Genomic DNA, 72,089 nt, shown 5'->3' with positions numbered 1-72,089 from the left:
TGTCGGTTTTACCGAGGGTTGTTATAGGAAGATTCGTCTAAGGACTCACTTGAAGAATCGTCGGTAGAATCGTCTGGAGAATCGATGACGATTGCTGGATTAGCTTGTTTGACAGGATTCTTGTAGAAAAATCCGTCCAAGACTCGTTTGTTGTTGATTTCGGCGGCTAAGCGGTAGGTTTCTTTAATGGTAGAAGGTCTTGCAGCTTCGACAAAATCGCCCACACATTCAGGCAAGCCGCGAATGTACTTCGTGATGGCTTTTTCTGAAGTGTTGACTTGACTTGGGCAGATTATGCTAAGTTGTTTAAAGGGGAGGGCAAAACTCTTTCTTCATGAGCTCTTTCAGCTCATCCCAAGAGAGAGCGTAAGCTGCGGAGATTCCACGTTTGTTACGTTCGGCAGTCCACCAGTCGAGTGCTCGCGATTGAAATACTCTGGTTGCGCAAGTAGTATGGAAACTATCAGGACACCCACTCTGACGAAGGGTAACTTCGATAGAATCGAACCACTGGAGTAGCTAGGACACACCTCCTTCACCCGTGAACTCCATCGGGTCACAGGCTTTGAAGTGTTTGTAGAGGAAGATAGATTGCGGCGCTTCCGTCTTAGAGTCTTCTGAGGTTCGAGAGTTGCTGAGAGAGTGCACTTGAGCGACAATTTGAGGAATGACCTTGGCCACTTCCTTGGCCACAAGCGAGGCAATCCTCTATTCGGCGCTTCGTTTGGCTCTTATCCTAACTGTTTGTCTTGAGATAGAGTCATTGGAAAACATCTAGACAGAGAGAGATTTGGAGTGAGATTCGATCATAATGATTTTTGAGTTTTGCGATGCGATTGAGCGCGTTCAAAACTTGTTGCGAGTAGTATAATAGATTTCACATAGGAGTCACATAGGATACACAAGATTCCTAAATAGATTTCACATAGGAGTCACATAGGATACACAAGATTCCTAGTTACATATGTGTTAGGACATACAAATGTAATTTGTGTAACATACATGCATACAAGACAGATACTACTAGCTAAGTCTCTCGAGCTGCGATTGCGATTGCTATTTATCCTAACTAGACCCCGTCGGGTTCTATAGTACTATACTAGTTAAGGCGGAACCTTGTGAGTATAAGTCCTAACACATATGTAACTAGTATCACGTGTAAATATGCATAACAGTTATTCGCAAGTGATAAACAATTTGATTGAATAATTCGTTTGATAAGTTTGATTTGATAGAAACGTATGTTACACCCCAAATGCGATAAAAAGGGGTTCGAGTATACTCACAGTCGGTGTTCGGCAAGTAAACACAACTTGGTTGGATTGAAGGGAGCGCGTCTGAGATTAGCCTGATCACATATCGATAGCGTAATCGTTGAACGGTGCGTTAAACGTTGGGAAGTGACTGAGTGTCGAATGGCAATCCGATCGGATGGCCGGTCGATCGGATGGTGATGTCTGTCGTTAGTGACATGCAAAAACTGAAATAAACTAGTAGCTAGAGTAAGTCGGATATCGAACCAGAGGAGGATTGTGGAAAGTGCCGAATGAAAAGTATTAATTAATTACTACTGAATTGGAAAATCGGTGTGATTGACTATAAGAATTATCTAAATTAACGAATAAAAATCAAGAAAAAGATTGAGTTGTAATAAACAATGATGAGAAAAGGTGATCACTCCGGGATTCAGATTGTGTGATTAACTAATAACTTAGTTGATTGTCCTATTGGATACTATTGGTTAAACGATATAATTATCAACTATTCATGCAATGAATAATTATTCAACCAACAAAGTATAATCGGATTTAAACGTATTTATATCTCTGTCTAACACAGGATTCGTTTGTAAAACGAATTATAAAAACGCAAGTAAGGACCGTCTGTCACACGGTTACAATCCGAACTCAATACATAAAACAATAAACCAAATCAATAGTGTCTTACACAATCATTCACCCGAAGTGTCCACGAGAGATTTAGCCGCTCATCTCGGTTGTTAATCTTCAATAGCTTCGGTCCCCCCCGGTTGAAAAAAACCCTTTAACTGCCATCGAGATGATGATGTATATCGATAATGATTCAAACCCTTCTTTTCTTTGCCGTCAAAAGATGTGTCTCGGCCCAATCCAAAACTTCACGTGATTCTTATCATATCGGCCCACATATGATGATCCAAATCCAATATGTCGGCCCACTCCCTCTAATCCACGTGATGATCCAAATAAGTGCCTGCAAGCATGTGATGATTTGATGTTGCTCCCCAAGAAAGCCAAAGAAGTCCTCTGGCGGCTCCAAGGATGTCACCTCCTTTGTCATGCCGTCAAGTCCCTGTGTGTGTATATGCATGATATTCTTTTTCTAATATAATAATCACCCCTCAATGTTCCAAGCCAGAAAGTCCACGAGACCCTATGCATTGTGTGGATGTGATGTTTATTAATAAAGTTTGACTATTATGACCCTCGGTCTGCGTGTGTATATTATTATCCCTGATGAAAATTATAATGGCCGTAAGTTACGCTGGGGGAACCGTAGGCTACGATCCGATTGTGAACTTTTTATTCAACCAATGTCAACTGTAACTTACGGTTTATACACCGTAAGCTACGTTGCTAATATCCCAGCCACAGATAACTTGAACTCAACTTTCAGCAAGTGTCACTATCGCCCCCTGGATTTTATTATTTCTCGTTTCTTGTTCCTTTGAGCTATCTTTCGACCCGAACAATCTTCCGGCTAACACCTTTCGCTATGTTTATCATCCACGGGCGTTCCACATCATCTTTAAGCACTTTAAATTCAACGAATTATGTGATTGACCTGCAAAACCACAAACTTTCGTAGTGCACATATTCCATACGTATAATCACGTAAGCGGCAATAAATCACACAACATATGCACGTTAACACTCGGATTTCACAACCTCCATCAGATGGCAATCCGTTCGGATGGTCATCCGATCGGATGACCATTCGATTGGGTTGTCATCTCGTTTGGTAAGGATGTGTTTGTGTATGATGGTTTTGAAGTACATCAACAAATTACAACATTTTATAAGTATAAACACACTACTTTATGCTAAAGAAACTTTCTCACCATCCAGCATCGGCAGGCAAATTCATGTACTCTTGAACAAACCCCTCAGCAACCTCAAGTGCCAATTCACCATGCAAAGCCTTGCAGTAATTATACAACACAGTGTTCGCAGCAGTAATCCGAAGCATAAATATCATTAGAAAGACCGAACCAAGCATCGTAATAAATACTAGCGGACCGAACGCCCAACTTCTATAGAAATTTTCAGAACACGTCCCCACTAAGAGCACACCACAAACACCAAAATACAACATCACCAACACGAAACCGATCGCATCCCCTTAACCAAATACGAGCTCCTCATCAAAGCCGCAAATCCCCATCTCGATTCGACCACAACCACCACAAAAGCCAACGACCATTCCACGTAGAAATATATAACAATCGTGATTAGAATCGCTCCCATGATGGCCGAAAACCACATGAAGTAAACCGAGTTTTAATCAGTTAAAACAATCCCTAAGTTATTCATGAACATAAGAACTGATCCAACGAACATGAGGAAGGTTAACAAGGTAACAAGTATAAGAACATGAGCTACAACTAGGGCCGGCAATTTTACACGAATACACGAATACACGACACGAACCTACACGAAGTTAACAGGTATCGTGTATGGCCTTAACAGGTATCGTGTACCAAACAGGTAGACACGATATTACCTGTTAATTTTCCTGTATAAACAGGTTAAATACCTGTTTACCTGTTAATACCCGTTAGTACACGATAAGAAATTAAATTAAATAAAACTCATCAGCCATGTGTGTGTGGGTTCCTTAATTCCTTTCTATTTTCATTCCTCATTTAATTCAAAAAAAAAAAAAAAAAACCCTAAACTCCCTCTGTAACTCTCAGATAGCATGTCGTGTTCGTGTTTTTGTTCATGTTAACAGGTATTAACAGGTAATTTTTGTGTATAACAGTCGAATAGTCATGTTAACAGGTATTAACAGGTAATTTTCGTGTATATCGTGTCGTGTTCGTGTTCTGTTTGAAAAAAGGACACGATAAGTTATCGTGTCGTGTTCGTGTATCAGAGTTCGTGTATCGTGTCTTATCGTGTCGTGTCTTATCGTGTACGGGTATACACGATATGCCAGCCCTAGCTACAACCGCGGTGGAAGCAAGCGGGAAGAAGGAGAAGGTTAGGGACTTGAGGGAGTCTAAGAAGCTGACGGGGTCACCGAAGAAAGCATGGTGTGTGCTGTAGGTGATGGTGCCGATGGCGCATAGGGCGAGGACGTAGAGGATTAGGGTGTAGACGAGATAAACGATTAGATGATCGTAGGTGAAGGGGTGGTTGGGGAGGTGGATGAGGGTGGGGCTGATGATGAGATGGAAAGAAAGAGGGTGGAAGAAGAGGAGAGATGAGGAGACAAAGTGCCAGTATCTAGTATCTGGCTAAGATGATCCTCTTTGAGACGGAGAGGACGCCTCTTAAGTTGAGGGTGTGCACCTGTGTTAATTCCATGGTGGCTGCTGCGGATCACGGTGGTGGTGGTGGCGGTGGCGGCGACAGGATCTATATGTAGTTGTCTTCATGTATTTGTTTTATAGGGCAGGTTTATCCTATGATCGACCATCTGCCATGTTGAATCTTGACAATGTGAACTAGTGATGGAATTGGTCTCTCTAGGTGGGTCAGGTTTGTTTAGAAATTGAATATATCTTGTATATTACTCTTTAATTTTTATTCAAATGGGAGAAGTCAACTGAGAAATTATGCATTTGAATATTTAAAATACATCGCAATTATTAGTGGCTACTGATAAAATTATACATTTGAATATTCAAGTTTTATCGCAATTTAGATGAGCTGGAATTTGCTATCTCATTTTTCGCTATTCCCACATTCCAATTAACGGAAGTTGTTGAATAAAATTGGGTCATGCTATTCCCACATTCCAATTAACGGACGTTTGACGAATTCCAAATGGTCGTTTGATGAATCCTTAAGCGATTATTTAAAGGTAGGTGTGACTATGATGCAAGCTCTAACTTTCAAATAGATTTTCGATGAATTCTCAAATGACTATTTAAAGGTAGCGGTGGGGGATGTGTGTGACACAGCCCTAAGCCCTAAGTGTTAGATGGTTGTTTGGTGCAACCTTAAGCAACTATTTGAAAAATGATACGGGGTGTAAGTATCTATGGAAAATCAATTTAATCTAGAAAACTTAGGAAACCTGAATTGTGTGGTCAAGATTGATCCACATCATATCTTTAAAAACATGTTTAAAGGGCAAATTAGTCATTTGTTCAAGCCATCATTTCACTCTCTCCCCCATCCCATCAAGTCATTTATTACCCATCATTTCATTCTCCCTCTTTCTTCTTTCTTCTTCTTTTAGAATTCAAAATATATCATTCTATCTCTTTCTTCTTCTTCTGTAAATTCACCATCATCATCATCATTCATTCTATCTCTCTCTCCATGTTTCAAAATAAACACCAAGAACACACACAAGTGTGTGTGAGAGAGTTCAGGAGGTAGAGAGAGAGATTTAAGAGAGAGAAGAAGTCGACGATGGACGACGGACAAGCCGTCGTCTACAGCGGTGGAGGTTCTCCGACGAACCGTCGGTGCCGACGACGGTGTTACAGGCAACCGGAGTGGGGATTCTGATTACAAGCCTTCGTCTACAGCGATGGAGGTTCTCCGACGAACCGTCGGTGCCGACGACGGTGTTACAGGCAACCGGAGTGGGGATTCTGATTTTAGCTCAGTTCAGATTCGAGTCAGCCGCAGATCGGGACTCGGTTCAGGTTTCCGGTTAGTGATCCAGTCCAAGTATGGTTCAGTCTTTTTGGATTCTCTTGTTTTATTTTGGTTTGGATTCTCTGGTTTTATACTCGGTTAGGTGTCATTTGGTTTGGATTCTTTGGTTTTTTTTTCAGTCTTTTTTAATTTGTGATTATTGTTTGTTTAGGACTGTTCAAATGTTATTTTTTCTCTGTTTAAGCGGTTTGGTTTGGTAATGTTGTTAGATTTAGTATTGAGATTGTGTTTTTAGTGTCGGATTAGCTGAATGTGGGCATTTTTTTGTTAAAATGTGAAGGCGTAGGGTGGAAAGGTGTGTGCAGAAAAAATGCAACGTCCTGAGTGCATCAGAGAGTGTGATTGTGTAGTTTCGGTGCAGAATACAGTTTCAGGTAACACTTTGTAGTGAGGGCGTTGCTTGACGAAAAGAAGATAGTTGTTGACGATTGTGTAGTTTCGGTGCAGAATACAGTTTCAGGTAACATGTGTTACCTATCTCGTACCCGTTTGTTGTGTTAAATAACTCCGGAAATATTACTTGTGTTATTATGTATTTACTATGGCTGTTGTATTTGCAAGAGTGAGGAGAATGACCAGGTCCGTGACGGGTAGGCTGGCCAATAAGTGAAAGCAGAACGATAAAGAAACAGAACGATAACGAAAGAAGGTAGATGGAGAAACCGATGAAGAATGGGAACAAGAAGTCGATGAAGGGCAAGTGGTGGGTACCTTTGATGTTGTACAGAAGTTACCCTCCAGTGTAACACATGTTACAAACATGTGTTACATATGTTCAACCTCTTTGTTACAAAAAATCGGGGCTGCACATATGTAACACGTGTTACAACAGGTTTTTACCTACTTGCACGTCTCTATTACAAATGGATGAAAACAGTTTTTTTAAAACATCCACGGTGTAACACTTGTTTATTTGAAAGTTCTTAAAACAACCGTTGTAACACGTGTTACATCTTTTTACTCAGCTGTGCATTTTCCTTTTTATAATCCCATCCTCAACGTAAAGATACATCTAATGTAACACGTGTTACAAAAGAAAATTACCTACTTACACATCTCTATTATGTTGATTTAAACAGTTATTTAAAAACATCCACTTTGCAACACTTGTTTATTTGAAAGTTCTTAAAACAACCGTTGTAACACGTGTTACAACTTTTTTAGTGTTGTGCATTTTCCTTTTATAATCCCATCTTCAGCTTGAAGATACATCCAATGCAACACGTGTTAGGTTTTTTACGTGTTACAAAAGGTTTTTACTTAATGTAATAGTAAGTTTAAATGTTAAAACGTTTTTTTAAGATTGGTTGTTAAATGTTAAAATGTATAAACTTCATAATTTATTCGGAATATCTCGTTTATTTTACAAATAAAAAGTCGTGTTTTTTTGGTGGGATAATTAGCTACATATGCAGTAAACGTTACCCAAGTTACTTGTAGTTACCCCAACCCTTTTTTGGACACAAAGGGGGGTTGCACATATGTAACACATGTTTGTAACATGTGTTACACTAGAGAGGTAACACATGTATAGCCACGTTACACATGTTACATAGGAGATTAATAAGTTTTAACTATAGAAACTAATATTGATGTACTTATTTTGTTCACAGGTGAAAAAATGTTTTGTGTTCAAGATGAAGATGGTTATCAAGAAGCGAAGCCCGCCGAAGGATTACAACGCATCATCAGGTTTTCATGGTGACGATGGTGTGTTTTTTGGTTGGCTGCTATGTGTTGTGAAGATGGATGTTGTTGTGAAGACCATTTTTTAGAAGCATTACAACTATTGATATAAAATTCATTTTTATTTTCATTTTCATTGTTAGTATGCCCATTTTTGGATGAATACGGATGTTGATGTGACGGCAATTTTTTTTGGGATGCAACAACTATATGTAACATGTGTAACCTTGACGTTGTAACACATGTAACACCTATATGTAACATGTGTAAGATGGCTATACATGTGTTACATTTGTTGCCCCATAGTGTAACATATGTTACATATGTCAGTCCTTTTGGTGTCAATTTAAACTTAGTAAAATTACATATGTAACAACATTACGTCATCCAAAATGTCATATCAATGAACAAATAAGTAATATATGTAACTATAAGTATATGAGACTAGCGTAACGAATTAAAGGGACAAACGATACACTTCATGTTACATATGTACCTAGAGTTGTTATTAACAATGTTATTAGTAGATAAAAAAACTGCATTAACATATATTTTTTAGAGTAAATTGCCATTTTAGTCCCTGAGTTTTATCCAAATTTGTCATTTTAGTTCAAATAGTTTTTTTTTTTGCCTCTGGGTCCCTAACTTTTCCCTTTTATTGCCATTTTGATCACATACACTAACTCCATCCAAAAACTCCATCTTTAACCAGTGATATTTTGGGGATTTTCATTTTAAATGTTTTCAATTGTCATTTTGATCCAATTCCAAAAAATCAAAAAAAAATTCCAAAAAATCAAAAAAATTCCAAAAAATTCTAAAAAATCATAAAAATTCTAAAATATTCTAAAAAATCCAAAAAATCCGTTTCGGCGCGAACCGTTTCGAACCCGAACCGTTTCGACGCGAACCGTTTCGACGCGAACCGTTTCGACCCGTACCGTTTCGACCCGAACCGTTTCGACCCATACCGTTTCGACCCGTACGTTTCGACCCGAACCGTTTCGAGTTGAACCGTTTCGACCCGTACCGTTTCGACCCGTACCGTTTCGACGCGAACCGTTTCGACCCGTACCGTATCGAGCTGAACCGTTTCGAGCCGAACCGTTTCGAGCTGAACCGTTTCGAGCCGAACCGTTTCGAGCCGAACTGTTTCGAGCCGAACCGTTTCGACGCGAACCGTTTCGACCCGTACCGTTTCGACCCGAACCGTTTCGAGCTGAATTGTTTCGACGCGAACCGTGCCTCGAAATGGTACGGGTCGAAATGGTACGGGTCAAAACGGTTCAGCTCGAAACGGTTCGGTCCGAAACGGTACGGGTCGAAACGGTTCGGCTCGAAACGGTACGGGTCGAAACGGTTCGGCTCGAAACGGTTCGCGTCGAAACGGTTCAGCTTGAAACGGTACGGGTCGAAACGGTTCAACTCGAAACGGTTCGGGTCGAAACGGTTCGCGTCGAAACGGCTCAGCTCGAAACGGTTCGGGTCGAAACGGTACGGGTCGAAACGGTTCGCGTCGAAACGGTTCAGCTCGAAACGGTTCGGGTTCGAAACGGTTCGCGTCGCAACGGATTTTTTGTACTTTTTTAGAATTTTTATGATTTTTTAGAATTTTTATTATTTTTTAGAATTTTTTGGATTTTTTGGAATTTTTTTGATTTTTTGGAATTGGATTAAAATGGCAATTGAAACATTTAAAATGAAAATCCTCAAAATACCCCTGGTTAAAGATGGAGTTTTTGGATGGAGTTAGTGTATGTGATCAAAATGGCAACAAAAGGGAAAAGTCAGGGACCCAGAGGCAAAAAAAAAAACTATTTGGACTAAAATGGCAAATTTGGACAAAACTCAGGGACTAAAATGGCAAATTTCTCTATTTTTTACATTGAACCCAGCTTATTGGTCATAAGTCTTATACATGGCAAGAAGTTCTTTCAGTGTGACATATGATTTAACATTAATAGGATGATATTGCTCGTTGACATTCGGTGTCCACAATTTAGTGCCATTAGAAGACTCGTAAAGATGGTAATGTGGAGTATGTTCTAGATCATCTGTGGACATAGGGATGGATGTTAGTATAAGTTTACGTGCGTTATGAACGTTGTAATACGTTTAGCACCCTAGGGTAACAAAAAAAAGATCACACGTGACACTTGTCGCCATGTTACACATGTTAATTGTGTGTGCACATGTAACATCTTATCTACAACGTTTGTAACATCCTTAAAAGTTGTGTTCCTACTATGCTTTATATTTTTTAAGTACTTATAGGTAAACATGTTTTTTAAGATACAACATGTAACATGTGTTACACCGAAATGTTACACAAGTGTTTCCAGTTTACACATGTTACGTCTTGTGTAACTCTGCTTTATATTTTGTAAGTGTTTCCAGTTTCCAGTTTAAACATGTTTTAAAGATACAACCTGTAACATGTAAGTATTTATAGGTAAACATGTTTTAAAGATACAACCGTATCACCTTACAAGTTATATGTTTTGCTGACAAACGCCATGTCACACATGTTACACACTATAGAGTGAAACAACAGTATTGAACGCTGCTACACATTTCCCCTTCTGTCATAACATGTGCAACCTTTTTGGGGGGTTTCGATGTTGTAGGTTTATACAGACTTAAATATATACAAATGATCCAAAAATGATCATACATGTGCTACCCTCTAGTGTAACATAAGTTACAAACATGTCTTACATATGTGCAGCCCCGATTTTTGGTAACAAAGGGGTTGAACATATGTAACACATGTTTGTAACATGTGTTACACTAGAGGGTAACTTCTGTACAACGTCAAATGTACCCACCACCTGCCCTTCATCGACTTCTTGTTCCCCTTCTTCATCGGTTTCTCCATCTTCCTGCCAAGATCCCTTCTCGTTTGGCTGCAACTGCTATGGTCAAGTCATAATAACACAAGTTACAGTCCAGTATTTTTAATTTACTAATTAAAAAACAATAGTAGTAACATCACTAACACTAGTTACCTTCTACCCAATTATGTCCTGAACTTGAAGACTCCCCAAATTTTGAGTTTTTATCTGCATCATTTCACACATAAAAAAAACTAAGCAAAACCACCCAAAAAAAGGTTACATATGTAAACAGTTACCATACACTTCAAACAACTACTATCCGGTAGAACCAACTCCCTCGCTGCAAGCACTAAACAAACATGTAACATATGTTAGCACAACCTTTCGTATTTGTTTGACGTCGTATAGCTTTTGTTTTTGTTTTCTAGACTGGACAGTTGTACTCCCCACAACAATTGTTTTAGATGTGTTACCCTTAAGTGTAACACACGTTACAAACATGTGTTACATATGTGTAGCTCCTTTTTGTGTCCAAGAAAGGGCTGGTTTTAACATAGGTAACACGTGTAACATTATTACAACATATGTAGCTAATTATGCTAGCAAGACATTTCAACTAACAACCCATTTAAAATAAATTTCAACCCATTTAAAATTACATTTCAACATTTCAACTTGTAAGCTAAGAACAACTGATAATATCAAAAAAATAAAAATGATTTTAATACAAAAATAAAAACCTGTAAACTACATAAACATTTACCCATTAGTAGACCATTTTGTGCACACAAAAACATATTAACAACAGCCTTAACAAAAAAAGGTTACTAAGTAAAACCTCTAGTGTAACACACGTTACAAACATGTGTTACATATGTGTAGCTCCTTTTGTGTCCAAGAAAGGGCTGATTTTAACATAAGTAACATGTGTAACATTGTTACAACATATGTAGCAGCAAAAAGAACTACTTTTTATATATAAAATGAACGAGATCATTACTACATAAACATGATTTTAATACAAAAAACAAAAACCTGTAACTACTAAACATTTACCATTACTAGACCACTTTGAGCACACAAAAACATATTAACAACAACCTTAACAAAAAAAATCAAGGTAAATTAGTTCAAACCTGCTTCTCTCTCACACACTTGTGTGTGTGTTCTTGGTGTTCGAGAACACGATGAAGATTGTTGTCTCTCTATCTAAAATCAAGGTAAATTAGGTTCAAACATGCTTCTCTCTCACATACTTGTGCGTGTGTTCTTGGTGTTCGAGATGAACACGATGAAGATTGTTGTTCCTCTCTCTAAATCTGCTTCTCTCTCATGTTCATCTTCAAATCTGCTTCTCTCTCATGTTCATCTTCAAATCTGCTTCTGCACTTCCTTCTTGTTTTCTTCCATTTTCCGGTGACTTTTACCGGATGATAACAACTGAAATGTTGCTCTCATATCTAGGGATTTCGATTCACCGTCGCACCTTGTTTTTATCTTGTTTCGCGATTCACCGTAGCACCTTTTTCTTCTTCTCCGGCGAGACTTCTTCTTCTCCGGCGAATGGATGACGATGATGATGATGATGGTGGTGACTTCTTCTTCTCCGGCGAGACTTCTTCTTCTCCGGCGAGACTTCTCTCTTAAATCTCTCTCTCTCTACCTCCTGAACTCTCACACACACACTTGTATGTGTTCTTGGTGTTTATTTTGAAACATGGAGAGAGAGAGAGAATGGATGATGATGGTGAATTTACAGAAGAAGAAGAATGAAGAGAGAGAATGAGATATTTTGAATTCTCAAAAAGAAGAAAGAAGAAAGAGAGAGAATGATGATGGTTTGATGGTGATGGTGACAATTAAAGAAGAGAGAGAAAGAGATATTTTAATATATGGTTTGTACTTACTTTGACTTCTTTTGGACAAATGTAATCATATCATATGTAATTTTACCCATATGCCCTTGAACTAACTTTATTGACTTTATCATGTATTTAATTTAATTCAAAAAGGTTTCAAATTTTATGAGCCATTGGATGATCTTGATCAATGGTCATAGATTGGGTTTCCTAGGTTTTCTTAGTACAAATAAGTTTTCTATACATCCATGCCCATAATACGGGTATGACATGCCTCATATAATCTTACCACAAAACATGTAATTACCTTATATATTAGTTTGCGAAAAAAAAAACAAAAAAAAAAACTCCTCTCACACAAACACTATTCAATTTTGTTTGACTTTATTTTTTACTTTTTAACTTTTATTTACTTTTAACCCTTTTGTTTTTTATATCTTATACACTTTTAACCCTAATAGATTTCATCTTTTACAATTTTAACCCCATAGTTTTCGTCTTTTACATATTTATCACAAACATTTTCTATTTTTAACCACAACACTTTTCCACTTTTAACTTTGGTCCCTATACTGTACCTCTTTTACAAATTTATCGTTTTACAATTCGTTCCAAATTTTGTGAGTTAACACGCTATAACGCGCGCATATGGTTCAATGTTCTTACGTCTATTTTTTATGCTTTAACAGCTCCGTCGAAACTCCCGAGTCCTAAGCCGAATTAGTTATTCTTTCCTATGTTTTACTTTTTCGGTCTATATTTTGCAAGGTAACACGTTGTAACGTGTATGCGTGATTGATGATTCGTCATTTTTATGTTTACTTTTTGTTCGGCTTAACGGTCCAGCCGCAAAACGCGGATCCTATATACCAGTATTATATTAATTATAAAGTACCATTTTGCAACCCATGTGAAACAAATGTGTAACGTGGTCATTTAATTAAACGGTGAACATAAAAATTTGGAAGAACATATATCGCCCATCTCAATTTGGGAGTGTTTGGGATACTTTATATCAAAAGTTAATAAATGTTATTTACAATTGATTTGATACGTCGTGTAGACACTTCAAGTATTTGAGATTCTTTATCATATTACTTAAAGTTGAAGTAAGGAATGCCATAAAATATTCAGTTTATGGGTTAAATTTGTGAGTCTAAACTTGTATGCTACTTGTTTAAAAGCAAATTCTTTCTTGTGAGTCAAAAATAGAGCAAAGATTTTCTCCTTGGAGTGGTTGGTGTATCAATTTTTCCCTAATATAATTTATCGCCAAAAAAAAATTGTATAAATATGATAATGCGTTAGAAAGTATTTCAAATTTCGTTTTAGTTGATTCAAAGGTGTGGATAGAACACTTATGACCTGACAATGTTTATAAGGGTGCCCGGGGCACAATCGGTGACCCCATGCGGGGACCGATTTCCCCGATCGGGGAGGTGCCGCCAGCCTAGCGGGGAGCCAAAAACGGGGAGGATGATCGGTGAGGAGGCACCGAAGAGAGGGGAGGAGAGAGAAGGTGGGCCCCATTCAATCAACCAATGATAAATTTTCTTTTTTTTTTTTAATAAAAAACCAAGTCACCTAAGAGGGGAGTGCCGCCATCAATTTAGGATGTGAGGGGAGTTTAAAAGGGGAGTTGACGTGGCACACGAGGATTGGTTATGCGTAAGAGAGGGGACTCCCCTCTTAGGGGAGTGCCCTTTACACCCTAAGAAAAAAGCTTCAGAAAGACAGAAACACAATCATTTAAAAATGAATATGTTTCCATTTTTGCATGACAAAGTTATCAAGATATACTGGTTTTAGTTACCGGTTTAAAAAATCGCCGTTGCCGGGGATCGAACCCGGGTCACCCGCGTGACAGGCGGGAATACTTACCACTATACTACAACGACTTGAATGTTGAATTAAGTTACAAAACTGAAATTAAGAAAAAAATATAACTACTTAACTTATAGTATACATTGTGTTGGAAACTTCTGTTTTCTGTAGTAGAGAACAAGGAGTATTTAGTGATTAGGAAGGTTTAAATATGCTTCTATCAATTATTATCAGGTTGTAATAATTAATTTGAATTATTGGACCAAAATTAATTTATATTTTGAAGTATATAAGGTTGACTGATTTTTTTTCATATATAGAAATAAATATTTTTTGGCATCAAGAGGTGGATTCAAGTACGGAGTGATATCTCCGTGTGAAGAGTACGAAGTATTTAGGAGTTAGGACGTGACACATTTATTCTAGGACAAGGAAATATGTGCCTGTTAAATATAGGGTCATTTAAAAACACGTCATTATAGTCAGCTAAGACTTCATTTAGGTGTGGCAAACGTGGAAAATTAAATTTAAAACACCATTGTATGCAATAAACATTGCTCTAAATGATTTAAATGCACCATTCTAACTAGTTTAGACTCATTATTAGTATTTAGTGCATATTTTAGCGACCATATCAAAGACAAGACGCATCACACCCCTTTTATTGGCTTAGGTGAACCTAATAGTGGAAAAGATTGGTAGTTTCCTGTCAAATATGCTACAAAAAGGTTACAAGATGGCTACTTAATATATTAAAATCATATCTTTAGCATATAAAATCAATAAATCAAGAAATATAAATAATACAATGTTGAATAATATGAGTATAACCCATCAAAGATGATATCTAGACCCTTAATTAGTTTGATCCTCTAAAGAACATATCTAGTGAATCAAGATCAAAAGAACTCCAAAGATAAGCTTCATCTCCTTCCTTGCTACTCGAAGACGAAAATGATTCCATACTAGTGAAACTATGCCCATTCTCGGATTTCTCTTCTACTACGTTACCTAAATCATTTTCTACGTTATGATTCGGACCAAGTGTTGATAACTTTTCATGCTTTGGGTTCTCCGTCATCTTCAAACATTCAGATATCCCGTTAAATGCGTAAAGAGAAGCCAAAACATTCCTTTCGAACTTCATTCTCTTCATGGCTTCACTAAGGATGGATGGGTCCTCAATGTAGTTTTCTTTGGTTATCTCATCTGCAATCTCAAATAGAGAATAGTTGATGGATGAATCAACAACATTGTCAACGCATAATAAATCGGTCAAACCCAAGTCAATCTCTTTGTTTTCCTCCACTTTAGGCTCATCTCCAACTAAATAATTCTCACCTAAAACATCATTTCTTGAACAATATTCAGAACTTGCACTAAAACTATCACTAGTAGCATCTGGGATGTCAAAGATTTGGTTAAAGTCAGAATCTTGAACATGGGTTGACTCTTGAAGTTTATGATTTTGTAAAGAATGTGAAGAGGTCATTGAAGTGTTAAAAGCACCAATATTTTCAAGACTGACACCATTCTTTGCTTTAAGTCTTTGAAGCATAAGCTTAGTGATTTTGGAAGAAAGAGCGGGAGATTTTTTAGATGGATTACACGGCCAAAAATTGGTTCGAGTGTTTGATCCGCGAAGCAAACACGCCGCTTCATCATAAGCTCTAGCAGCCTCCTCAGCGGTATCAAACGTCCCTAACCATACTCTTATTTGTTGTATGGTGTCTTTAATCTCGGCCACCCATCTTCCTGAGGGCCGTTGGCGTACACCAACGAAGCGTTTTCGTGCGCGTATGGGGCCTCCGACCAGTGGCCCGCCACCGTTGTTTGACTGATCCCAATTGGCTTTAGTGTTGCTACTATTTTCCATATCTTCTCCCTCAGCATCCTTCCTTTTCCTCATCGTTGTCATTGCTAAAACAATAAGATGTAGTGGGGTTTTTTTTGTTTTGGTTTTGGTAGGTAATAAACTCAAGTCTAATATGTTTGTGTATATATATGTGTTGAGTAGAAGTAAAGAGTTATGAGTTATAAACAGATGTATTGCAAGGATCGTCAGCATTTGTTGGAATATATGTGTCTAATGTAGTAGTGCTGATATGTTGATTAATCCGTACGGTACTACTTTACAATGGTTTTGACCTAGTCATATAACTAAAGTTACCTTGTATCGATATACCATCCCCAACAATGAACATCATGGCACATATCACCTTTCATATCATTCGGGCCATATAAAAAAGCAAGAAAAGGTGATATGGGGGCGTGCAGGTCATATAACTTGTCACGTTAGTCATTTCTTGTCACGCCATACATATACACGGCCCGTATGATGCATGCAAAACACTCTCTAATACCGGTCGTATAGCTAGTTTAACCCTCTCATACGAGTCGTATAGCCAGCTTAACCCTTATACAGCTTGTATGACACAAAATTGCTTTGTTATACAGCCCGTATGAGAGCTTGTGTCCGATTATCACGTCAATGAGTGCTAGTGTTAGGGCATAGATTTTCTACGTTACCTAAATCATTTTCTACGTTATGATTCGGACCAAGCGTTGATAACTTTTCATGCCTTCGGTTCTCCGTCATTTTCTATGTTATGGTGGCGTGATGGGGTACATGGCGCCGTATAGCGCCAGGGAACACCACCTTTGTAGCGTTCTTGGTTGTTCGTCCATCCCCATGTCAGGTGGTTTATAGTTAACTTATATGTCGTGCAGGTGAATGAAACGAGTTCAAGTGGTGACAAGTTGACCAAACGAGTAGTATTTTAGTACGGATGGCAAGATTATCGAGCATGAGTTTCATTAAAAAACGATCTACATCTTGGATCAAACTGCAATAAAAGTGTCCAGCTGCAGAAGTAAAAACTAAGAAGCCCAAGAATGAAACTGCTAACATTAATAAGCAGAGAGGCACTTCAGGGCTAAAAAGATTATGATTTCCATCAAAGTGTCATGGATAGCATCTCAAATGTGCAGAGATCAACCAAAATCTTCATAACTAGTGATTCATATCCAATATCTAGCCTTGTTTTTTCCTCCTTGATGCTATCTCTACGGCCCATGATTTACCAAGGTCCGTCTGAAACTTGCCTGCAATTAATATTAGCATTAGTCTCATTTCATTAAAAAAAACTATTCATTAGAAGATAAGATTACAAAATATGTGTAATTTTTATAAAAAAAAAAAAGACAAAATTGCAGAAAACAACCTTTATGTTTGCCTCAAACTGCACTTTATACCTTTCACTACGAAATCGGTAAAAACCAACCTTTATGTTCATGTTTTATTACACCCTATAACCTTTAGCACTAACCATGTCAAAAAATTCAGTTAAATAGACTCACATGACTTGCACATGGGGGTATTTAAGTCTTTTACTTTTACATTAAATCAATATTTTTTTTGTTAATAAAAACCCATCTGGACCCCACCCCCCACCCTCACCCTACCTTCTCTCTTCTTCATCCATCTTCTTCACCCTCTTCTTCATCTCTGTTACCGAGTAGGACTGATACAAATCATTTCCATCAATATTTGTGAGTGTCCATCAATATTTGCAAATAATTTTTTTCGTGCGTAATGGCTTGTGACTCTCAAGGACTGAAATAAATCATTTCCATCTAATGCACTGACTGAGATTTTTGCAATTTCTACATCAAAATCATCAACACTATCTTCCATTTCAACTAGTGCTATCCAATGTAGAGTCTTGAATAGTAGTTATAACTTGTTCCTGTATCATTTCCATTGACCCGATTAACAAACTCTTTTGTACGATCATTTGAATTTTGTGACGTATTTCTGGTTCCTCCATATCTACCGATCTAACCATTAGCAATTTAAGAAACTTGAATCGCTAATCCCGTCATTATATCACACATCTCAGCAAGTGCCCTAGAGATTTCTTCAACTCGATTATGTAATTGCGATGTCCGGTTTTCTTCGTCTTTCTAAATTAGGAACCTTCGATGTATTATTTTCGCTTCCATCTTCTCCTCCATTCGTTAAATCTGTTCCACTTTATTGCCTTCTCACCATGCCTCTAGCAATCGTGATTGTGATGACTTTTTTTTCCGAGGATTGCACTACTCTGACGCCATTGATGTGGCCTTCGAATCAATTGAAGATTAAAAGTATGTTTGGGACTGACATATTCAGTGATTAAACATCGGCAATTTGTTAAAAAGATTTCAAACAGTAATAAAATGTAGTCTTCGGTGAGCTGGGAGGAAGAAGAGTAGAGAGAGACAGCAAGGATGAAGTAGAGGGATGAAGAAGAGAGAAGGTAGGGTGGGGGTCGGGGTGGGGGTGGGTGCGGGTGACTTTTAATTAATAAAAAAATATTGTTTTAATTTAAAAGTAAAAGACTTAAATGCCCTCATGTACAAGGCAATGTGAGTCTATTTAACTGAATTTTTTGACGTGGTTAGTGCTAAAGGTTATAGGGTGTAATAAAACATGAACATAAAGGTTGTTTTTTACCGATTTCATAGTGAAAGGTATAAAGTGCAGTTTGAAGCAAACATAAAGGTTGTTTTCTGCAATTTTGTCAAAAAAAATGAACAGGTCAAGTTTCCTATACCAGCAGTAGACTCAAAAAATTCCTCCAAGTCTCTGTTTTATTCTGCATAAAAAATAATCATTCATCAACTTACAGATTCATCACAGATAATACACAAATGAATTGTTTGCCCGTTGTTACATCATACTAATTTTTAAAATGAAGACTTACCGTTTTCATATCCCAGAGCTTGAAGTATCGTTTCAATCTGAATGAATAAAAAAACTACTACTAATACTACTACTACTTAGTGTTTACAAAAAAAAGTTTCCAAAACCAACAAACACAAATCACTTTCCTTCCCCTTCCTCGGCCTCAGCCTCTTCGTCTTCTTCCTCCTCCTCAAACGAAAACGAAACAATGTAATAAAATCCAGTCCGCTTCAACCCGCCCCATGGTATACGAATTTGCTTGTTGCAATCCTTCCCCTTCCTCCTCCTCCTCCTCGGTCTCGGCCTCTTCTTCTTCTTCCTCCCCCTCAAACGAAAACGAAACAATGTAATAAAATCCAATCCGCTTCAACCCGCCCCATGGTATACGAATTTGCTTGTTGCAATGCTTCCCCTTCTTCCTCCTCCTCCTCGGCCTCGGCCTCTTCTTCTTCTTCTTCCTCCCCCTCAAACGAAAACGAAACAATGTAATAAAATCCAGTCCGCTTCAACCCGCCCCATGGTATACGAATTTGCTTGTTGCAAAATAAGCCGTATTTCATGGCAATCTTCTCAAGCTCCCATGCGTAATGCGGAGCGTCTTCGCTGGCAAAAAGGTGAATTTGTGCCTTTTGTTTGTCGTCGAAGTCCTGGAGTAGGTGTTTGGTATGGTCAAGGAAGTTCCCAACCTCATCAACCGCAGGCTGTAGTGGCATGAAGAAAACGACACGCTGAAATCAGAGGTGTCTGAAGTTCTCGTTTTCGCTGATATCCCAAGGCTTAACCTCATAGAAACACTATCCATTGCCTTCTTTTATAATGTTTTCCCAGTGCCCAGCACCAGGGATGAACCCTGAAATCAAAATACAGATCTAATAAGCAAATAGCTGGAGAAAACATTGGGTTAGTGTTGTTGCTATTGTCCAAAAATGATATCAGGCAAAGTGTTTTAGAAAAAAGTGTGCCTGTATTTTCGATATAACATAACTGTATTTTATTATTATTTTTATTATGTTTCATGTTATCATCATCTGTGTACAAATGTACCAACCGCCACCACCAATCCTGTATCCCTGAAATTCTGTTTTTAATCCTTCAAATTCATGTGTGATTAAAAACACCGTTGAAATTAAAGGTAATATTTATAAACTCTCTTCCTTTTGTCAAAACTTAGAGATCAAACAAACAGAATGATGATTTATTGCTTATTCTTAGATCAAATACAAAATGACTGATTAAAGCATGAATCGAATCTAATTTACATACTAAGCCAAAATCGTGATGCAAATAAGATTAGTATCCACTGCTTTATCAGATTAACAAAAGGGACAGATACCACGTACCGGAAACAATCGCAGTGTCGATTTCCAGCATAAACTGCTTTGTAAAGTATTTTCGAATTTAAAGCTTAGGAAAACGTCATAGATGTGAACATAGACGAAGATTGTGTTGATGTAGAAATCAAACGCCATGGTTTCTTTTGGCTTTCAGCAGTTATGAACCCATGAATCTAAATATTTGGATTTTGGCTGCTGTAAGTAAAAACCCTAGATGACATCAACGACGTCGCCAGCCACCATAGTAAAACTACACTTTCAATTCTTGATCTCCGTCACCACAAACAAACCAGCCACCATCTTCTCCGGGTTACTCCCGTTTCTCGGAAGATAACAGATTCCGACGAACACCTTAAGAAACGGGAACGATCGTCACCAGATCCGATCCAAATTCATGCTCAAATTCTCCATCTGACTGTATAAGGGGGTGTTTGGGTTAGATTATTTAAGTTAAAAATGACTTTATGTGAGAAGGACTTATTAACTTATAACTTTTTGAAAAGGACTTTTTAAAAAAGTGTTAGGGTTAGCTTATGAGCCAATAAGTAAATAAGTAGTTTTTTTAAAAGTTGTTTGGTTTAACTTATTCATGTAAAATGACCAAAAAGGACATTTCTTTAAAAAGTGTTTGGTTTAGCTTATTTAAACATATATTCTCAGTTAGGAGAATCAGATAACCAGAAGCAGAATTTGTTTATCCAAACATTAAAAACCGACTGTTATCCAAACAACCCTTGAGCATAAAAGTATAGTTTAGTGTATTTTTTAAACAGTGGCTGATGACATTGGCAAATATTATATTTATATAATACCTGTGTATGAGTTGCTACACCTCTAATCTGCGCACGGCTCCCCTGCAAATTTGTTATTTGTTGTCGAAGACGAACAAGCTGGCGAGCTAATATCTTGGTGGCAGCCTGATCATATAAAAAGTATCACAATTGATATAACATCCTTTGCACAATAATATACACTGCTTGTAAATATACATATTTTAGCTGGCGAACCAAGACGATGCACTAACCTCATTCCCAATTTTAGCTGTTTTTTCAATCTCCGCGACTAATTTCTTCTCCTGAAATCCAATTTGTGTGTGAACTTAATGAAGATAGTAAAAACCATACGTAGCATAACATAACCTCGGATAAACATCAGTTAATATACAACAACAGCAGCATACAAGTGTTATCGACAACAGCAACAGCAGTAAATAAACATACATTCTCAGTTAGAAAAAAAAAAAAAAAAACCATTCTCAGTTAGAGAAAAAAAAAACAAACGCCAATACTTAGTAAGAAAAAACAAATTATGCTTGAAACTGAACAAATAAAAACCCTAGCATTTGAGTTATGAACTAGAACAGATGTAATTGAGCAATAACTCAAAGGAATTCGAACAAAGTTATGATTAGAAATCACTGAACGATAGCTGAATCAAGAAATTAATAAGGATTCCTGCTGTGTTTTACCTTCAAGTTCTTCAATTGCTTGTCGCTGGTAACCTTACCGCCGGAGAATCAGCTTTCTTACTTCAAGGATTACGGTTGATGTTGGTAGATATAGGGCAGATGTAAGGGTGGTAGATGGGGATGAAATGGGGATGTTGGCGGTAGATGTCGCTGGTAGTTGTGGAGGGGTTCATAAAAGTACTTTAGGGTTTGAGAACTTCTATTTTAACAACTTATCTATACTATATAACTAGTAGATGCCCTGTCTGCGTTGCGAGACAATGGCCGAATAATTCTCAATCAATTAAAAAAGGTAAAATAATATTTTTAACTGAGGGCAAAACCATTTTTTTATTTTGAAATGGGGGCAAAATCGTAATATTTTAGCTGCGGGCGAAATCGTAATTTTTAGCTGGGGGCAAAATCCTAATTTTAAACTGGGAACCAAATCGTAACTTGGCAGGACTCTAGCTCTAGCTGAGGGCAAAAGCATATTTTTATTTTGAACTGGGGGCAAAATTGTATTTTTTAATTGAGAGCAAAATCGTAAATTTAAGCAAGGGACAAAAGCAATATTTTATTTTGAATCGAGGGCCAAATCGTAATTTTACACCTGGGATAAAATTGTAATTTGGCATCACCTAAAGATAACTATTATATGAAAAAAGAAAAAAAAACAAAAAATCAAAGTGGTCGCCGAAAAGGGCCAACCACTTAACACTCCTGTTACTTGATGACGTAATCAAGTTGTTTTTGTATATGTTGAGAATAAAAGAAACCATTTTAGGAACACTTGTCATCATATTAAGCCATGTTTTATAGATAAGTACTATTTTAGTTTAATCTTTTATAATTAATTATAGATAATCCTCCTACTAAATATTATTTAGTTTAATTTCTTATGGATAATTATTATTTAGTTTTATCTCCTTCTCATTTATAATATTATTTATTTAACTAATAGAGTAAATTACGATTTTGGCCCCCTGTGGTTATATCACATTTACTCTTTTTGCCCAAAAAGAATTTTTAACATCTGAGCTTCCAACGTCTTTTTTCTAATCTTTTTGGCCTCTAACGTCTTTTTTTCTAACCCTTTTGGCCCCTTACATTTAATGGATGGGGTTAGTGTTAGGGGGCTAAAAGGGTTAGAAAAAAAGACGTTGGGGCTCAGATGTTAAAAAAATGGCTAAAAGGGTAAAAGTGATATAACCTCTATACGATTGGTTCTTGCAAGGTTAGTGATCAAAGGATTTAGACAAAAGGAGGGTCTAGCTTATTTTGATACTTACTCGCTTGTTACGCGAATAACCTCTATACGATTGGTTCTTGCAATTGCGGCTCTAAGAAATTTGGAAGTTCACCAAATGGATGTAAAGACCGCATTTCTAAATGGCGATTTAGAAGAAGAAATTTACATGGAACAACCCGAGGGTTTTTCCGCCCCAGGTAACGAAGGCAAAGTATGTAAATTGGTCAAGTCTTTGTATGGCTTGAAGCAAGCTCCAAAACAATGGCACCAAAAGTTTGATCATGTCATGATTGATAATGGTTTCAAAATAGATAAGTGCGACAAGTGTGTTTATTTTAAAGACACACCAAGAGGTTATGTAATTTTATGTCTTTATGTAGATGATATGCTTATCATTGGGAGTGATGATAACATGATCAACTCAACGAAAGACATGTTGAAATCGAGGTTTGACATGAAAGACATGGGTCTCGCGGATGTGATTCTTTGAGTAAAAATCACTAGAACCCAAAATGGTCTTGTGTTGAGTCAATCTCACTACGTGGACAAGATCCTTGGGAAATTCAATTCAGACGATACAAGTATAGCTCGCACTCCAATTGATAATACCCAACGCTAAGGAAGAATAGAGGCGAGAGTGTTTCTCAGTTAGAATACTCAAGGATCATTGGTAGTCTCATGTATCTAATGACATGTACTAGACCCGACTTAGCATATGCTGTGAGCAGGCTAAGTAGATACACCAGTAATCCGGCGAGTATCATTGGAAAGCTATCACGAGGGTGCTTAGATACATAAGATACACAAGAGACTATGGACTACATTATACCCGTGATCCAACAGTGATCGAAGGATACACTGACGCGAATTGGATATCGGATATAAAGGATCACAGATCCACAAGTGGTTACGTGTTTACACTTGCTGGTACAGCTATAGCTTGGAAGTCTTCCAAGCAAACGGTTATAGCTAGATCCACGATGGAATCCGAATTCGTCGCTTTAGATAAAAGCGGGGAAGAGGCGGAGTGGCTACGTCAATTTGTGGAAGATATTCCAAGATGGCCAAAGCCGTTGACGGCGATTTGCATACATTGTGACAATCAATCAGCGCTTGTTAGAGCACAAAGCGCGATGTACAATGGCAGATCAAGGCACATTCGACGTAGACACAATACGGTACGACAACTTATCTCAACGGGTGTGATCTCAGTTGACTATGTTAGGTCAAAGGAGAACATTGCGGACCCGTTAACAAAAGGCTTAAGCACAGATAAGGTGTATAGGTTGTCAAGAGGAATGAGACTAAAGCCCATAGATGAAGGGAATATGAGGGAAACCTAACCTAGTTGACTCGAGATCCCAAGATCTAGGTTCAATAGGCAAAAATAATCATAAACCCAAAGGGAGTCACTGTGGGGGGTGCCCCAAATTCTTAAAGGGAGTTGTATACTTCCTAGTCCATTCCAATCAGTGGCATTAAGGAAGGTTAAGCATGTTGAGGTTAAGGATTTTGAGGAAATCCACATTAACCATTATGCTTTTAATGATTCAGAGGAATCACGTATGTTAGAGAGAAGTGGGGTCGCTTCGAATGGATTTGTGGGGAGACGCAAATCCTAGAGCTCTCGCAGAACCAGGATCGTGTTCCATGACCATAAACGGACACAACCATGAGGACTTGACTCGACTAGGGAGAGTATTGTGTGAATGTATATTGTCGCCTACATAAATGGGGGATTGTTCAAAGACACCGCGTCTACAAGACCCTAGGAGGCTAAGTATGCTTCACAAAAGTAAGTTCAAAGGTTACACCTATCTATCTTGCAATACTCAACTGTTGAACGTGTATCGTTGAAACTTGATAGATCGATTTCTATTCATGTGGGGGATTGTTGGAAATTTGTGGAAATAGCATTTTTCAAAAATATAGGAAAATGATTTTTTTCCTATTTTGGACTAGAAATAAATATAATAAAATGAGTGGGTTTTATATATTTATTTGTGGGTTTGTGTTCTACGTTGGAAGGACTTCACAACGAACTAAACCACGTCCAAAACGGAGCTAAGATGAATGAGATATCGATGCTCAAAGTTTGGTGTTTGAAACTTGAATGCTGAAATAAGTGGGAAAGTGGCACCTTGTCCCACATCGGATGAGAGATGAAACTTAAAGAGGTATTTAAGTGGGAACTCTCCATCCTTATTGTTTCATGGAAGCACTCACTAGTGTACTCGTGAACCTAACTCGCACTCGCACACGCGCGCGTGGCGTGGGCGATGAGGCGCAATGTGGTGCTTTGATGGCGCACTTCGCATCGCCGCAAGCCGCCTTTGTATTTTAGACCGCGTTCGCGTGGTGAAGCACAAGGGTTGCAAGGACCAAGTGGTTGGTGATGTGGCATGCATGCGCATGACCCTGGTGGGTCCGCGCGCAGTGGCGCATGATGTGGCAGTCATGCGCGTACGCGCGCGAGTACACATGGCGTGATGGCGCGCATTGGGGCATGGAACATGGGCACTGAGGTGACGTGTGCGGCACACCAAAGTGAGCCAAAACGGCGCGACAGTGTGGCGTGCTCGTAGAGGCTTACAGGTGACGTGGCGCACGCGCGCAGGTGCGCATGGGACTGAGGTGCACGCGCGCATGGCAGTGAGCCAAATGGACGCACCAATGGAGGAAGATGCACCAGTAAGTGTACCTTTTCTTTTTCTTTGTACTGATAATGTGATTCTACTTACAATTCATTGCTGTAAATTCTGCATCTCATCCCAATGGTTCACTATTTTTTGACTAAATTGTGTTATCGCCGTATAAATTATAATGTTAAACTTTGTTGCAGACGAAGAATGAGGAAGAGGAGTTCAACACTGGGCCTCTCTCTGTCTTAATGATGAGTGTCAAAAACAATAGTCAGGTAACATTTGTTTTCTATAATACACGTGTTTACAGATATTTGCACACCAAATCAACTGAAAGTGTAATCAGTTTGTAAATATATTTTGGCATTCATTGATGTTTATTGGGCATTGTCATTACTACTTTGTATTGGTTTGAATAGCCTGCGGTTGTTGACTTTATCCTTTTGATTGTAGATAACGTTTTTTTCTGTTATCGTGTTGCCAATCCAGGTTCTTATTAATTAACTGCATGAACAGTAAAAAGCTATTAGGTCGTGTTAGGGCCTTCGATCGACACTGCAACATGGTGCTGGAAAACATTAGGGAAATGTGGACTGAGGTTGCTTCTTCTCTCGAAATAACTTATCTAGCACTTTTTTTAATTCCATTTTCGAAATAACTTATTAGCAAGATGTTTCTTCGAGGTGACTCCATTATCATTGTGCTTAGAAACCCCAAGTGAGAGGTATGTTTTCTTGTTACTTCAAGTTGGTAAAAATAAATAGCTAAATAGGTGATGGGTCAAGTTACTTTAACCCTTGGAAAGTTGTCAAAGTGTATATAATATTTATATTATATAAAACTTCCAAAGTGGTTAAATTATTAGTAAAGTAATATAGTTTGTGGCATCATTTTTGACACACTTATTAATTTTAAAGCATGTTAAACTTTGGACAAAATTTGTTTAGGGTCACCACCTCAATGTGATCTGGCTCTGCCTGTTTCAACATGTACCCAATAGTAGGTACTTTAACCCAACAGTTAGTACGCTCTTTGAACAATTTAGTAAAGTACATATTTCACTTTTTATGCTTGTTTTGTACAAACAATTTAGTAAAAGCTACTGCTTAATTATTAAAAGCAGGAGCAAATTTGAAGTTGTTCCCTACTTACAAATTTGAAGTTGTTCCCTACTGCTTAACATTGACTTTCTGGCTTTTTTTGTTAATGCTAAAGGACTAGGCCAAACCTGTTTTCAATTATACAAGTTCTGTGTGGGCCTTGGCTGTGAGTTCTACAAGCACTACTGTGCTTGTATGGGTTGGGGAGGGAGTACACAATGAGCTTTTAAAAGTTTGGTCATACCTGTGGATTGGACTAAGATGTCATTGGGTTCAAGTGTTAGATGTCCAGCATGATGGAGGTGTAAGTATGGGCTCCAGAATGTGATGCATCATTGCATTGGGCTAGAGATGGATCACCTTGTATATGGCATGGGCCGATTGATTCTTAAAACGCTAATATGCATCGTGGACTATGAGCTTGCTATTGGCCTTTACTCTTTCTAGGATGTTTGTTGTCAAAAGTTGTAAAAAGTATTAGGTGACTCAATATAATTGTAAATATATTACTACTTTAAATACCTTAGGTTGATGTTGGGTTTGGAGTTGCAGGGCAAAGGTGCATGGCTTTAAGCACCCTTGTTTTTTGTTAGTGATCCAAAATGATGGTATTTTGCTTTTTAACTTGGGAGTTTGTGGTCTGGTTTGAAACCTCCTAAATCGGTTAATGGTATGGTGTCATAGTTGTTTTTTTTAAGTTTTTGGCATAAACCCGTCACACAACATGCGCTAAAAACATAAGTGCTCGCGGCAGCGCGCGGGCATACCTACTAGTAAATACTAAAACATGATTAATACGAAAAAAGGTAATAACATATGGATAAAAATATAAAACCATGCATAAAATAATTAATTTGAGATCTTAGGTACGTGTTTTCAGACAAAGCATCCAAGTCTTTACAAGTAACTAGTAAAGTAAACCGCGCGGATTTTGCTATTTAGATACGATAAAAGGCTATAGACCGTTTGTATGTTTCAGTTGGTCTTTTATTACAACAAAATTAACAATAAGGTGGAATAAGCTATTGTGTTAGTGGATGGTGACTATCTTTTGCTGCACATTGCTATCACGTAACGTTAATAATGTGGGTGGCTTTATTATTCACATACCTCCTTTTCTGTTATTCAAATCTGGTCATGTTCAACCAAAATTGCAGGTACAAATTTAAATATTTAATGCTAAATTATTAATAATTTTTTTAATGATATCCATCTATAGTAAAAAATAATAATTGATTAATAAAGGACTTGAGTAAGACTGAGCATAAACTATCTAGTTATTTCAGAAGAAGCAGGGCTGGTTGTGAACACGCAACATCTTTTATGCCATCTTACATATTCCTATCTTCGTTTTTATAATATATCAGTTCTTCATCCAAACAAAACATATATAGCATGCGTACACCGGGCGTTCCATACAACATTTCACAGCCAAATAGGCGGAGGCTCATTCAAATCTATAGGTTATCTTTTAACACACTCAAACTGTGCAGGCGGGGCCACCACCCATTGGATGTACTGACCGGCTGGGAACGTGTTGAGGCCCAGAGACAATGATGGTGTTTGTAGTGGAAAGTTTGTTTTGTCTTTTGGACCACGAAGTGAGCGTGCCGCATTGTCATAGGCCATGGCTGCTTCCTCGGACGTGTCGAATGTGCCTAACCAGACGCGGGTTTTCCTCCAGGGTCACGGATCTCGGCTGCGTAACGTCCCCATGGCCGCTTCCGTACGCCCCTGTAGTGTCCCTCTTGAGGAGGTGCCATGAGAGAACACTTGAAATATGGAAATGGAAGTTTTGGAGTGAGGGGGTGGTGAAGACCGAAGAGAGCGTGTTGGATGTGTTTGTGTCGAATAAAGGGGTATTGAAGTGAGGGTGATTATATAAACTTAATACACTTGTAGGCAAAAGATCAAATACAAATAATCTTAACATACTAAACATACAAATGTGAGATTAAATATATTATTAATGTAATATTTAATCTTGTAGCCTTTATAATCATTTATATTATATTAGATCAAAATATATTAATCACCTATTAATAATTAGTTGGTAATTGTTGATGGACCATATTACCCTTATTAACTAATTAGGTTTCCTCTTGGGTGTATGAATAAGGGAATTATTAGAGAGTTTAAGGGTTACACAAATTACACAATTACAAACCCTCATAACATCAAATTCGTATCTCTCCCCATAACCGAAATCAACCCTACTTTCGGTTTCATCACCATCATCACCTTACACCCTAAGGAGGAACCGGATCACCTTGACAAAGATGTCGAACTCAATGGCTGCATCTCTGACTGGATTCTCTACCGGCCTGTCTGCTGTAACAGGTATGTTATTCATGTTTTCCATTAAGTTTAAACAGAACTGATCAACATGTGGTATCAGAGCATATGTTGATAAATCAGTTCTGGTTTTGTATCCATTATTCTGGGATCAAAAAAAATCTGGAAAACGGAAGTTTTTTTTAAGCCTTAAAATCAAAACTGTTTTCGAGTTCCTTGTTGCCGAAATCCCTGTTTTCGGAAAAGGTTATTTGATAAATTGACTCAAAATCATAAAGGGTTAAACTTGTTGTCACGAAATCCATTACAAAAACCATTAAATATTCAGGTTTCGGATTTCCAGAATTATGTTTTTATTTTTTAGGGTTCATCAATTGTTCTAAGATAAAACTCGAAAATTCCCTAAGATTTGGAATAAAATTTGGATTAGTGGGTGTTTTTCATGATTTTGATCTTAATTTTATCTATTAAAATTTCGTAAACTGTTAATAGATTTCAGTTATTATTTTCGAAATCATTTGATAAGTTTAGATCAAAAATAAAATAGGAAATACTATCCCAAAATCCCTTAAATTTCGAGTTTTAGTTATTATCACAAATGACAGCTATTAACAGTGGGTTTCGAAATCATAAAGGTACAAATCGCACAAGTCCCTTAACAGTCGCACAAGATCAGATCAGATATGATCTGATCGCACAAGACATTCGCACAAGATCAGATCACAAAAAAAGGTCTGATCGCACAAGGGAAATCGCAGAAGATTTGTGGATCGCACAAGACTTGTGGATCGCACAAAGCATTACTGATCACACAAGTTATTGGGCCTTACTGATCACACAAGTTATTGGGCCTAACTGATCGCACAAATTATTTGGGCCTCACTGATCGCACAAATTTGTTTTGGGCCTTATTGATCGCATAAGACTTGGGCATTACTGATCGCACAAGTTCGATCCGCGCTAACAGGTGGTTTGCTATTAAATACTTGGTTTTGTTAATACTTAATTAATTAATCAGAATCAGATAATTTTTGCAAAACCAAAATAACTTAACTTGAATGAGCTTCTGATGTATTAATTCTGGCCAAAGCTGATTTAATACATCTATTTATTGTTCAAGTATTATAAAAGCTATGTTAAGTATGCATTACAAACGTGAAATGTCTTAATTCTGGCCAAAGCTGATTTAATTCATTTATGTTTAGCATGCTTGACAAGTGCATAACTAAAGTGATTGTCTCATTTCTGGCCAAAGCTGATTTGTCACAATTACTTTGCACACATATTTAAATGATTGCACTTCTGGCCAAAGCTGATTTGTCTTCGTTTAAATAGAATTTTACTAAGTCTATTATTTTGATGTTAGTAATAGACAATATCACAGCTTCATAATTAAAATGGTCATTACTTATGCCTGCCTTAGTATAACATGCCCTTAGATCACATTAGGACTTCTTTCTTTGTATCATAACTTGCTCATCTTATTTCCACTATCAGCACCCAATCAGGGGATTCCATCTTTGACTGGTGATAACTTTGCTGCATGGAAGGATGCCCTCATGCTTACACTTGGACTGCTGGACTTTGATTATGCTCTAAGAGAGAATAAGCCAGCGGACCTTACTGCCACAAGTACTGCTGCTGAGCAGTTACTTCATGATAAGTGGACTAGGTGTAACCGCATGTCTCTCATGTTCATGAAGCAGTCCATTCATAACTCAATTAGAGGGGCCATTCCTGATTCTGAAGATGCTAAAACCTATTTGGCTTCTGTGGAGGATCAATTCAAGGGAACATCAAAAGCACACGCCAGTACTCTTATCCTCAAGTTGGTGACTACTAAGTATGATGGGAGGAGCGGCATTCGCGAACACATCATGATGATGCATGACATGGCCAATAAGCTGAAGGGCCTAGAGATGGAGATCAGTGATGGTTTTCTTGTTCACTTCATCATCACTTCGCTTCCTTCGTCTTATGAAGCATTCAAGATCAATTACAACACTCAGAAGGACAAATGGACGATGAGTGAGCTGATCGCTATGTGCGTGCAGGAGGAAGAGCGTATGAAGATGGATCGCACTACTGATGTTGCAAACTTCACCACCTCCAGCTCAAAGAAGATGAAGCACGATTTTCAAAGAAAGGATGCTTCTAAGGTTCAAAAGCCAAATCCAAATCCTAATACAAGTGCATCTTCCAGCTCTAAGAACTCCTTAGGCAAACCCTATTGCAAGTTCTGTAAAAAGACAGGACATAAGCAAAAGGAATGCCCTGACTTCAAGGAGTGGCTGGCTAAGAAAGGTAACGAATTTTTCATGATACTTGAGTCCTTTAATTTAAATGTTCCTGCTAATTCTTGGTGGTTTGATTCTGGTTCTATGGTTCATGTTACCAATTCACTTCAGGGATTCCTTACAATCCGGAAGCTGGGAAGAAACCAAAGAACACTTAAAGTTGGAGATGATCGGGAATTAGAAGTGAAGGCCATAGGAACATTACAATTATTTTTGAAAACTGGTTTATGTATTAAACTTTATGATACCTTATATGTTCCTGAGGTAACTCGGAATCTTGTATCAGGACCAAAGTTAGACATGGACGGTTTTGTCGTTTCTCATGGTCATCGCAAACTCTCTATTCTCTATGATTCTGTTGTTTATGGTACTGGCATTCTGGATGGTGGTCTCTATAGATTAGAACTAGATGATAATTTTTCCAAATCTTTGTTGTCATATAATATTAATGAATCAATCACAAAGATGGAAAAGAAACGAGACTTAGAGACTTCATCTATGTTGTGGCATCAACGTTTAGGCCACATCTCAAGAGAACGATTAAATCGTCTCGTAAAGGATGAAGTCTTACCTCCTCTCGATTTTACTGATTTTGGAACATGTGTCAAATGTCTTAAAGGCAAAATGACATTAGCGAATAAGAAAGGTGCCACTAGGAGCTCTAATTTATTAGAACTCATTCACACTGACATTAGTGGTCCTTATCAAATCGCTGGTATAACAGGACATACTTCATTTATCACTTTCATTGATGATTATTCTCGTTACATGTACTTGTATCTTATAAAGGAAAAGTATGAATCTCTTACAACTTTTAAAGATTATAAAGCTGAAGTTGAAAAGCAATTAGATCGTCAGATTAAAGTTGTGAGATCAGATAGAGACGGTGAATATTATGGAAGACATACTGATGTGGGTCAAGCTCCTGGTCCATTTTATGAGTTTTGTAAGGGCCAGGGGATTGTGAACCAATACACCATGCCTGGTACACCTCAGCAGAATGGTGTCGCTGAACGAAGAAATCGTACCCTTATGAACATGGTGCGCAGTATGTTAGCCAACACTAATTTACCATTATTCCTCTGGACTGAAGCGTTAAAAGCAGCTGTTCATATACTCAATAGAGTTCCTTCTAAGTCTGTCCCTAAAACTCCTTATGAACTTTGGATAGGAAGGAAACCGAGTCTTAAATATATGAAAGTATGGGGCTGCATTGCTGAAGCAAAACTCTATAATCCTTTCCTAAGGAAACTTGACCCTAAAACAGTTACCTGCTTCTTTATCGGGTATCCTGATCATTCGAAGGGTTATCGTTTCCATTGTCCTTTCCATGTCACCCGTATTGTTGAAACCAAGAGTGCTGCGTTCTTGGAGGATTTCAAGGTCAGTGGGAGCAGTACCAACCCTTACGAAGAATTGCAAGAAGTACAAGACGCGGGGGGGAGAGACTCGTCGCTTATCATTACTCCGTTGACTCCTCTTGTACCCCATACAACAACTGTACCTGAAGCCACTGCACAAACTCCATCTCCACAATCAGAACCCATTATACCTCATAACGAAGGCACATCAAACGCTCAAAACCAAGACAACGCTGAACCCGATAATCAACTCAGGAGGTCATCTAGGCAAAGAAGGCCTACTAATTGGGATGATTATGTTACCTACCTGACTGAAATGGATGCTGGAAAGCTCAATGATCCTATCTCTTATAATGAAGCCATTAGCAGTGATCAGTCTTTCTGAATGGAACAAAGCAATGATTGATGAGCTTGAATCCATGAAGAAAAATGACGTTTGGGATTTAGTCGAATTACCCAATGGTGTCAAACCTGTAGTTTGTAAATGGGTGTTCAAAACAAAACTGGATCTGAATGGGAACGTTGAACGCTACAAAGCGAGATTGGTTGCAAAGGGCTACACTCAAAAAGAGGGAATTGATTATCAAGAGACGTTTTCACCTGTCTCTCGTAAAGATTCATTAAGGATCGTTATGGCCCTAGTAGCTCATTTTGATTTAGAGCTGCATCAGATGGACGTCAAAACTGCTTTCCTTAACGGAGACTTAGACGAAGATGTTTACATGAAACAACCTGAAGGCTTTAAACCTGAAGGTCAGGAGCATCTAGTCTGTAAGTTGAAGAAATCCATTTACGGGTTAAAACAAGCATCACGTCAATGGTATCTCAAGTTTGATGAAGTCATGAAGAGGCAAGGTTTTATGAAGAATCAAGTGGATCAATGCACCTACCTCAAGATGAGTGGGAGTAACTTTACTATACTTGTCCTTTACGTAGATGATATTCTATTGGCAAGTAATAGTTTAGACATGTTGCATGAGTCGAAGCGGTTACTCTCGCATAACTTCGACATGAAGGATCTCGGAGATGCTTCTTACGTGATTGGCATCGAAATTCACCGAGATAGACACAAAGGGATCTTAGGATTGTCTCAAAAGACTTACATAGATCGTCTCCTTACACGTTATAACATGCAACAGTGCAAACCCTCCGTCGCTCCAGTAGTTAAGGGAGATGTTTTCGGTTCATTCCAGTGTCCGACAACAGAGGTTGAAAAGGAGCAAATGAGCCAGATACCTTATGCGTCAGTAGTCGGGAGCCTGATGTATGCTCAAGTCTGTACTCGCCCAGATATCGCTTATATTGCTGGAATGCTAGGTCGTTATCAGACTAATCCTGGCCTAGATCACTGGAAAGCAGCTAAGAAGGTCCTCAGATATCTGCAAGGAACGAAAGACTATAAACTGACTTATAGAAGAAGTGATCACTTAGAAGTGGTAGGTTATTCTGATTCTGACTTTGCCAAATGCAAAGATGACAAGAAATTTACTTCGGGCTACATCTTTATGTTAGCAGGCGGACCTATCTCATGGAAGAGTCATAAACAACAGGTAACTACAACTTCCACGATGATGGCAGAATACATTGCTGTTTACAACGCAACCTGTCATGGAATGTTGCTTAGAAATCTGATCACTGGACTCAAAATCGTTAACTCCATTTCTAGACCATTGAAGCTTTACTGTGATAACTCAGCTGCCGTTAGTTTTTCGAACAGTAACAGTTTGACTGGAGCTGGTTTATATCTCGATACAAAATATTTGTTCGTACGTGAACGAGTTGAGGAAAATAATCTTTGTATTGAGTATATTAGTACTAAAGATATGCTAGCGGATCCGATGACTAAAGGTCTCCCACCTAAAGTTTTCGAAGAACATGTATCGAATATGGGACTTATTAAAGACCTTGTTTAATGGCATATTGTACTAGCTTATGTATTAATTAATAAAATTTCCTCAGTTTGATTTTGTATGTCTCTAACATATGTTCTGCCGGTGTAATGACATATAGACAAATATAAATACAAATCAGACGCTAAAGGGCTTATACATATTTTGATCGTAACTATTAGGTTTTAAATTGAGGCTATAGTATGACTAATGGGGGTCCTGAGTCGAATGATGATTCAACGGCTGTATTTCTCTGCTATAGTTCTTGGTTTAAGGCTAAAATGAGTGTTAACTCCTGGCCAGGCTTACCTAATACTCATGATAAATGATTACTCGGCTAAGTGGGAGAATGTGAGATTAAATATATTATTAATGTAATATTTAATCTTGTAGCCTTTATAATCATTTATATTATATTAGATCAAAATATATTAATAACCTATTAATAATTAGTTGGTAATTGTTGATGGACCATATTACCCTTATTAACTAATTAGGTTTCCTCTTGGGTGTATAAATAAGGGAATTATTAGAGAGTTTAAGGGTTACACAAATTGCACAATTACAAACCCTCATAACATCAAATTCGTATCTCTCCCCATAACCGAAATCAACCCTACTTTCGGTTTCATCACCATCATCACCTTACACCCTAAGGAGGAACCGGATCACCTTGACAAAGATGTCGAACTCAATGGCTGCATCTCTGACTGGATTCTCTACCGGCCTGTCTGCTGTAACAGGTATGTTATTCATGTTTTCCATTAAGTTTAAACAGAACTGATCAACAACAAATTGAAGGAAAACTCAAAAAGACAAGGTGACATTTTTGTAATTACCACTAACTATCAAAGTTACTATACAAATGTGAACTCAACCAAAAATACCTAAAAAACACAATTTTTTTTAACATTTTTTTATTAAAAAATCGCTACATTTTGTTAGCAAAAAAAAAAAAAAAAATTGCTGCTACTAAAAGTAGCGATTTTTTAATAAAAAATGTTAAAAAAAATAAAATAATTTGTGTGTTTTTTTTATTTTTTTAGATTTTTTGGGGGTTTAGTTTTTAGCATTTTAGCTTGGGAGAGGGGGGGTTAGGTTTTTTAGATATATTTGTAGAGTAACTTTGATAGTTATTGATAATTACAAAAATGTTACCTTGTCTTTTTGAGTTTTCCTTCAATTTGTATGTTTAGTATGTTAAGATTATTTGTACAAAAACTTTACCCTACACTTGTATCAAGGTCTTGAAAAATAAACTACAAAACTATTAACTACAAAAACAAAGAGCAAAAAACAAACAGTTGCAAACAAAATAGTTCGGCAATTTATGTTTCCTTTCTGCTTCTTTTCGACCCACTGCAAATTACTACATAAAAATCACTCGAATTCTTAAGAAAATATCAATTATGTAAAACTTAGCATTTACCTGGACAATTCATACACTAAATCATGTTCCTAAGAGCCAAAAGTTTATTACCACTTATAAGAAATGGAATTGTTGCTAACAATATATATCCACAGCAAACCGACGGGTTGACAGATGCGTTAGTTTTCGGAGACGTTTGATATGCAGCTTATAGAAAGAGAAGCCAAAACACAACTTTTAGTATGACAAAAGAAAATTTAAAGCCCAAAAGAGAGACCTTACAGAAACACACCCAACACGCTCTTAGGTTTTCCTTACAGCCCAAAATACCAAAACCAAACACAACACACCAAAATTCAAAACTTCAAAAAAGAGGAACCTTACAGCTTTTAGTATAACTGGTTGGCGGCTGTAAAAAAAATAGACCAGTGGCCAACGGCTATGTGTAAAAAAGAATTTATTTTTTCACTATAAAACTCACACTTCTATTCTTTTTTTTACCACATCCAACCACAATACACTCTACATCTTCTATAATCATCTCTATTCTCATTCTACAATACGAAAAATGAATCCTCATAATAGTGGTTTTGACCCGAACAACCCGTGGGCATTCCAAGAAAGTCCTAGCCCACCACCCAATCGTCCAATTCGTCCTCCATTTTTAATACACTCCACTATGCCCGATGTGGCGGTTACGCATCGTATCTCTCGAATCGTGTGTATACTAACTTCCCTCACACCGATGATTCTATACCTAGCCCGTTTTCACAAACGCCCATCAACCTTTCACCAACCTCCATCAACCTTTCCCAAACCGAAACCGTCCCCGAAACTCAACCCCCATCGATGGTCCTTCAGCATCCAAACCCATCAAGAAGAGAAGTCACAAGAAAAAAACTGAGGCCGAGAAAGCACTTGAAAGCGCCAAACGAAAACAACAAAGATGGGTCGTTAATGAAGAACTTGCATTGGCGAGGGCTTGGCTTCAACAATCTCAACATCCAACTTTAGGTATTTTTAAATATTTTGTAGCCCTTATTTTAATATTTATGTTTTTTTATATAACTTTGTAATATATTAAATTTTGTTTTGATTAAAATAGGAAATTCTCAACATAGAAGCCATTTGTGGGAAACGATTAGTAAAGCATTCCATAAAGAAATGGAAAGGGAGGTTTATCGTGAAAGCGATAGCTTATCCTCGAAGTGGACCGAGATAAGTGGGCAACTCACCAAATTTAGTGGTTTTTTACATAAAGCAAAGCAAAATCCAAAAAGTGGTGAAACCGAAGCCGACTTTGTGACAAATGCATTGGTTACATACAAAACGAATGTGGGGAGCGACTTCCGTTTCATGCATTGTTGGGACATTTGTAAGTTCCATCCCAAGTGGGCGAATATCCCCAGTGGTAGCGAAACTAACACGTCTTCCAAAAGGTCAAGGACACCCTCATCGCAGGCCCAATCGGATGCACGAGATCAAGAGTTGGAGGACTTTCTGGATGATTCGCCAAACCGGCCTGAATACGGAAGAGATGCCGCAAAAAGGCATGCTCAAAAGTCAAGATCGGGTACGGCATCGCCTTCATTTGGGAGTTCAGGCTCGCGTAGGGGAGTATACACCGATCAGTTGGATGACATTGCAACCAAGTTTGATACATTCAACGTATTCCAACAACAAAGGGCCGAAATTCGGAAGAGCAAAGAAGCTAGGGATGCCCTGAAACAAAGACGAGATGATATGAAATTTCTAGCCCAGCCCATCGATCACCTATCAGATGAAGGTGAAGAGTTGGAACTAATGTTGGAGACGAGAGAAGAGATAAAGAAAAAATATAAGCACTAGGAATTTTTTTATGTAATTTTCTTTATTTAAAAAACATTAAAAAATTTAAATTTTTTGTTTTAAAAAATATAAAATAGCCGTGTGGGCTGGCCACGCCCCAAACCCCCGCCCAACCATACCGTCTTCAATGTGGGTCAGCCCAGCAAAGCACCCCCAAGCGACGTGTCAACCCATGCCCTAATCCCCCGCCCCAGCATACCCCTAGGTCTTAGCTGGAGAAAATTTAACGCCCAAAAGAGAAGCTGGGCCTATCAGAAAACTTTCACCGATAAACAGATTCGTGGGTGAACATATGAGCTCTTGGTAATATGTAGATAGAATTTCATGTGAAACCGGGCTTGTGTAAAATCTTCATAGTCAGATCCCGACAGACATTTTTGCAATCATGGTATATAACTACTACTGATACTACTGATACTGCTACTACTGCTACTGCTACTGCTCCTGCTACTGCTACTGCTCCTGCTACTGCTCCTGCTCCTGCTACTGCTACTGCTACTGCTACTGCTACTGCTACTGCTACTGCTACTGCTACTGATACTACTACTACTGATACTGATACTACTGCTGCTGCTGCTCTCCTGCTGCTCCTGCTGCTACTGCTCCTGCTGCTCCTACTCCTGCTGCTCCTGCTGCTGCTACCGCTGCTGCTACTGCTACTGCTACTGCTACTACTGCTACAATTAAATACATAAAAATTTGACATTTTATAACATACACATTGCGTTATGGAATCAATTAAACACATAATAATAATTGATAAATAAAAAAGTTGACATTTAATAAAACGTTATAATATACTCTTTTAATAAAATTTGACATTTAAAAGTTTGACAATTAAAGACGTAATAATACTCATTTAGTAATATTAAATAAAACCCGTTTAATAAAAATTTGACATTTAAAAAATTTGACAATTAAAGACATAATAACAATTCATAAATAAAAAACATTGTTATAATATATAAAATTCTTTTTTTAAAAAAAATTGACATTTAATAATACTTATAAAAATTTGACATTTTATAATATACACAATTGATTTCATAAAAAGGGAAAAGATCAAATAGGAAGTTAATTTTCGCTAGGAAGGATAGGAAGCCATAGGATTATGACATGTGACAAATTTTAAAATAAAGAGAAAGGGTATTTTAGTCAATCCAACTCCTTCTTCTTCCTTTTTCAAAACCCAGTAAATTCAAAAACCCACCATTTTCAAAACCACCATCTTCAACTATTTCTTCACTTTCTATCTCAATAATCACTACATTATAGTGCGATTTTCATCACCAATCAATGATTCAGAACCCGATCAACGTGTTCTTCAGTTTTTTTTTTTTTGAAGAAAACCCAGTTTAATTTCATAAAAAAATCTCGTTTTTTCCGGTGATTTTGGAGATAATCACTCGATTCGTTCGATTCGAGCGTTGATAAGTGTTTCTATCATTCAAATTTTGTCAATTGATGAAGAAATCGGCTTCGATCCATGTAAGAAATTCTTTAATTTCATTTTCATGATCTGGGTTTTTGATTTAGTCATTGCGTTTTACGATCTTTGCGGGGGTCCGGGGGCGGCAGCCCCCGGTAGCGGGGTCCCAGGGGCGGCAGCCCCTGGCGGGGTCCAAGGGGCAGAGCCCCTGGCTCATCAGAAAAACGCATCAGAAAAATTAATTTTCCATAAATTGGCTCATTTAGGTAAAACACATTTTTTAGGTGTTTTCAGTCCATTGCGTTTTTGAATGAGTCATTTTTAAGTGTTTTCTGGCCATTGCGTTTTACATATAAGACATTTCTTTGTGTTTTTGGTGCATTGCGTTTTAGGTAAAACACTTTTTTATGTGTTTTCAGCCTATTGCGTTTTAGAAAACAGACATTTTAAGTGTATTCTGGCCATTGCGTTTTACAAATAAGTCATTTCTTTGTGTTTTTGGTGCATTGCGTTTTAGGTAAAACACATTTTTATGTGTTTTCTGGCCATTGCGTTTTACAAATAAGACATTTCTGTGTGTTTTATGGCCATTGCGTTTTACAAATAAGTCATTTCTTTGTGTTTTTGGTGCATTGCGTTTTAGGTAAAACACATTTTTATGTGTTTTCTGGCCATTGCGTTTTACAAATAAGACATTTCTGTGTGTTTTATGGCCATTGCGTTTTACAAATAAGTCATTTCTTTGTGTTTTTGGTGCATTGCGTTTTAGGTAAAACACATTTTTATGTGTTTTCTGGCCATTGCGTTTTACAAATAAGACATTTCTGTGTGTTTTCTGGCCATTGCGTTTTACAAATAAGTCATTTCTTTGTGTTTTTGGTGCATTACGTTTTAGAAAAATGTCATGTTTTAGGTTTTTTTTTCATTGCGTTTTACGTAACTGGTGGTTTTTCTATTGCGTTTTACGCAACTGGGTTTTAATTTTTTTTTTAAATATAGCAATAGTATACTCGTTTTAAAGATAAAAAAACGCTCGTTTTTTTGGTGCAATTTTTATAAAAAAATAATGTCGTATGAAAGAGTTATCAACGTCTAAAAAATGGGGGGGAATTGGAGGAGAGAGAAACTATTGGCTTTGATTGACTAGAATGCCCTTGAACAAACTCACGCGCCTCTTTTCTTCCTTTCAATTTCCCTGATTTAATCTTAGCCCTTGATTAACTTAATGGATGGTCAAGATCACTTTCTATCCTTCCTAGCCAAATAAACTTCCTATTGTATCTCCACCCAATATGAAGTTTTTAATAATAATACTTAATAAAAAAACATATGCACATTTTTTTATTAAAAATATACACAATTCATTTCATAAAAATATGAACTTTTATAATACTAACACGATTTTTTATAACAACATTTTATAAAAAAATATTAATTTTCTTATATAAATATTTCACAACTTCCCTATACAAAAACCCTATCAAAATAAAGTTCCTTACATCCCAATCATTGGGTAATCATTAGCTGACACCCAATGATTGGCATTAATTAGATGGTAGGGACCATTTTCAAACGTATTAGGCAGTGAGGGGCGTATTAGTGGGGCCATTTCAGGCGTATTGGGCAATGAGGGGCGTATAGGGTTAGGGGATGTGTAAATACTTTTGGGGGATGTATGGATACCTCCACCGTGTTATAATCGGGGTGGTAAATCCGCAGGTGCCTCAGCTTCTTCAGGTCCCTGATGATCGGGTGTTTCCTTGGCCTGAAAATTAGCTTCACCTCCTCCTTCTTTTCATTTTCAGTTTCAGTTTCGCTAGAGATGGATGATGGGGTGATGATGCGGGGTTTGATGGTGGATGGAAGCTTTGGTGGGGCATTTTTTTTTGCCGTAGGAGAATTCTTGTGGGTTTCATGGTGTTGGTTTGAACGAGGGTGAAACGAAATAGGGTGTTACTCCATGATATATACCAAGCCGAGTTGCAGGAAGAGTGAGGCGTGGTTGGAAATTATCGGCTGAAGCTTGTGCGTGCAGGGGGTGTGTTGGAGAGAGAGAAAGTGTGTGTGAGAGAAACAAAGGAAGGAACAATGTTTTCAGAACCGGACCAGACGTCGAACCGGTTTGGTCACTGGTCCACTCGTCCGACCGGTTCAACCGGTCCGACAAGATGTAAGAACCGGCAAATGTCTTAAAATTAATAGGGTGAAATTTGAAAAAAAATGCCGAAATCCGGTTCAATCCCTTAATAACCCGGTTCAACTGGCTGGTTTTCCAGTCCGACCACCGATTCACCGGTTCAACCCCGGTTCGATGTAAATCTGGTCCAATATACTGATCCGGACCGATCAGACCTTCGGTTCCCGGTCCGACCGTCCGGTCCGATCCAGTTTTCAAAACGTTGGGAAGGAAGAAGTTGTACAGGAGCATGTATTCTTTTTCTTTTTTTCTAAACTCATATTCTTTATTATTATTATTCATTGTCATAATTACGAGCTATAATAAGGTAATCTATAAATAATAATATAATAACAATTGTTTTTGTTTAATAGGAAAACCAATCAGGGAGAAAAATTATAAAGTTTGTGATATTTTTCCCAAGTATTTTTTACAAACAAGATTATTAATCTATCTAGTAAACTTAAACGTTAAAATAATAAAAAGAAAAAAATAGAGTTAATTTTCGTTTCACTCCTTGATGTTCACCTATGTTCACCTATTTTTACCATCTGAGTACAAATTCTTGTTTTAACTCAGATGATTATCAACTTAGAGATTTAAACAAGAACAAAGATCTACAACTCTCACGAATGTACCTGTGAGAATGAAGGAGAGAGATGAACAAAGGGGAACTCGGTTGCCAGAGAATGAGAATGATATTAAAGGTAATATTTATAAACTCTCTTCCTTTTCCCCTATTTTACATAAACTCTAAAAAGTAAAAACCACATAAACCAGAAATATAAACAGAAAATATACCCTTACTATGAGGGCTGGTGGCCCAAAAGTTGCTTAAACCACCAATCTGTTCTCCAAGCCTTACGGCATATTCGTACGTCTTTTCCCCCGCAAGCAAGGTGTTATAATCGGGGTGGTAAATCTGCAGGTGCCTCAGCTTCTTCAGGTCCCTGATGATCGGGTGTTTCCTTGGCCTGAAGATTAGCTTCACCTCCTCCTTTTCATTTTCAGTTTCAGGTGCCTCACCCGAATGACCGGACATATCTGTTACTTATCGCCTTTTATTATAATATTTATTATTATTGCGTACTAACCGCGAAGCCTAGCGCGTTTTAGTTTACACTAGCGTTTACAAGTTTACCTGTTATTTTAATTTAAAATATTTCTATATCTGTTAAGCTACTAATCAAACCTTATCATTTTTACTTCAAAATCTAGAATTTATTTAGTTTACCCATTTTATACAAGTCTCCATACTTGTCGGGTCTAAATTACATTCCAATCCGGTCATCGCTTAATCCAGCGTTTTATACCGTAAAACCTTCTTTAAACTAAGCGGTCTAAGTTTACAACTTTAATAAGACCCGCTAGTAATCTAATAGGTTAATAAAACCTTCGTTCCAGATTAGGAGCCCCGGTAAAAGCTACTTGCACTAATTTGAAAAATGAATAATATCATCAAAAAGCTTATGATTATTAATGCGCCTTTTCATAAAGACCAAGTCGTTTCTTAACCTCCAAACCGCCCACCAAGTAATAAATATAAATGTCCCAATCAAGTCTTTCTTTTTTTTTTCTTTTCTTTTTTGACCTTTAAATCTTCAAACCACATGATCATGTTTTTCACACCCCAACCGATGGCGGAAACATCGAGGCGGGACAAACGAGATTGTTCAAAATGTCGTAACATACTATTTGCGACAATAAATTAATAATCCTAATTTCATTTCATAACTTCTTCGAATAATACATTGTTTCAAAGGAAATTACAACAAGCTGAGAATAGCATGACAAACATAAAGGAAAAAAACATAAAGTAAAGTTTGGGTGTGTTTCTAGTTTCACCCTAATTCAATTTCTTGTGCATCATCGTAGATTTCCCGAAACATGTATATAAAGTATCCGTCAACACAAAAAGGTCAGTGAACATACAAGATTTGTCTACACATAACTATAAAAGTGTCTAAAATCCACATGTTAATTCTACACTAAGTTATATGAACTTACTAGCATGCATCAACTATTAATTAAACCAAAGTTTCCACTAGCGTAATCTTATTACCAAAGTGAATAAGACCGTATTGATTGTATACATAATAATGACCACAAAATGGGCGGTGTGCTACTCCTGTAGCTTTATACATGCTAAGGAAGGCTTGCGAAGTTAATGATAGATAGCATGCATAATAGGGTCCTAATATGTACAAACAAGTAGCATGTTTAAGGATTGAGTGATTGCATAAGATTGTTTGTATTTGTGATTGTGAATTTAATAATGATACATGTCACAACCTAAAGTGATTTAAATCGTAAAATGGGTCAAGTATACTCACGGTTGCGAAGCTATTCCACAAAAGCAAGTAAGCGGTTTCGTAGGGTGGAATCACCAAAGTTACTCTAAAAGGATAAACAAAGGTGTATGAGTTTATGGAGTTCAAAGACGGAATGTATTCGAGAATTTATAAGTATGAAAATACATAAAAAAAATATCTTGCTTAGATACTTATTCGGACACTCCCCGTGTATTACACGGGGTTAAATAAATGTAACTTTATATACTAAATAAAAAAATATATTTATAAAAACCTCATTTATTACACCCATTGAGTAAATATAATTTTATATATTAAATAATAAAAAAAATTATATCTTTAAGAACCTCGTTTATTGTGCGGGTTGAATAAATGTAATTTTATATACCAAACAATAAAAAAGTTATATTTAAAAAAAAACCCTGTGTATTCACGGATGGAAGAAATTTAACTTTATATACTAAATAATAAAAAAAAGTTATATTTTAAGAAAACTCCGTGTATTGTACGGGTTGAATAAATCTAATTTTATACAGCAAATAATAAAAAAATGTTACATCTTTAAAAAAACCCTGTGTATTACACGGGTTTATCTATTGTTAAAAAAATATTTAAAACTATATCTTTAAGAACCTCGTTTATTATTGTGCGGGTTGAATAAATATAAATTTATATACCAAACAATAAAAAATATATATTTAAAAAAAAAAAACCTTGTGTATTCACGGGTGGAAGAAATGTAATTATATACTAAACAATAAAAAAAGTTATATTTTAAAAAAACTCTGTGTATTGTACGGGTTGAATAAATGTAATTTTATATAGCAAATAATAAAAAAAATGTTATATCTTTAAAAACCAGGTGTATTACACGGGTTTATCTATTGTTAAAAAAAATCTTTCTAAATTAAAATGGATTTTTTTTATGATTTTTTAGATTAGGTTAATACTATTTTAAATTTTTGGTTTGATTAATAAGCCGTTTAATATAATTTCTCATAGTTAACAGTAATAACATTAACAATAAATAATATGCATGTTTATCTACTGTTAAGTGAATAACGTCGTTTAGTTTAGATAAAACTTTACGATTTGAAGTTAAGTTGATGCCAACAATTTAGAGTTGATATGATTTATATTAATTTAATTAATATTTAATAAGTTAAATTAAATAATAATTATCTACAATTAAGGATGGTCTACAATAATGACAAGTGTTTCTCAATTTGTTTCTTTTATTATATAGTATAGATATAGACTAGGTTGTGAGCTTATAGAGATAACCCTTAACTGGGCCTGGCCCATTGAGGTTAGGGGAGGTCCATCTCTCCTATATAAAGAGGTGTTCACCTCATTATTTTGGCACACTTTTGTTGCTGGAAATAAGAGATTCTTCTCTTACCAGCCATCTCTACATCCCCATGATTCTTTTCTTTTCCATTGCAGATCTAGGTTCAAGAGGAAGAACAGGGTGTGATTCTCCATCTTCTCAGAGAAAGCGGTCCAATCATCCCCGCGGTGATTCCGTGTTTTAACATTGGCGCCCACCGTATATATGTTATACCTAATCACATCTCGTTCTCTCCTCTGCTCTTCAGATCTGTGTTCTTAGAATCACAACTGGTTTTTTCTACAATCCATCTTACAGATCTGTTTTCCTTCTAAGGTGATTTGTACACATTTCTCTTCCACTAAAGCTTCCTATCATGTATTGGGATGTGTGATTATTTAATAGATCCAAATATCTGTGCTCAATTACTCATGTTTCGAAGTTTCATATTTTTAAAGCTCCACACATGATTTTTCGAATAAAAAATAGACTGCCAGATCTGAGTTTCTATACATGAATTTTTGAATAAAAAGTAAACTGCCAGATCTGAGTTTCTTCTTAAGGATAATACATGACGTTTTTTAGTCAACAACGGTCAGATCTGGGCTTATTTATCCAGTTCAAAATACAAACTCAAAAGCCAAAAAAGGTCCAGATCTGTGCTTGTTGGGGCTTTATTTGTGAGTTTCCCTTGGCCACAACTCTTAGATTTGACCTTGCTCAAGCACCACTTGATATTGATGGACTTTTAAGATCTGAGCTCATTAAATTCATTCATCTTGATTCCATAAAAATCAAGATCCCGAAATGAGCCTTTCCGATCAACTTACTTTTGGAAATTCGTGCACAATCCTTTTTTTACCAAAAAGTGTAATTTACATACAAGGTACACTCCACATTGCACGCAGTATAACCCTTATTGCATATAATTCTTTTGTGGAGCAAAACACTCTGATGTTGCCATGCCCATCGGACCTTCTTTGGACCGCGCATTTACACGATGACAGGACTTGAGTTTTCCGCTACATTAACCTTCATGACATCTGCCTTCGCACCATTGTTGATCGGCGTCTACCTATTCCTTACAAGAATCCAGGTGCGCGAGAGTTGTTTACATTTTGCACACGTACAATGGCAGGTAACTATTGCATTTTAAAAAAATAATTACCTACCAGTGCTCTTTATTTACACTTGACGGTTTAAACGGAACGCGGAGGTACTGCGGAACTGTTACCCACATCTTTGGAATGTCACGCCTCCTAGGAGAACTGTTAGACTCGTCTCCGGAACGCCGCGCGACATGGCAGAAATGTACACACATCTCCAGAACGCCGCGCGTCTTGGCAGAACTGTCACACACATCTCCAGATGATGGGGTGATGATGCGGGGTTTGATGATGGATGGAAGCTTTGGTGGGGATTTTTTTTGCCGTAGGAGAATTTTTGTGGGTTTCATGGTGTTGGTTTGAACGAGGGTGAAACGAAATAGGGTGTGACTCCATGTTATATACCAAGCTGAGTTTGCAGGAAGAGTGAGGCGTAGTTGGAAATTATCGGCTGGAGCTTGTGCGTGCAGGGGGTGTGCTGGAGAGAGAGTGTGTGTATGTGTGTGAGAACAAAGGAAGGAAGAAGATGTACAGAAGCATGTATTCTTTTTCTTTTTTTCTAAACTCATATTCTTTATTATTATTATTATTATTATTATTCATTGTCATAATTACGAACTATAATAAGGTAATCTATAAATAATAATATAATAACAGTTCTTTTTGTTTAATAGGAAAACCAATCGGGGAGAAAAATTATAAAGTTTGTGATATTTTTCCGAAGTCTTTTTTACAAACAAGATTATTAGTCTATCTAGTAAACTTAAACGTTAAAATAATAAAAAGAAAAAAATAGAGTTAATTTCGGTTTCACTCCTTGAGGTTCACCTATTTTTACCATTTGAGTACAAATTCTTGTTTTTTTTTTTCAAATTATGGCCTAAGGTTCATGAATGTTAACTATTTGACTCCTTATGGCTAACTCCGTCCAACTTTGACGTTAGTTCTTGAAGGGATAAGTGTCCGTTCACTTCTGTGTGTTTAATAGATTTAAATAAAACTAGTTTTTTTGTCGCGCGTTGCGGCGAAACCAAGGAAATGATAATGTAAAACAAACGTGATATGAAAATAAAACATGTTGTTTAGAAAGCCAAACCATTAAAACAGTTTCGTTTATCATCGTAGTATTTTATGATACCAAATAAATACATTATTATAAGTACAATTTCGTTTTTAACAAAACTTATAACGGGATGTCCGGGAAAAATCAAGTATAACTACGTACTTAAGTTTTTAGAAAAAGTTATAAACGTCAATTATTAAAAAAGTATCAAATTAATCGATAATATATGTTTTAAAAAAAGAAAAAAAGAATTCTTAAAAACAATGGTATAGGAAATATATGGTTTTAAAAAAGGAAAAAAATTAAAAATATGTTATTAAAAAAATAATAGAAAGCTATGTATTATTATAAAATTAAAATTACAATTCATCGTCTATCACTAACAATATATATAATAATAATACTAACTAGTGTACGATTATTTCTAAAGCAAATATACATTTTACACAAGAATTATTAAAGATCATGTGATAGAATTAATTGGTGTAACTTGATTACATCAGGAAGAGAAAAAGGGAATCTAATTTATATAAAAAGTTGGCTATAGTCAATTATTAAAAAAGTATCAAATTAATCGATAATATATGTTCTAAAAAAAAGAAAAAAAAAGAATTCTTAAAAACAATGGTATAGGAAATATATGGTTTTAAAAAAGGAAAAAAATTAAAAATATGTTATTAAAAAAATAATAGAAAGCTATGTATTATTATAAAATTAAAATTACAATTCATCGTCCATCACTAACAATATATATAATAATAATAATACTAACTAGTGTAAGATTATTTCTAAAGCAAATATACATTTTGCACAAGAATTATTAAAGATCATGTGATAGAATTAATTGGTGTAACTTGATTACATCAGGAAGAGAAAAAGGGAATCTAATTTATATAAAAAGTTGGCTATAGTCTCGTGTATTACATGGGTTTTTATATCATCTATTTTTTTAATTGGGTATTAACTTTGATTTTTTTTAATATCACCTATTTTTTATTATTTAACCTGTTGAATTTTAACATCGTTACCATCCAACCACATTAAATATTTAAATTTGATTTCTTGCTTACGTAATCAAGTTCCGTCGATTAATTCTATCACATAGAATTTTAATCCTTCATGAATAAAATGTGTATTTGCTGTTGAAATAATCATCGGCCAAAGGTAAGTATGAATTTGTAGTTGAATTTGATTTATTAAACACTTAAAACTTAATGGACAACTATACCCTCAAGAACTAACGTTAAAGTTGGACAGAGTTAGTAATAAGGAGTCAAATAGTTCACATTTATAAATCCGAGGCCATGATTTGAGAAAAAATAAGAATTCGTGCTCCAGATGGTTAAAATAGGTAAATGTCAGGGAGTCAAATAGAAATTAACTCAAAAAAATAATAACAGGAGCCTTAGGGGTGGGGGTGGTCATCACTTATCACTCACTCATCACTCATAACACCCAATCAAGTTTCGCCACATTAGTTCATCACTCACAACCTTTTTTAGTGGCAATGATCATCACTCACCACCACACCTAACAATTTCCCCCAACCAACAATTACCCTCACAACCTCAAAAGTATCACGCGTTAAAAACATCTCGGAAATTGAAATTGTGCATGCCCATCGCTCGTGAACATTTTAGTGGCAGTGGATCTTTTATTTGTTCCACGCGTGGTAAAGGGTGCATCACACACACCCCGCCTCCTCTTAGGAGGATTGTGAATGTTTTGGTGGAATCAACTCAAATCCAGACACGTAGTATGTTACCATAGCAAACATAACAAGTCAAAACAAAACCTAACGAATGTGATGAGCGGAAACAAAATCGATAAAATTCCCACCACGTTAAACGATGGGAAGTGACTGAGTGTCGAATGGCAATCCGATCGGATGGCCGGTCGATCGGATGGCAATCCGTTCGGATGGTCGTCCGATCGGGTGACCATTCGATTGGGTTGTCATCTCGTTTGGTAAGGATGTGTTTGTGTATGATGGTTTTGAAGTTTTCGTTGTAGCATTTTGAAAACAGAGAAGTATCTCTACCCTTCAGGTCGATCGATCGAACGGAGGTTCGGTCGGGTAGCAATCCGATTGGTAGGACACTTAGTGAGAACAAGTTCACAGTAGGATTGTCACTCGATCGAATAGCAATCCGATCGGGTGGCAATCCGTTGGTTATGGAACATGTTGGAAATTGCTTAAGTGTTGAAGTTCCAAATGTCACATGGTCGAATGGTCGCTCGATCGGATGGCAATCCGATCGGACGGCTATCCGTTCGACGTTCAAAACTTGAAAAGGTTGAATAACGTTTAAGTATGGTTCCAAGTGCAAGCCGATCGGGTGGCTGCTCGATCGGATGGCAATCCGATCGGACGGCAATCCGTCCCAACGGCCTGATTGTCCTTGACACTTGATTGTTTTGATAGTTTTGTTCGAGACGGTGTGATAACGTGCTAAACAACAGAAACCCCATCTTGACCCAAGTGACCCGATCGGACAGGAATCACCCTAGTCTGACCAATTAACCTGTTCGAGACGGTTGTTCATGTTTAACCCGAAATCGGTAGTCTCTCTGATAGAAATCAGATCTTGTACTGACACATTACTAAGAAAGAGTAGAAGATTAGAACGAACTCCGATTCTATCGGTTTTCAATGCATTGAGTGTAAAATAGTTGAAAGAAAGTTGGAAAACCATTCTTTCAATCCTTTTAACCATGATTATGTGTAGATCTATGCGAAAACATTATGATCCGAATCTCTGGTGCTAGGCGTAACGAGTATTTTGAGTAGTAACGACGCACGAACGTGCGAGTTGTTACAGTCTCCCCTGCTTTAGAAAATTTCGTCCCGAAATTAATCCACAAGAAGGGTCGCGCGAGTCGATGCGAATGAGCGTAGCGATAAAAACGTCAAAAACAACGAGCGATCAATTGAAATCCGACGAGCGAGGGCGTTGCGATTATTGACAATGGCAGCGAGTAAGACGATTCGTATAACAAAAGATGGCAACACACGAAAAGCGATCCAAAAGTGTTTTGAATTCTTGAAAAGTTTATTAATTCGAAAGGTTGGAGGAAACTTATTTATGAAAAGTCTTCCCACAGTGCGGTGTCAAACTGTTTCGATGTTTACACCAGCGCCATGAAGGAAGTTTTATTAGATTACTAAAAGATTTTAGGGTGGTTAAAACTCGTTTTACGAAATTTTATCGTCACGCGGCATGAACTTGAGTTGATTGTCATACCAACGTTACAAGAAAATCCCGTTTTGTACAAAGATTTTGATTAAATTTCAGAAAAAGTTTGTAGGAAAAGCTTTGTTTACTCAAAGGTTTTAAATTTAAAGTAGGCCCCGCATGGAACTTTCCCACGAAAGTTCGACAATATGGCTAAAACACTTATATATAGGAAGTACCAGCGGCGCATCCACCATGTTTTAGCCATATGGCTTCCGTCCCGTGAGGCAGTGTCATGTGTGTCGACATAGTACCGATAGATTTCGATTCCCTTGGTCCAAGCAAAAGATCATTGGACCAATTGAAAGAGAGAGATTTGAGCAAACTGAGCGATGAAGTCGTTTACGAACTCAGTTCAGCGATACGAGCGAGTGCGATAAGCGATAGGCGGTACGCGGAAATTCGATAGCACAACACAAATATAATGAGCGAAGACGGCGGTGATAAGCGAAAAGCGATAAGCGATAAGCGACAGCGATTGCGACAACCGTCGAGCGATAGGTGACGATTGATGCGTTGCAAGTGATGGGAACACGCGATTTGATTAGATTCAACAACACCACAAATGAAAATTCGATAGCACAACACAAACATAATGAGCGAAGACGGCGGTGATAAGCGAAAAGCGATAAGCGACAGCGATTGCGACAACCGTCGAGCGATAGGTGACGATTGATGCGTTGCAAGTGATGGGAACACGCGATTTGATTAGATTCAACAACACCACAAATTTTAACTAATATTAAGCCCCACATGGCCCTTTTCCACGAAAGTCTGCTGATATGGCTAAGACATTTATATATAGGAAGTACCAGCGGCGTATCCACCATGTTTTAACCCTATTAGTTTCGTCTCGTGGGGCGAGGTCATGTGTGCTAACATAACACAGATATCATAGATAACGGTAAGCGATAGCGATAGCGATAGCGATTCACGCGATAAGCGATAGCGCGATACACATAATAAGCGATTGAGCGAACACACAATAAGCGATGGGGATTGCGAGATAGATTCCAGCGATAATGCAATTGCGAGCGTGTTGACTTACGAAAAGTCCAGCGATTACACGCTTTGAGTTGCGATTGAGATTGTTACACCTTGCGATGTAATTTTAGTGTGTCGAAATTAGATTTAATAGTATACTTGGTCTAATAACGTTCAACTTGCATGGCGCTTTCTTCACAAGACATTGGTTGGCATGGCGAAGCACTTATATATAGGAAGTACCAGCGCCGTGTCCACCATGCTTCCACCACACGCCTCTGCCCCGTGAATAGGTGTCACACTGTGTCGACATGATCAAGACGCTTATATATAGGAAGTACCAGCGGCGTATCCACCACGCTTGACCATGCTTTTAACGTTATGGCATCATTGAAACTCATTATGATCTCCGTGCACTGATCACAGTAATCCCATGTGCACCCGTGATTAATTTGATCCTTGCACATTTATCGTACTTCATCTCAAGAACGTGTAGTAGGGGGGGGGGGAAACACATTATATAGTACATAGTGCTAGTATTTAGTCCGTGCGCGAATGCGAGGGAGAGCGAGAGATAAATAGAGTCCACATTGCGTCGAGAAATAGAACAAGTTCAACATATAAAGGAAATTAACGGTGAAAATCGTATCATTACAACAACATTGTAAGCATAATTAATGTTGTTGTGGGGGGCCTCTGCGGAGACTGCGATTGTTGCTGAAATTCCTCAAGTCTGCGGCCCCGTGCGACAGTGCTGGGTAAGATGACCATACCAGTTGCAATTTGCGCAATAGCGACAGTTATCTTCTGGCGGGTGATGATACGTACACATGAGACACAGGGGATGAGTTCCGTTGTAGTCGCGCTTTGGGTGAACTGGAATTGCTTGGAGAGGTTCTGGTTGCGATAGCTCAGTTGTTGAAGAGTTTGTGCTCATGGTCTTTCGTTTGCGGCTGAACTGAGCTTCGTGAGGCGATGCGTTGTCATCGGAAGATTCGTCTAAGGACTCACTTGAAGAATCGTCGGTAGAATCGTCTGGAGAATCGATGACGATTGCTTGATTAGCTTGTTTGACAGGATTCTTGTAGAAAAATCCGTCCAAGACTCGTTTGTCGTTGATTTCGGCGGCTAAGCGGTAGGTTTCTTTGATGGTAGAAGGTCTTGCAGCTTCGACAAAATCTCCCACACATTCAGGCAAGCCGCGAATGTACTTCGTGATGGATTTTTCTGAAGTGTTGACTTGACTTAGGCAGATTATGCTAAGTTGTTTGAACCTTGCGGTGTAGCCAGTATTGTCACCTTCGACTTGCTTGATTTCCCAAAATTCGTCTTCTAGCTTCTGGACTTCGTGGGGAGGGCAGTACTCTTTCTTCATGAGGTCTTTCAGCTCATCCCAAGAGAGAGCGTAAGCTGCGGAGATCCCACGTTTGTTACGTTCGGCAGTCCACCAGTCGAGTGCTCGCGATTGAAATACTCTGGTTGCGCAAGTAGTATGGAAACTATAGGGACACTGGACACCCACTCTGACGAAGGGTAACTTCGATAGAAACGAACCACTGGAGTAGCTAGGACACACCTCCTTCACCCGTGAACTCCATCGGGTCACAGGCTTTGAAGTGTTTGTAGAGGAAGATAGATTGCGGCGCTTCCGTCTTAGAGTCTTCTGAGGTTCGAGAGTTGCTGAGAGAGTGCACTTGAGCGAAAATTTGAGGAATGACCTTGGCCACTAACTTGTTGCGAAAATTTGAGGTAGAGTCGTTGGAAAACATCTAGACAAAGAGAGGTTTGGAGTGAGATTCGATCATAATGATTTTTGAGTTTTGCGATGCGATTGAGCGCGTTCAAAACTTGTTGCGAGTAGTATAATAGATTTCACATAGGAGTCACATAGGATACACAAGATTCCTAAATAGATTTCACATAGGATACACAAGATTCCTAGTTACATATGTGTTAGGACTTATACAAATGTAATTTGTGTAACATACATGCATACAAGATAGATACTACCAGCTAAGTCTCTCGAGCTACGATTGCGATTGCTATTTATCCTAACTAGACCCCGTCGGGTTCTATAGTACTATACTAGTTAAGGCGGGACCTTGCGAGTATAAGTCCTAACACATATGTAACTAGTATCACGTGTAAATATGCATAACATTATTCGCAAGTGATAAACAGTTTGATTGAATAATTCGTTTGATAAGTTTGATTTGATAGAAACATATGTTACACCCAAAATGCGATAAAAAAGGGTTCGAGTATACTCACAGTCGGTGTTCGGCAAGTAAACACAACTTGGTTGGATTAAAGGGAGCGCGTCTGAGATTAGCCTGATCACATATCGATAGCGTAATCGTTGAACGGTGCGTTAAACGTTGGGAAGTGACTGAGTGTCGAATGGCAATCCGATCGGATGGCAATCCGTTCGGATGGTTATCCGATCGGGTGACCATTCGATTGGGTTGTCATCTCGTTTGGTAAGGATGTGTTTGTGTATGATGGTTTTGAAGTACATCAACAAATTACAACATTTTATAAATACAAACACATTACTTTATGCTAAAGAAACTTTCTCACCATCCAGCATCGACAGGCAAATTCATGTACTCTTGAACAAACCCCTCAGCAACCTCAAGTGCCAATTCACCATGCAAAGCCTTGCAGTAATTATACAACACAGTGTTCGCAGCAGTAATCCGAAGCATAAATATCATTAGAAAGACCGAACCAAGCATCGTAATAAATACTAGCGGACCGAACGCCCAACTTCTATAGAAATTTTCAGAACACATCCCCACTAAGAGCACACCACAAACACCAAAATACAACATCACTAACAACGAAACCTATCGCATCCCCTTAACCAAATACGAGCTCCTCATCAAAGCCGCAAATCCCCATCTCGATTCGACCACAACCACCACAAAAGCCAACGACCATTCCACGTAGAAATATATAACAATCGTGATTAGAATCGCTCCCATGATGGCCGAAAACCACATGAAGTAAACCGAGTTGTAATCAGTTAAAACAATCCCTAAGTTATTCATGAACATAAGAACTGATCCAACGAACATGAGGAAGTTTAACGAGGTAACAAGTATAAGAACATGAGCTAAAACCGCGGTAGAAGCAAGCGGGAAGAAGGAGAAGGTTAGGGACTTGAGGGAGTCTAAGAAGCTGACGGGCTCACCGAAGAAAGCATGGTGTGTGCTGTAGGTGATGGTGCCGATGGCGCATAGGGCGAGGACGTAGACGATTAGGGTGTAGACTAGATAAGCGATTAGATGATCGTAGGTGAAGGGGTGTTTGGGGAGGTGGATGAGGGTGGGGCTGATGATGAGATAAAAAGAAAGAGGGAGGAAGAAGATGAGAGATAAGGAGATAAAGTGCCAGTATCTGGCTAAGATGATCCTCTTTGATACGGAGAGGACGCCTCTTAAGTTGAGGGTGTGCACTTGTGCTAATTCCATGGTGGCTGCAGATTACGGTGGTGGTGGCGACAGGATCTATATGTAGTTGTCTTCTTGTGTGTGTTTTATAGGGCAGGTTTATCCTATGACTATATGCCATGTTGAATCTTGACAATGTGAACTTTTTTTTCTGAACGTCGAACATAAGAATCACCGGGTACTTCGTACGCGGCACCCATTGGCCGAAAGGTAGCTCGCGCAGCCCAACCTGCACGCACGGAGCCCCTAGCCCACCATGTCACCAGTTCCTGGGAAAACCCGACTCTGCACCCGTCCGAGGGCACGACAATGCAGATCACCAGTAAAACCCGGGTGGATCCGGAATCGAATTCGAGACCATGGGCCAGGACCCAGGAGTGTTTCCTTCATATCCATAACCACTTAACAATGTGAACTAGTTATGGAATTGGTCTCTCTGGGTGGGTCAGGTTTGTTTAGAAATTGAATATATCTTGTATATTACACTTTAATTTTTGAGTAAACTGCCAAAATAGTTTATGAGGTTTGGTCATTTTTGATATATTAGTCCAAAAATTAAATCTTTTAAATCTGAGTCCTTGTGGTTTTAATTTTGTTGTCATTTTTATTCAAAATCAAAATTTAGTCAGATTTCTCAATTGACATCCAGTTTTTTTGTCTTTTTCTCCCCTTTAATGAAGGGCAAAATGGTTTTTTAACATTTTATTATAACAAATTAAAAAAATTTAACCATTTTGCCCTTCATTAAAAGGGAGAAAAAAAAACAAAAAGTTGAATGTTAACAGAAAAATCTGATCAGATTTTGTTTTTTTGATGAAAATAGCATCAAAATTGAAACCACGAGGACCCAGATTCAAAAGGTTTGAGTTTTTTACTAAAGTAAAGTGGCAAAAGCTACGATATTTGTTAGCGATCACTACTAGCTTGTCGCTAAGTCTTTTGATAGGAATAACCACTTATTTCTCACCAAGTCATTGATAGAAATCATCAATAAGAGAGGTGTTCAGGATTTAATATTAAAAAGCCTGATTTAAGTATTTAGAATTTTCAATTTCCAAAGGTAAGTATGAACTCAGGTTTGATACTTAAACAAGACCAGGCGCAACTCTGAAAAAAGCGGCCAAGAACCACAAGGTCGAGACCATGTCTTAATTCTCTTTGAGAATTATAACCATTGCCTCTTGTTCAAATCCAAACACAAAGGGGGCTTCCACTTGAAAACATCTAGATCAGGCATCTTATAAATGTAGGCTTCCACTATACCAATTAGGTTTTAATCAAGAATAAATAACGACATCATTTTCTTTGAATGGGAAATTTAGATTACTAACGGACCATTGGAGTATCATCGTGCTACCAGCGGAACCACCCGATCATATCTATCTCTAATAGGCAATAATGCCTATACACCAATTTAGAAGAAAACTCAATAAATCTGGGAAAAAACCCGTTATGAGAATCGAACCCAGGACCTCAGGATTCCTCTCAGGGACCATTTTCGCAGTTTACTCTTAATTTTTATTTAAATGGGAGGAGAAGTCAACTGAGAAAATTATGCATTTGAATATTCAAATTACATCGCAATTATTAGTGGCTACTGATAAAATTATGCATTTGAATATTCAAGTTTTATCACAATTTAGATGAGCTGGAATTTGCTCTCATTTTTTCTAGAAGTTGTTGAATAAAATTGGGTCATGCTATTCCTACATTCCAAACGGACTTTTGACGAATTCCAAACGTTCGTTTGACGAATCCTTAAGCGATTGTTTAAAGGTTGGTGTGACTATGACGTAAGTTGTAACTTTCAAACAGTGTTCGATGAATTCTCAAACAACTTTATTTAAAGGTAGGGATGGGGGATGTGTATGACGCAAGCCCTAAGTGTTAGACGGTTGTTTGGTGCAACCTTAAAACAACTGTTTGAAAAACAATATGGGTATGACATGCCCCGTAAAATCTTACACAAAACATGTAATTACCTATATATTAGTTTGCAAAAAAAAAAAAAAAAAACTCTTCACACAAACACTATTCAATTTTGTTTGACTTTGTTTTTTACTTTTTAACTTTTATTTACTTTTAACCCTTTTGTTTTTCATATCTTATACACTTTTAACCCTAATAGATTTCATCTTTTATACTTTTAACCCCATAGTTTTCGTCTTTTAGATATTTATCACAAACATTTTCTATTTTTAACCACAACAATTTTTCACTTTTAACTTTGGTCCCTACACTTTACCTCTTTTACAAATTTATCGTTTTACGATTCGTTCCAAATTTTGTGAGTTAACACGCTGCAACGCGCACATATGATTTAACGTTTTTACGTCTATTTTTTATGATTGGTTTAACGGTCTAGCCGCAAAGCGCGGGTCCTATATACTAGTATTATATTAATTATAAAGTACCATTTTGCAACCCATGTGAAACAAATGTATAACGTGGTCATTTAATCAAACGGTGAACATAAAAATTTGGATGAACATATATATCGGCCATCTCAATTTGAGAGTGTTTGGGATATACTTTATATCAAAAGTTGATAAATGTTATTTACAATTTATTTGATACATCATGTATACACTCAGTGGCGGAACTAGGAAAAAAATTTCAGAAGAATCCTAAGTTTTTTTTACAGTAATAAGACGCTTTTATGAGCCTGGAATATGAAAAAACGAAATAATCTATTTTTTGTTGGGCTTAAATTTAACTAGTGGTGTATTACTCGCGGCTTGCATAGAGGGTATTAAAATTTGTAACGCAACTAGCTAAGATTATGCTAAAGTGGGCTAAATCAAACATAAGTGTTATCTAATCATAAGATTTAAATATTAATCTAATTGACTAATCATGTACTCATCTAAATATTAATCTAACCATATAATCAATTAAAGAAATTTGTTGATTTGATAAGACTTGAACGTCTATGATTGTGATAAGAACACATTTACAAGAATTAGATAAAATTTTAACAATTTTAGATAACCAAATAAGTGGTTAAACCAATTTAGAAAAAAAAAAATACATTTTTTCAGACTAACATGAAAAAACAAATAAAGTAATGATAATTAATTAGGATAAATTACATTTTTCGTCCTTTATGTTTGTAGCGGATTGCAATAGATAGCATTTAACTTCAATAATTACAGTCACAATCATTTATTTGAAAAACATATTACACATTTCGTCCTTTATCATTAACCAAGTTAAAATTTTCAGCTATGCCTATGCATTTAAGGGTATTCTGGTCATTTAATACTTTTATTTAAAACGTTAATTAATAAATAAAACAAAAATATTACATATATATACACACAGTCACACACACATCATCCCCCAAACCCTAACCCTGCCTCAGCCATCTCTTTCCCCTCTTTCTCTCTAACCCACCATAAACAACCATCTCCACCATCTCTGAAACCACCTACTACCACCGAACCACCATAAACAACCGGCACCACCGTAATCGTTGTGAGTCTCCGACGAATCACCGCCGTCGTCCTTTGATTTCTAGATCTCAAAACGATGTGAGATGATGAAGATGAAGATTCCATGTGAAATGAAGTTGTATCTTCTTTCTGGATCTGGAAGTAGTCGATTATAGTGGAAGCATCAATGTTGGTTTGAAACCTATGAAGTATAAACCCTAGATGGAGCTGATTTGGGGGATTTGGTTTGCAAGCTTTTTAATGTAAATACTTATCTAAATTTGGGGAACTAGTTGTAGTGGACTAAAATCCCATATAACAACCAAAATAATCATATGTATTTTTCATTGGATAATTTGGTAAACAAGGAAATTCAAGCCAAGATTCACTTGCGGGTTCATTCAGGTAAGCTTTGGGAATGATAAGTGCATGGATTAGCGATATCGACATCGGAAGAAGAAAGTTTCAGTTGTTGCACGCATCGTGATCGGGTTTTGACAAATTCCAGTGAGTTCGCGTTTTGATTTGTGAATTGAGTGGCATGAGATTGTTGATCTTTGTGATTCGCATTATTTACACGTAGTTATGATGGTTTTGGTTGCAAAGATGGTGGTGGTTGTTGCGAAGTTGGTGGTTGTGCCTGTGGTTGTCGGAGGGTTGGGGTGGTGGGACGGTGGTTGTGGAGGAAATGGATGACTAGAATTAATCAGTTGGTGGTGTTGGTTGAACTTACAAAGAGGACATGTTATAAATATACATATATTAATGGGTAAATTACACTTTTCGTCCTTTATGTTTGTATCGAATTGCAATGGATAGCCTTTAACTTTAATAATTACAGTCACAATCCTTTATATGGAAAACTCGTTACACCTTTCGTCTTTTAACACTAACTAGGCTAAAATTTTCTGTTAAGTCAGAACATTTGCCTTGCACATAAGGGTATAATCGTCTTTTTACATTATTATTTAAAAAATACTTTAAGAAATTAATATATATGATTATTCTCGTCAATCCCAAAATTCACCACCAAAACCCACATGTTCATCATCTTCCCCCACCCACCTGTTCACCATCAATCCCAAAATTCACCATCAAAACCCAACATTCATCTGAAATGCTTCATCTCGACGACAACCTCCATGTCGTCAACGATTATTTTCAGATCAACAATGTGGTGGTGGGGGTCTCGTGGTGGTCGTCTGATCTGTGGCGATGGGGTTCGGTGGTGGTCCTCAGATCTGTGGTGGGCCGTCGGATCTGTAGCGGTTAGTGATTGAGCTAGGGTTAGGGTTAGGGTTTAGATAACGGAGAGTGACAGAGGACTTACCGCGATGACGGGGATGGTGTAGAGTTCGAATCGGAGGCTATGCTCGTTGTCGGCAGGAATGAGTGGGTTTTAAAATTGATTGTTGCAGTTTATAAAATTGAAAATTGATTGTTGTAGTTTATAAAATCGAAAATGAAAAATTGATTGTTGTAGCGACTCATTCCCGTTAGCGGGAATGAGTGGGTTTATGATGGGATGTTACAGCCAGAGCTGATATTTATCTTGTGAATCGTATGATGAAGTGGTTAATGGTGATGGGTTGCAGAATCTTGTCGATTGTTGTTAATGGTGATGGGTGGTGGTCTTTGGGGGGAAGAGAGATGGGTGGTGAGGTGTTTAGGTGGTGGTAGTAGTAGGCGTTGTGGTGGTGGCTTGAGTGGTGTCTGGATGGTGGCTGGGGTGGTGGCCGGATGCTGCCTAGAGTGGCAGCGGTGAAGTTTTTGTTATAAGGTTAGGGAGAGTGAAGGTGTTGACTTGAGAGAGAATATTTTTTGTTGACTTGTTTTTTATAAAATATTTTTAACTAAGTTGATAAAATGACTAAACTACCCTTAATTGACCAGTCTTAACTGAAAATTTTAATATGGTTAGTGCTAAAGGACGTAACGTGTAATGAGTTTTACAAAAAAAAAAAAGACTGTGACTGTAATTATTGAAGTTAAAGGTCATCTATTGCAATCCGGTACAAACATAAAGGACGAAAAGTGTAATTTTTCCTATATTAATTAATTGACCAAATTGCCCTAAGGGGTAATGCATATGATTAGAGTTAACTGAAATTTTTAACCTGGTTACTTATAAAGGACGAAATGTGTAATGTGTTTTCCAAATAAAGGATTGTGACTGTAATTATTGAGGTTAAAGGTTATCCATTGCAACCTGCTACAAACTTAAAGGACGAAAAATGTAATTTACCCTAATAATTAATATTACAAAATATAAGAACCTAGCTTTTTATATAATTATTTAGAATAAACTAGTTCTCGCAGACAACAAGATGAAAAAAAATATAGATAAAAAACCTAAATGAATAATTAAATTAACAAAATACTCAATGCTCTTCTTTTTCTTTGTGAACCGTTCAGTCATCTTCTTCCTTGATAAAACTCATAATCATAGCTGAAGCAAACAAACTCTGTGTGCTGCTTTTTTACTGGAGAAAGTATATTCTACTACTGGTTCTTGATTTCTTTCACCCACATGTATTTTGGGATATCCCGATATACGTTAAGGGGTATCCCATACAATAAAACAGAGAAAAAAAGAAAGAATATTATACTTCATCAAGGAAGTTGAAAGGTATCTCGGGCTACCTCTCCACAAAGCATAGATCCGCCCTTGTATACACTTCAAGTATATGAGATTCTTTATCATATTACTTAAAGTTGGAGTAAGGAATGCCATAAAATATTCAGTTTATGGGTTAAACATGTGAGCTTATGCTACTTGTTTAAAAGCAAATTCTATATTGTGAGTTAAAAATAGAGCAAAGATTTTCTCGTTGGAGTGGTTGGTGTATCTATCAATTTTTCCCTAATATAATTTATCGCCAAAAAAATTGTATAAATATAATATTGCGTTAGAAAGTATTTCAAATTTCGTTTTTCTTAACCAATTATTTAAAAATGAATATGTTTCCATTTTTCATGACAAAGTTGTTGATATTAAAAGCTGTTGTTTTAATGTTTAATGAGTAAATTGCTAAAATCGTCCCCAACGTTTATTCACATTTGCTAGATTCATCTAAAAAAGGTTTTTTTTCTCATAGAAACCACTTAGGTTTTAAAAAAGTTGTTAAATCCATCTAAAATAACTAATACTCTAAGTTGATAGAGGGGTAATTTAGTCATTCTCTTAATTTATTTAATTTACCCTTTTTTTTAAACAGGTTATTATATCCGAATGGGTCGGTTTGGCTTGTATTTTAACAAGAAAAATAAGGTAAAAAGAGAACAAGTCAGATCGGCTGTTTTCAGATCTCCGGCTGTGGTCTTTACGTACATTGGAACGCAGCAGTTGCCCCAGTAGCCGGCTGGTAGCTGCGGCTTTACTACCCTTCTTATGTTCGCTGCGTACGCAAATTTCACCTCCTCGTCTCTTGGAATTTTGGATGCTTTCACCCTGTCAAAATGAAAGTAAATTATACGTATTACATACTAAATATGATTATAACATCATTAGATCACAAAGAAATAGTGTCTTTTTTTTGCCGGGGATCGAACCCGGGTCACCCGCGTGACAGGCGGGAATACTTACCACTATACTACAACGACTTGGCTATTGATGTAAGTTACAAAGTATTTGATTTAATCACTGAAATTAAGAAAAAATATAACTAAACTTATAATATACGTTGTGTTGGAAGCTTCTGTTTTTTGTAGTAGAGAATAAGGAGTATTTAGTGATTAGGAAGGTTTAAATATGCTGCTATCAGTTATTATCAGGTTGTAATAATTAATTTGAAATATTGGACCAAAATTAATTTATATTTTGAAGTATGTAAGGTTGACTGATATTTTCCGTACATAGAAATAAATATTGTTTGGCATCATTATTACATTGGTTTATATAAAGGTGGCTTCAAGTACGAAGTGATATCTCCGTGTGAAGCGTACGAAGTATTTAGGAGCTACGACGTGACACATGTATTTTAGGACAAGAATATATGTGCCCGTTAAATAAAGGGTCTATTAAAAACACGTCATTATAATCAGCTAAGACTTCATTTAGGTGGCAGACGTGGAAAATTAAATTTAAAATACAATTGTACGCAATAAACATTGCTCTAAATGATTTAAGTGCACCATTCTAACTAGTTTAGACTCATTATTAGTGCATATTTTAGCGACCATATCAAAGACAAGACGCATCACACCCCTTTTATTGGCTTAGGTGAACCTAATAATGGAAAAGATTGGTAGTTTCCTGTCAAATATGCTACAAAAAGGTTACAAGATGGCTACTGAATATATTAAAATCATATCTTTAGCATATAAAAATCAATAAATCAAGAAATATAAATAATACAGTGTTGAATAATATGAGTATAACCCATGAAGGATGATATCTAGACCCTTAATTAGTTTGATCCTCTAAAGAACACATCTAGCGAATCAAGATCAAAAGAACTCCAAAGATAAGCTTCATCTCCTTCCTTGCTACTCGAAGACGAAAATGATTCCATACTAGTGAAACTATGCCCATTCTCGGATTTCTCTTGTACTACGTTACCTAAATCATTTTCTACGTTATGATTTGGACTAAGCGTTGATAACTTTTCATGCTTTGGGTTCTCCGACATCTTCAAACATTCAGATATCCCGTTAAATGCATAAAGAGAAGCCGAAACATTCCTTTCGAACTTCATTCTCTTCATGGCTTCACTAAGCATGGATGGGTCCTCAATGTAGTTTTCTTTGGTTATTTCATCTGCAATCTCAAATAGAGAATAGTTGATGGATGAATCAACAACATTGTCAACACATAATAAATCGGTCAAACCCAAGTCAATCTCTTTGTTTTCCTCCACTTTAGGCTCATCTCCAACTAAATAATTCTCACCTAAAACATCATTTCTTGAACAATATTCAGAACTTGCACTAAAACTATCACTAGTAGCATCTGGGATGTCAAAGATTTGGTTAAAGTCAGACTCTTGAACATGGGTTGACTCTTGAAGTTGATGATTTTGTAAAGAATGTGATGATGGGTTAAAAGCACCTATATTTTCAAGACTGCCACCATTCTTTGCTTTAAGTCTTTGAAGCAGAAGATTAGTGATTTTGGAAGAAAGAGCAGGAGATTTGTTAGACGGATTACACGGCCAAAAATTGGTTCGAGTGTTTGATCCGCGAAGCAAACACGCCGCTTCATCATAAGCTCTAGCAGCCTCCTCAGCGGTATCAAACGTCCCTAACCATACTCTTATTTGTTGTATGGTGTCTTTAATCTCGGCCACCCATCTTCCTGAGGGCCGTTGGCGTACACCAACGAAGCGTTTTCGTGCACGTATGGGGCCTCCGACCAGTGGCCCGCCACCGTTGTTTGACTGATCCCAATTGGCTTCAGTGTTGCTACTATTTTCCATATCTTCTCCCTCAGCATCCTTCCTTTTCCTCATCGTTGTCATTGCTAAAACATTAAGATGTAGTGGGTTTTTTTTTGTTTTGGTTTTGGTAGGTAATAAACTCAAGTCTAATATGTTTGTGTATATATATGTGTTGAGTAGAAGTAAAGAGTTATGAGTTATAAACAAATGTATTGCAAGGATCGTCAGCATTTGTTGGAATATATGTGTCTAATGTAGTAGTGCTGATATGCTGATCCGATACATATATAATCCGTACGGTACTACTTTACAATGGTTTTGACCTAGTCATATATTAATTTATGAACTACGGCGGTTAACTAAAGTTACCTTGTATCGATATACCATCCCCAACAATGAACATCAGGGCACATATCACCTTTCATATCATTCGGGCCACATAAAAAGGCAAGAAAAGGTGATATGGGGGCGCGCAGGTCATATAACTTGTCACGTTTGTCATTTATTGTCACGCCATACTATACACGGCCCGTATAATGCATACGAAACACTCTCTAATGCAGGTCGTATAGCTAGTTTAACCCTCGCATATGAGTCGTATAGCCAGCTTAACCCTTATACAGCTTGTATGACACAAAATTGCTTTGTTATACAGCCCGTGTGAGAGCTTGTGTCCGATTATCACGTCAATGAGAGCTAGTGTTAGCGCATAGATTTTTATAACTATGGATCCAATATTATGAGGTGTTGCCTGGATTAGTTATCCTTAGCGGGTAGTGCAGGAACTCAGGGGATCAAGAATCTTTATTATTAATTATGATTTCTAACAATTGTTCTCGATGTTGGTTAATATGCATGTGCATGTTATCAACGAAGTGGACTGAGTCTTAGCATGAATCTCGGGGATAATTCGTTCAAGATGCTACACGTGCTATTTCCATAAACGGTCATGGGGAGTGAACGTGGTCTTGCATGATTTTCGGGCTTAGTTGTTAGTGTAGTTCAAAATAGGTTGATCAAGTTTTAGTAGATAGATTTCACAAATACACACTCTCGCATACACACACAATGAACCAGAAAACACACAACACTCCTAGCAATCAGTTGTAAAACACTTGATCAACAGCCAAAGTTGTAAACTCTTTTGATTGTGCAATATAGTTGGTAGTGATAGTTTTCACTACCCGAGGTTTTGCGTCGGCGATCTACTAGTGATCAAGGGCTTTTCGTCGTATAAATCTCTGTGTTTGATTATCTTATACGTTCAACATTCATTTCATTATCGTTCATCACCTAAGCACTCTACCTCACTTTACAAATTTGATTACATTATCTTTGATCAGATTTTTGACCGAAAAATGGGTAATTAACTGAATTACTGAAATATTACCGACGAATCATCGGCATATCTAGCAATGGATGCTACCAATGAATTTTTACGACATGTATTATTAGTAGATTTTTTAAAACAAAATTGTGACAGATTTTTGGTCACCAGTCCATCGTTAAATACCCCTTAAAATCTAAAAAATGTTCATTGATCTCACAGCCCACCATTATATTATCTATAAATAAATAAAGTTCATATAAAGAAAAATCAGGCATTGGTGTACTAACCCACGATAGTGATGTCTCTAACCGTTTTGCTTTTGTCATTATTGATCATTCACAAAATTGCGATTTTTCCAAAGCCCTTCAAGGGCATTGACAATATATTAAAAGTATGATTATGAGTTGAAAATATATATTTATTAATAACCAACAGGAGTTCTCTCATTCAGATTGAATGAGTCAAATACGCGTTCATGACATTTTTTTATGAACCCGTCATCTATTGTATGTATCCTTGACTTATACGAGATTTTCCTGTGTTGTTACATTAAAGCCTGTTAAGTTTAGATTTAGCACATATCTATAGATAGATATGTGCATCTTTATAATCATAATGTATCAAAATAATAGTTTTAATGTTCTGATCAGGAAATCGTGTTTAGGGGGTAGGGGCGCCCATCACTCACCACTCACTCATCACTCACAACATCCAATCAATTTCCGCCATGTCATCGAGCATTATTCCGTCACTAGTGATGGTTTTAGTGGAAATGCTGATCACTCACCACACACTATCAAAATCATTCAAAAAGAAAAAAACAAAACGGAATTGCATCAACATCAACTTCTTCACGCGTGCAAATCTCAACGCGTTTTAGGATCCACGCGTGATCAAGAGAGGTGGCGGCGGTGTTATATTTGTTTCCACGTGTGGTGGAGAGCCACAACAGGGGCGCCCCGTCCCCCCTTAGGACTTGGTGGTTTCGATAAGCAACTTGCAAGTCTAGCTGGTTTTCTAAAACCTTTGCACATCTATGCTTTTCGCTCAGGTTCCGAGCAAATTCATTCTGCTTCGCTTAAAGGCAAAAGTGAATTCAATGGAGACGTAGTGGGACTCACTGTTTGGGAAGCGAAATCGCCATTTTCTCTTCAATTTCGTCTCAATGTTTCATTTGTAACCCTATAGTATTAGAAATGTACGCCGTGAGCCCTTTTTGTAATTTTAATTTTACTAAACTCTTAGGGGATGTTTGTTTAGCTCTTAATGAAGGCTCTTAATAGTTCAGACTTCTTACTGGTTCAGCACTTAATGGTTCAAACTACTGTTTGTTTTGTGAGCAGGTGTCTAAATGATTCGGACATTTGTCTCGGAATCGTTAAGTATTATACTGAGTCTGAATGGTTAAGAGCTCTTATCTGAATTGGTCAGACGTTTGCCTCCGAACGGTTAAACATTATATTGGCTCTTAATGGTTGAGACCTCTTACTGGTTCAGCACTTAATGGTTCAGACATCTTATTGGTTCAGCACTTATCCATTCAGAAGTTACCAAACAACCCCTTAGTTTAGTATTTCAGCTAAACTTTCTCTGATTAGCCATCTAATCTCCTCGCCTCGGGGATTCTCATTAAACTTAAACAATCGAAGCGTGTCGCGGAAACATAAATATTAAGGTCACTTTTTAATAACCATCAGCAAATCCATCATCTGTCTTTTTGTGTTGTTTTTTTCTCTCTTTGAAATTAACACCCATAATCAGTATATCCAAAGCCTTCTCAAACATCAGTAGAAACTTTAGCTAAGTGTTAAATATTACAGTAATTACATTGTTTACATACATGCTTAAATATATGCTACAAACAGATAGGCCGAACAGAAGTGCCTTTGTTCGGAAATTATAATGAAACAATCAGCCGTACGTTTTGGATATTAAGAAAAACTTATCTCAATATATAGTGCCTTCATATTCTATATATGTTGTAGAATTTGAGTTCGTTTTATCTATTGTATGCTACAAATAAACCTTCGGTTTGATATTCAGAATGCTCATGATTGTTGAACGCTGAACTCATAATGAAGTTCGGGTTAAAACCTGAAATATGATATGGAGACGTGAGTGATTATACATGTAGAAGCATAGAGTTGACGAAAAAAGATGCGTGGATCATGGGACATTCAAAACAAGTTGCGTCCATATGGCAGATTAAACATGAACCCGGGGCATGAAATTTTAACACGGCAAGAAAAATACCAACAAGACCAATCATAATATTCATGGGTTTGGGCTTAGTCATATGGCTTTGAGTCAGTTTCAGGTCCAAACCACGAACACATTTAGCTCAAACGGGTCGTTAACCCATTTCATACTTTTTCTAAATGTGTTTTGTACTTTTAGGCCAAATTTGAATGTTTAAAAATAAGTTGTCATAGTTTATTTATAATTGCTTGAAAAAAGTAAATAAAAAATATGTAAATCTAGATATATAAAGTATTAATACGGGTTACACTTTTAACGTTTATGTGGTACAGTTTTCGTATTATTGTTAACTTTACAGTCCATGACAAAAAAACTTAACACCCAGAGGCCGTGCGAACGCAGGCCTCCGCTGACTTTGGGCTTTACTTGTTTTTTTTTTTTTTTTTTTTGCTTAACTGTTCATACTAATGGGTAACTAAGTACCAATTACATTGTTCACACTTCACATACCTGCTTAAATATATATACAGGCAGACTGGCCAAACCTGTTTTTGAGAACTAAGACGTGTTTTGGATATTTAAAAAGAAAACCAACAGCACGTTCTAACATGTAACATTGCTTATGTTACGGGTCAAGTTAACTCGACTTGTATATAAGTAAAGAGTACAAGTGCCAAAAACAAATCAAAAGAGATAACGATCTACTAACCAAAAAACACGTTGAAAGAGGTAACGATCTCTTTAAACAACCTTCTAAATAACAAACACAGAGGCAAACTTTTTTTAAAAGATACAAATTTGAATTACAATATTGTGCAGAGGCCGCGCGAACGCAGGCCTCCACCGCAACAAATTATGATGTAGACTCGACCACTTGGGCCGATCTTAGGCAGGCACCCCTCCTAAGTGCAATGGAGGTCACCAACCTAGGCCATGGACCTTATTGATCATCCATTGACCCCATCCAGGTAAGTGATTTTTAAATTGGCTTCTTTTCCTATTTATATTACACCCCCCACCCCATATTGTTTTTTCAGTATCAATGTGGGACTCTAAATTAATGAGCCTGAGCCACCTCTTATTCCTTGAAAATAAATAACCACAAATTGATCTCAAACTCTCCCTACAGCCTCTAATCACAATGTAATTGGCGAAAACAATAGTTAAAAAGATGCCGCAACCTGTAGACCATTGAACCGAACGATTCATTTTTGACTGAACCCGTACATAATAAGCGAAGGGTAATGACAAGTCCACAACATAGAGTTTTTCTCCACTCGATGAGCGACAAATCATAACATCGTAATTATAAATAGATCCATCCCAAAAGGGGGTCTGTTGAAAATATGTTGGAGTTCAAATACAGATGTTTATATCATAGTAATACTAATACTAAATATTTCTAGGAAGTTTAAGAATGTTGGAATATCATGATTTTCATATTTCGTTTTGAAGACGAATAAGTGAAATACAAGAGTTACAATTATAAAAGCAGAAGTTCATATATTGTAAAAGCTTATATTTGAATTTATAAAATGCTCTAACGTCCTCTTTGCATACCGTGGCAACCCAGTAAGTTCATTCGAGACTAGGATTGTGCATTGTATCATCGTAGGGCCCTCGTCATTCTCTATAGGGTCCCAATCCTTACTTTAAACAAGGTGGGAGGCCGTGATGGAAGAGATCAAACACAAGACGTGTTTTCGGATTTTCAAGTTGTTGTTTGGAGAATGACTCATTTAGATTGTTGAAGGATTACCATAAGACAAGATTTCAAAGTGTTATTTTTACGTGACTGGATTTTAATAAATACACCAATGATATAAAAGATTATTGGTACATGGTACAAAAGTTCTTAATAGTTTTAGTGGTGTTTCAATTGAATGTTTAAAACATATATTTGTTTAAGCAGGAAATGAAAACTATGAGAAAGAAGTCGTAAAATAAAAAGCCAACAAAGTCGTTGTAGTATAGTGGTAAGTATTCCCGCCTGTCACGCGGGTGACCCGGGTTCGATCCCCGGCAACGGCGGTTTTTTAAAACAACACTTTTTTTTTATTTCGCACCATAATAACCTTATGTCTTCTAGCTTTGTCAATCAGCCCTTCAACACTTTTATTGAATGTAATGATTTTAACATCCCTCAAATCATACAGCATTCAGTATACAATAGTTTCTTACACTATAAATTCTGTTGATTTAAACTTACCCTTTAACAATAGAGGTGGTGTGTCACTAGCCGGAGATTTTTAAAATATTACGGAGCACGTCATTATTATGTATTCAAATCAAAGTTTGCAAAATATTTTCAGGACCATCCGTAATGGTTAATATCTATAATTCTATATAGGGCATTTTCTGTCACATCAGCATCATAATGCCTTCTCAAGATGTGTGTAATGGTGAACGCCTCTTGATGCCCTATTTTTTTTTTTTTTTTTTTTGGGTAAAGTGATGCCCTATTCAATTATTACTTTCCATTTTTTTCACGTCTTTATAATGTCCATTACTCGTGGTCTCTATGTCTTTGAAATATTCGTTTATATATTCCACGTCTGTTAACACCTGAATTATTATTATGACTGGAATTTAAACATATGCTTATTTGTTGTCGTTAAGATAAAAAAAAATATTTAAATTCCGTAAACATTTTATATTATGCGTGCATCTGTTACTCCCGTCTATATTTGCCTCGATGAGATTCACATGCGTGCATCTGTTACTTCCGTCTAAATGTGTGATTGTTTGAAAAATAGTGGAGCATACCATTAACCCTACCCTCTCTCTCCTATCTCTCTTCTTCCCCACCCCGGTGACTCCTCCACGCATTCACCTCTTCACCGCACACCGATGTGGGCCGGCGGCGTTCTACCCACACGGTGAACCCAATCCCCACACGATGTCTCCGATTACGCCCCGTTCACCCTTAGGAAAAAAAACAAGATTTGAAGTTTTTAATATGTTTAGATAGATATAATATTTCTTTTCTTAGGTGGATCAACCAGAGGTGACAATCTTCTTCTTCAGTTTCACTACATCATGAACAACAAACCCTAACCTTAACAACAATGGAGAAACACATTCAAATCTTCTTACACAAAATCTCCTACCTCTCTATCACCATCGCCACACTCACATTAATCCTGGTATTCTTCTTCCAACCACTGCCGGAAACCTGCATCAACCCTAACCCTAACCACCCCAAATCCTCCTGCTCCGCCGCCCACCGCCGCACCACCACCGTCGGAACCAAAAACCACCGCCTCTGGTCCACCAACACCTGGACCAAACACGTCAATTCATTCTCCACACTCTTCACCCACCTCCAAACCCTAAAACTTATCAACAACCACACACAAACGTTAATTCTGTCTGCAGGTGGTGGCCAGGCGGTTATGGCGTTGAAACAGATCGGATTGGTGGATGTTGTTGGTGTGGAATTGGTTGATTCGCCTCCGTTGGTTAGCCGTGGTGATCCGCATAATCTGCCGTTTTTCGATGCGGTTTTTGACTTAGGGTTTAGTGTGAATTTGGATCAGGCGTTGTTTCCGGCTCGGTATGTTAGGGAGTTGGAGAGGGTTGTGAGGGTTGGTGGTGTGGTGGTTGTGTGTGTTGAAGAGTGTGGGGAGAGTGGTGTGAGGGAGGTTTTGAGGTTGTTTAGGCGGTCGGAGGTGGTACGGGTGGGGAATGTGACTGTTGTGGGATCGAAAATGACGATGATTGTTACCAGAAGAACTATTTCTGTGTAACTCTGTAAGTCTATATTGTTACTTGTTGTAGATGATATTCATTGTTTATAATATAACGTTTATTGTCGAAGTTGTTGTGTTTATCGAGTTAGTCTTAGTTGTTTACGATTGTGTTTGGTTATGCGGTTTCATAGGTTTCAACTATTGAGTATGATGCCCTTGAATTATCCTTAAACTATAAGATTAGAAATTGAGTTTTAGAATTTGATGTCTAGCCTCTAGATGCTTTATTATTAGAACGCACATCCAAACGGCCTTTTGGACTCTTTTGAAGTTTGAACCTTTAATTGTGGAGTGAGTCATCTTAGTTTAAGAAGGGGGGACGTATTTGGTTCATTCGAGCCGTTGCAGCAATATCTTTAGTTTTGGTACAGGGGCAGTCGGATCCTCAGCTATCTGCACTAGACACTGGCATCTGCTTTTTTAACAGACCATTGGTCAACCGTACCAGGGGCTAGTGCATATTCTACATGAACTGCCACGTCATCCTCTTGTTCTTCTATGACTGTCTGTAGGAAAACTGCAAATGCAATTTCACTTCACCATAAAGCAATCTTAATTTGCTCTATTGATGGACATCACCTGAGAAAGCTTGAAAGAATGTCTCTGTAGAACTGTATAAAGCTTTATTAAGTACCGACAAAGGTAAAAGCAGGTTTCAAGGGTTTTTGAACAATCTTGGATGGTTAGTGAGGGATACGGAGGTTGGAGATTGTGGCATTGGGGAGGATGGCAAAGATTGTTTGCGGTGTTGACAGGAAGACTTATGAGTATGGAATCATACGCGTTCGATCGAAGCAATTTGGAAGCGTTGGTAGTGTAATCAGTTGATGATGAATCGTATGAGTGGCGGTGGTTGAGGTGGTCATCATGACGGTGAGTTCCATGGAGGCAGAGGTGAAGAATACTCTTTTATTCATTAGTATAGATTTATTATTATATTTGTAATTAATGTTAATCCTAACTATAAGCTAGATGAATAAAGCTTATTCTCACGCCGGCTCCTACAGTGAGACTAACAGGACTGCTCTTAAAATGTTTATCCTATACCGGAGAACTAAAAATAACCATCCCGGTGACTTGGTTAAAAAAAGTGCGCCTAGGCGCAAAGAGCTGCGCCTTGTGTGACATAAGGCGAGCTCTATACAAAAAATGAGCTTTTTTTTTGGAAAAAAATCCCACTGGGGCGCCCGCTTTTTGTAGAGAAGGTGTTTTTGTGCTTTAAAGTGTTTTACATATAGCTAAAATAGTTGTACGTTT

At 37.3% G+C, this 72,089-nt stretch overlaps 4 protein-coding genes, 2 long non-coding RNA genes and 3 other non-coding genes across 10 annotated transcripts; 3 read left to right on the top strand and 6 right to left on the bottom strand.

Annotated features, from left to right (window-relative positions):
- Positions 1 to 14,087: 14,087 nt before the first annotated feature.
- TRNAD-GUC lies at positions 14,088 to 14,159 on the bottom strand. Its single transcript has one exon. It is a non-coding gene; the product is annotated as a tRNA-Asp (tRNA).
- A 785-nt stretch (positions 14,160 to 14,944) lies between these two features.
- LOC110892555 (ethylene-responsive transcription factor ERN1) lies at positions 14,945 to 15,994 on the bottom strand. Its single transcript, XM_022139711.2, has one exon. The coding sequence runs from the start codon at positions 15,992 to 15,994 to the stop codon at positions 14,945 to 14,947; it is 1,050 nt and encodes a 349-aa protein (XP_021995403.2).
- An 881-nt stretch (positions 15,995 to 16,875) lies between these two features.
- On the bottom strand, positions 16,876 to 21,806 carry LOC110894307. Its single transcript, XR_002566244.2, has 7 exons — positions 21,617 to 21,806; positions 21,173 to 21,223; positions 20,961 to 21,065; positions 20,155 to 20,563; positions 18,834 to 19,664; positions 18,684 to 18,725; positions 16,876 to 17,190 (listed from the first exon to the last, which is right to left on the bottom strand). It is a non-coding gene; the product is annotated as an uncharacterized LOC110894307 (long non-coding RNA).
- A 3,707-nt stretch (positions 21,807 to 25,513) lies between these two features.
- LOC110896462 lies at positions 25,514 to 27,213 on the top strand. 2 transcript variants are annotated; one of them, XR_002567926.1, is made up of 5 exons: positions 25,514 to 25,538; positions 25,690 to 25,764; positions 25,979 to 26,213; positions 26,437 to 26,508; positions 26,705 to 27,213. It is a non-coding gene; the product is annotated as an uncharacterized LOC110896462 (long non-coding RNA). The 2 variants fall into 2 exon arrangements; XR_004874535.1 differs by having other exon boundaries at positions 25,517 to 25,599.
- Positions 27,214 to 54,133: 26,920 nt separating this feature from the next.
- Positions 54,134 to 54,760, bottom strand: LOC110892556. Its single transcript, XM_022139713.1, has one exon. It carries the CDS (start codon positions 54,758 to 54,760, stop codon positions 54,134 to 54,136), a length of 627 nt encoding a protein of 208 aa, XP_021995405.1.
- Positions 54,761 to 62,582: 7,822 nt separating this feature from the next.
- LOC118485015 (ethylene-responsive transcription factor ERN1-like) lies at positions 62,583 to 63,623 on the bottom strand. The gene has a single exon (XM_035981215.1). The coding sequence runs from the start codon at positions 63,621 to 63,623 to the stop codon at positions 62,583 to 62,585; it is 1,041 nt and encodes a 346-aa protein (XP_035837108.1).
- Positions 63,624 to 67,895: 4,272 nt separating this feature from the next.
- Positions 67,896 to 68,056, bottom strand: LOC118485220. The gene has a single exon (XR_004875525.1). It is a non-coding gene; the product is annotated as a U1 spliceosomal RNA (small nuclear RNA).
- A 983-nt stretch (positions 68,057 to 69,039) lies between these two features.
- On the top strand, positions 69,040 to 69,111 carry TRNAD-GUC. The gene has a single exon. It is a non-coding gene; the product is annotated as a tRNA-Asp (tRNA).
- A 786-nt stretch (positions 69,112 to 69,897) lies between these two features.
- Positions 69,898 to 71,844, top strand: LOC110894306. Its single transcript, XM_022141510.2, has one exon. The coding sequence runs from the start codon at positions 70,149 to 70,151 to the stop codon at positions 70,827 to 70,829; it is 681 nt and encodes a 226-aa protein (XP_021997202.1). The 5' UTR covers positions 69,898 to 70,148; the 3' UTR covers positions 70,830 to 71,844.
- Positions 71,845 to 72,089: the final 245 nt, after the last annotated feature.

This window comes from Helianthus annuus, chromosome 12, assembly GCF_002127325.2.
Source record: "Helianthus annuus cultivar XRQ/B chromosome 12, HanXRQr2.0-SUNRISE, whole genome shotgun sequence".
NCBI classification, from domain to species: domain Eukaryota; kingdom Viridiplantae; phylum Streptophyta; class Magnoliopsida; order Asterales; family Asteraceae; genus Helianthus; species Helianthus annuus.
This window is presented reverse-complemented; position numbering and strand designations above follow the sequence as displayed.

Coding starts and splice junctions, on each gene's coding strand:
- LOC110892555 (XM_022139711.2), bottom strand. CDS start 15,994: ATGAGGAAAAGGAAGGATGCTGAGGGAGAAGATATGGAAAATAGTAGC.
- LOC110892556 (XM_022139713.1), bottom strand. CDS start 54,760: ATGGAATTAGCACAAGTGCACACCCTCAACTTAAGAGGCGTCCTCTCC.
- LOC118485015 (XM_035981215.1), bottom strand. CDS start 63,623: ATGAGGAAAAGGAAGGATGCTGAGGGAGAAGATATGGAAAATAGTAGC.
- LOC110894306 (XM_022141510.2), top strand. CDS start 70,149: ATGGAGAAACACATTCAAATCTTCTTACACAAAATCTCCTACCTCTCT.